At 44.9% G+C, this 72,089-nt stretch overlaps 1 protein-coding gene across 1 annotated transcript; it reads right to left on the bottom strand.

Moving 5' to 3' along the window:
* Positions 1-20,507: 20,507 nt before the first annotated feature.
* Positions 20,508-71,723, bottom strand: LOC142741870 (intelectin-1-like). Its single transcript, XM_075851195.1, has 7 exons — positions 71,636-71,723; positions 26,335-26,502; positions 25,826-26,073; positions 24,497-24,655; positions 23,087-23,207; positions 22,881-22,984; positions 20,508-20,712 (listed from the first exon to the last, which is right to left on the bottom strand). The coding sequence occupies exons 1-7, from the start codon at positions 71,721-71,723 to the stop codon at positions 20,560-20,562; spliced, it is 1,041 nt and encodes a 346-aa protein (XP_075707310.1). The 3' UTR covers positions 20,508-20,559.
* Positions 71,724-72,089: the final 366 nt, after the last annotated feature.

Genomic DNA, 72,089 nt, shown 5'->3' with positions numbered 1-72,089 from the left:
ACTGCTAATATCTACCTATATATAGAGCATAGCTCAGGTGTTTGCAATGTATACAGAGATGAGGAGAGGAGGAGGCAAGATCAGGTGACAGAAGTCGGCGTCTGGTGCGGGGTACCAAGATGGCGCTGCCCCACTTCCGGTCCGCGTCATCAGAGAGGATGTGGGGCGGCGCGGACTAACCACGCCCCCCACACATCCCACTCCGAGTAGAGACAGCGGTCGGAAGAGGCCAGGGCCACTCCCCCCATGAACACGAACATCTGATCAGGATGTCATGAACACCAGCGCGCAGTCCATCATCGATATGTGCCAGAAGGAAACAAGAGAAGAAAAGAAAGATGCAAGTGATTTGCAAAATGTTGTGTATGATAGAAAATAAACGAATAGCGTTAAATGACTTCCTGTGGTGTGAGTTGTGTAATGTGTGACATAAAAACTAAGGAGGAAGGGGTGATATGAATGAATAGGTAAATGCATCGCTGACAATAGTGAAAATGATAAAATAAACAATGTGATGAAGAAATATAAGTGTGAGAACTTAAAGGTAGAAAAAATAAAAATGTGAGAGATGATGGATACAGTGGCGGATTATCATTAGGGCGTTTCGGGCGGTCGCCCGGGGCCCAAGACTGCCAGGGGGCCCAAGGCTCCCAGCGAGCCTATAACCGCCCGAACCCCCTCATGCCCAGTGGCGTCGCTAGCACCGGAGGGAGCCCCGGTGCCAGGACCGCACCTGTCAGGCGAGGGGAGCTTTGCTTCTACTTAGCAGCCGTGGTCTGTGCTGCTTTAGAAGCTCCCCCTCCAGCCCCCCTTCCCTGCTCTAAACATCTCTGCTGCTAGCTGTCGGGACATGGGGGAGGGGAGACTGTCGGCGGGCTCTGTGCTGTGAGCAGGAGAAGAGCTGCAGTGAAGACATAAAAGGTAAGTGCATGTGTGTTTAATATCCATATTCATGTGTGTTTAATATCCATATTCATGTGTGTTTAATGTCCATATTAATGTATGTTTAATGTCCATATTCATGTATGTTTAATGTCCATATTCATGTGTTTACAAGGTGTACTTTGTGTATAATGTGCATACTCGTGTATAATGTGCCTACTTAGTGTATAATGTGCATACTCGTGTGTACTTTGTGTACTATGCATACTTTGTGTATAATGTGCCTACTTTGTGCATAATGTGTGTACTTTGTGTACTGTGCGTACTTTGTGCATAATGTGCGTACTTTGTACTGTGCGTACTTTGTGCATAATGTGTGTACTGTGCGGACTTTGTGCATAATGTGGTACTTTGTGTACTGTGCGTACTTTGTGCATAATGTGCCTACTTTGTACTGTGCGTACTTTGTGCATAATGTGGTAGTTTGTGTACTGTGCATACTTTGTGCATAATGTGGTACTTTGTGTACTGTGCCTACTTTGTGCATAATGTGGTACTTTGTGTACTGTGCGTACTTTGTGCATAATGTGCCTACTTTGTGCATAATGTGCCTACTTTGTGCATAATGTGCGTACTTTGTGTACTTTGTGCATAATGTGCGTACTTTGTGTACTTTGTGCATAATGTGCATACTTTGTGCATAATGTGCGTACTTTGTGCATAATGTGCATAATGTGCGTACTTTGTGCATAATGTGCGTACTTTGTGTACTTTGTGCATAATGTGCGTACTTTGTGTACTTTGTGCATAATGTGCATACTTTGTGCATAATGTGCGTACTTTGTGCATAATGTGCATAATGTGCGTACTTTGTGCATAATGTGCGTACTTTGTGCATAATGTGCCTACTTTGTGTACTTTGTGCATAATGTGCGTACTTTGTGCATAATGTGCGTACTTTGTGCATAATGTGCCTACTTTGTGTACTTTGTGCATAATGTGCGTACTTTGTGCATAATGTGCCTACTTTGTGTACTTTGTGCATAATGTGCGTACTTTGTGCATAATGTGCGTACTTTGTGCATAATGTGGTACTTTGTGTACTGTGCGTACTTTGTGCATAATGTGCCTACTTTGTGTACTTTGTGCATAATGTGCGTACTTTGTGCATAATGTGCGTACTTTGTGCATAATGTGCCTACTTTGTGTACTTTGTGCATAATGTGCGTACTTTGTGCATAATGTGCGTACTTTGTGCATAATGTGCCTACTTTGTGTACTTTGTGCATAATGTGCGTACTTTGTGCATAATGTGCCTACTTTGTGTACTTTGTGCATAATGTGCGTACTTTGTGCATAATGTGCGTACTTTGTGCATAATGTGGTACTTTGTGTACTGTGCGTACTTTGTGCATAATGTGCCTACTTTGTGTACTTTGTGCATAATGTGGTACTTTGTGTACTGTGCGTACTTTGTGCATAATGTGCATAATGTGCGTACTTTGTGCATAATGTGCCTACTTTGTGTACTGTGTGTACTTTGTGCATAATGTGCGTACTTTGTGCATAATGTGCCTACTTTGTGTACTTTGTGCATAATGTGCCTACTTTGTGCATAATGTGCCTACTTTGTGCATAATGTGCCTACTTTGTGTACTGTGTGTACTTTGTGCATAATGTGCGTACTTTGTGCATAATGTGCGTACTTTGTGTACTGTGTGTACTTTGTGCATAATGTGCCTACTTTGTGTACTAGTGTTTAGGTAGTGTTAGCAATAGTTACGGCGCGGCAGGGTGGTGGTGGAGAAGGGGGGCCCAAGTTTGGGTAACAGCCCAGGGCCCATGGTCTTCTTAATCCGCCACTGGATGGATAAGAATGCCAATGAAAGTATGCGTGGGGTGACGAATATGAAATGTGATGCAGGTGAGTTAAACTACAAAGTGATGAGAAAATAATAGTGAAACATCATACAACAAATTGATATGTGTGTGGACATACAGAAATAGTGGACACAAAATAATTCTGTGAATATCAGTACAGGATAGCACCTAAGTACTGCATCTAAGATAACCATTATAATGAAGCCACATGTATTAGTAAAAAGGGGGTATAGTACAAACAAATGTCTATACATACGGCGAATAATATATGTTATCAATTTAAGTTCTCTGTATTTGTAAATCTTAAACATGTATAGTTACGGATAATAAATGAGTAGGAACAAATAGTAAATGACTAATACATGATACAATAAATAAGATATATAGTCGATGCAGAGAATGTATATAGAACACAGTGTAGTATGTCTTGTTTCTTCTTAAAAGAAGCGAGGGATGGACCGCAAGACACCTCCTCAAATGGACTCGGTATAAGAGTATCATAGTTCTGTATACATGAATAAATGGAAAAAACAACAGGAAATGGTAGTTAGTTTTTTTTAAAAATGACAACAGGGATGAGGAAAAGATAAAAGCCAAGACCCACAAGGAGTCAATGGTTACAGAAACGAAACATAGCCCAGGGATTCGTTAAGTCCATGTGGAGACATTGTCCCAAGGGTCCAGATCCAACGAGACTCACATTGTGCGAGTTTTTGTTTTATGGCCCCACCTCTCGTACCACATATAATATGATCAATCCCTCTTACCTTCAGCTTGGAGGGATCGCATGAGTGGTGTGTTCTGAAATGTCGGGCCACAGGTTTCAACATCTCCAAAATTTCTGCCCCTGATGCTCGCTTTATATCAGCCATATGTTCACGTACCCGCACCTTCAACTCTCTAGAAGTGAGACCAATATAAATCTTTGGGCACGGGCATACAGCGTAGTATACAACGGCTTTGGTAGTGCATGTGATGGAATGAGTGATATTAAAGGTTTTACTACCAGATGCATCAGTGAAGGTGGTAACATCTTCTATGTTGGGACATGCTACACATTTTCCGCAGGGCTTGCATCCCCATCTTGGACCCTTGGTCCCAAATGGATATTTAGTTTTTTTGGGATCATAGAAACTTCTTACAAGATAATCTTTCAGATTTTTGGATCGTCTAGCAGTCACGGAGGGATATTCTGTGATGAATCTATGTAAAGAGGGATCGGTCAGGAGGATCGGCCAGTATCTTTTAAGGATTTCCTTCATTTGTGGCCATCGAGAATGGTATCCTGTAATGAATCTGACCTGGTTCTGTTTCTCTGCCTTCTTTTTAGGGAATAGCAGATCATCCCTAGATGTCCATTTTGCCCTTCGATAGGCTTTTTTGATTGATCTAGCACTATATCCCCGCTCTAGGAAACGATGTTTCAAGTCTGCTGCCTGTTTCTCAAATAACGAATCAGAGGAACATATCCTCTTGATCCGTAAAAATTGTCCAATTGGGACCGCTGAAATGGTTTGTGGGGGATGAGACGAAGACGAGTGGAGCAGTGCATTCACAGAAGTTTCCTTACGGAAAACATCGCTGTGTATAAAGCCCTTCTCATCAGTAAAGATTTTGACATCCAAAAAGTCCACACAGCTGGAATGTGCTTTATGGGTGAATTTGAGGTTTACATCATTCATGTTAAGCCTAACCATGAAGGAGTCGAGATCTGCATGTGTGCCCTTCCAGATGACCAAAATGTCATCAATGTAGCGGGCCCAGAAAAGGACCCGCGCCATTGATTCCTCTCGGTCATCTGAGAAGAGGGTCCTCTCCCACAGCCCCAGGAAGAGGTTAGCGTAAGATGGTGCACACGCTGCCCCCATGGCTGTTCCCTGGAGCTGTAGGTAGAAGTGCTCATTGAACACAAAAAAATTGTGTGTTAGAATGTGTTCAAGCATCTGTGCAATGAATGCACATAGTGATTTGTCTAGTTCTGACATTGACAAAAAATACTGAACTGCTCTCAAACCATCTTCGTGCTTAATGCATGTATAGAGGGACTCCACGTCGATGGTAACAAGGAGCATGTCGCTATCAATGCTGATGCCACTGATCTTCTGCAATAGATCAGCAGTATCACGAATGTACGAGGGTAAATTGACCACCAGATTTTTTAGATGGTGGTCAATGAATCTGCATATCCCTTCTGTAAGACTGCCCCTGCCTGAGATGATAGGTCTCCCTGGTGGAATCCTCTCATTTTTGTGGATCTTAGGCAGCAGATAAAGGGCGGGAACGGTGGGTTCATCCATTGAAAGGGCCAAGTGAAGTTCTTTGGAGATGACATTGTCTTCCACTGCCTGGAGAAGTTTGGCCTGCAACTCCAGTTTAAAGGCCGACAGAGGGTTGAAGGTCAACTTCTTATAGCAATGTTTGTCTCTCAGCTGTCTATTTGCCTCCGCCTCATACATGGCACATGGCCACACTACCACATTGCCCCCTTTATCTGCTGCCTTAAATACCACATCTTTAATTTTTTTCAATTGTTTTAAGCTGTTTCTCTCTAATACCGTTAGATTATCATGTTTGATATATCTTGGGATGTTATGAAATTCCTGAGTTACTGCTTTAGTAAAGAGGTCCACCGCGGGGCATAGACTAAGGGCAGGGAAGTTTTTTGATTTAATCCGAATACATGCTGGAATATTACCTGCAGTTTCATCAATGTTATGTTCTCCTAGCAAATCTTCAAGCGCCTTGAGTGCCTGTTGTTCCTCAGATGTAGGAAAAAGATCCCTGTCCACTGGTTTGTTAAACCATTTGTTGAAGATGAGTGAGCGGCCGAAGACGTGTAGATCTTTTACTGCAGAAAATATGTCAAAGGCAGCACTGGGTGAAAAAGTCAAGCCCTTGGCTATAAGTTCTAAATCAATTTTAGAAAATACATGTGATGACAGATTAATTACCTTTAACTGGCTACTCTGTTCCCGTGCATCTGGACGTTTTTTATTTGCCACTTGTCTTTGTGCCAGTTTTCTTTTAGGCCGAGTGTTAAAGGTAGATCTATAGGGCGTAGTATCGGTTTCACTCTGAGACGAAATTGAGGAGATGGAAGGGGTACGGTTGAGACCTCCTGTGGCCTGGTTTCTTCTCCACCTATAAACTTTATTATTTTGAAAATCTCCAATGTCTCTGGAGAATTTTCTGGACTTAACTTCTTGGATGTCTTTCTCCCACTCCACAAATTGGATGTCAAGGTTATGTTTAAATTTGGACATACCGTCTACAGACATGAGTGGAAATAATTGTGCCTGGACACTTTCAATCTCTACATCCATGGCCAGTATCATTTTGTGGTTGAGGTCAACCAGAAGTTCCATGAATTTTTTGGAGCCCTGGTTGCATACCTCTTCCCACTTGGAGATGAAATCTTCTTCTATGATTGGGAAAGATGGGAAGATCTGAATTCTTAGACCCCTTGGGACAAGGTCTCTCTGGATGTAGTTTTCCAGAAAGGTTTTGTTCCACCACACTTTCATGCGGCGGTGTAATAAATTGGTATATTTGTTCTGGAGCTCAGTGACGTTTCTGCACACATTAAAACCATGTATTGGGGACTCATCCTTGAAGACCTGTTCCATCTGAGAACGCCAGGCACATTCCCTGGCTTTATAGTCCATGGGACCCGAGGTACTGGACTCTGTGAGAACACAGAAAAAGATAAGTATATACCAATACAATACCACCAGAAAGGGGCACAGACACAGAGTGATGTTCAATATAAAGCAATGTTGCTGAACACTATAAAATCTGCTGTGTCTGCGTCCCAAGTAATGACCAAGATACACTTGGTGCGTCGATCAACAATTGATGAACCCAAAGGAAGAAATGATCGACTGGAGCACAACAAATTAATGGCAAAAATACAAAATTTTATTAACATGAAAAAATGACAAGGTTAAAACTGGAACAGGGAATGAGTCACACAATAAAAAGACATCAACAACAATCATGCACCGGATGTAGATGTGACATAGATCTATACAAGCTTGTTTATTTGTTAGTACAGCAAAAGAGAATAGTATATGTGCCTATGCGGACCTATAGCTGATAAAGCCTAATGGGTAATGGCAACGAAAAGGTCAACAAGGGATAAAATACATGTATGTACTGCCTGGGTCGCCTCTATGAGAGTATATGTGTGGCAATAGTTATATGCAGATATCTGGATACAATGATTGTCTATATATGTATGATAGACTGATATACGCCATGGTGTGTATTGCAGGATCAGTGCTACAGATAACATGCAGCAATGTACATAGACGCATAGAGAAGTAATAGGCCAATGCCAGGCAAGAAAGTCAGTAATAGCTGTACAACATACCGGTGGACATGATGAGGATGTCTGGACCCGACGCGCGTTTCGGCAACTGCCTTCGTCCGGGGTTAGGGTCAAACTGCTAATATCTACCTATATATAGAGCATAGCTCAGGTGTTTGCAATGTATACAGAGATGAGGAGAGGAGGAGGCAAGATCAGGTGACAGAAGTCGGCGTCTGGTGCGGGGTACCAAGATGGCGCTGCCCCACTTCCGGTCCGCGTCATCAGAGAGGATGTGGGGCGGCGCGGACTAACCACGCCCCCCACACATCCCACTCCGAGTAGAGACAGCGGTCGGAAGAGGCCAGGGCCACTCCCCCCATGAACACGAACATCTGATCAGGATGTCATGAACACCAGCGCGCAGTCCATCATCGATATGTGCCAGAAGGAAACAAGAGAAGAAAAGAAAGATGCAAGTGATTTGCAAAATGTTGTGTATGATAGAAAATAAACGAATAGCGTTAAATGACTTCCTGTGGTGTGAGTTGTGTAATGTGTGACATAAAAACTAAGGAGGAAGGGGTGATATGAATGAATAGGTAAATGCATCGCTGACAATAGTGAAAATGATAAAATAAACAATGTGATGAAGAAATATAAGTGTGAGAACTTAAAGGTAGAAAAAATAAAAATGTGAGAGATGATGGATACAGTGGCGGATTATCATTAGGGCGTTTCGGGCGGTCGCCCGGGGCCCAAGACTGCCAGGGGGCCCAAGGCTCCCAGCGAGCCTATAACCGCCCGAACCCCCTCATGCCCAGTGGCGTCGCTAGCACCGGAGGGAGCCCCGGTGCCAGGACCGCACCTGTCAGGCGAGGGGAGCTTTGCTTCTACTTAGCAGCCGTGGTCTGTGCTGCTTTAGAAGCTCCCCCTCCAGCCCCCCTTCCCTGCTCTAAACATCTCTGCTGCTAGCTGTCGGGACATGGGGGAGGGGAGACTGTCGGCGGGCTCTGTGCTGTGAGCAGGAGAAGAGCTGCAGTGAAGACATAAAAGGTAAGTGCATGTGTGTTTAATATCCATATTCATGTGTGTTTAATATCCATATTCATGTGTGTTTAATGTCCATATTAATGTATGTTTAATGTCCATATTCATGTATGTTTAATGTCCATATTCATGTGTTTACAAGGTGTACTTTGTGTATAATGTGCATACTCGTGTATAATGTGCCTACTTAGTGTATAATGTGCATACTCGTGTGTACTTTGTGTACTATGCATACTTTGTGTATAATGTGCCTACTTTGTGCATAATGTGTGTACTTTGTGTACTGTGCGTACTTTGTGCATAATGTGCGTACTTTGTACTGTGCGTACTTTGTGCATAATGTGTGTACTGTGCGGACTTTGTGCATAATGTGGTACTTTGTGTACTGTGCGTACTTTGTGCATAATGTGCCTACTTTGTACTGTGCGTACTTTGTGCATAATGTGGTAGTTTGTGTACTGTGCATACTTTGTGCATAATGTGGTACTTTGTGTACTGTGCCTACTTTGTGCATAATGTGGTACTTTGTGTACTGTGCGTACTTTGTGCATAATGTGCCTACTTTGTGCATAATGTGCCTACTTTGTGCATAATGTGCGTACTTTGTGTACTTTGTGCATAATGTGCGTACTTTGTGTACTTTGTGCATAATGTGCATACTTTGTGCATAATGTGCGTACTTTGTGCATAATGTGCATAATGTGCGTACTTTGTGCATAATGTGCGTACTTTGTGTACTTTGTGCATAATGTGCGTACTTTGTGTACTTTGTGCATAATGTGCATACTTTGTGCATAATGTGCGTACTTTGTGCATAATGTGCATAATGTGCGTACTTTGTGCATAATGTGCGTACTTTGTGCATAATGTGCCTACTTTGTGTACTTTGTGCATAATGTGCGTACTTTGTGCATAATGTGCGTACTTTGTGCATAATGTGCCTACTTTGTGTACTTTGTGCATAATGTGCGTACTTTGTGCATAATGTGCCTACTTTGTGTACTTTGTGCATAATGTGCGTACTTTGTGCATAATGTGCGTACTTTGTGCATAATGTGGTACTTTGTGTACTGTGCGTACTTTGTGCATAATGTGCCTACTTTGTGTACTTTGTGCATAATGTGCGTACTTTGTGCATAATGTGCGTACTTTGTGCATAATGTGCCTACTTTGTGTACTTTGTGCATAATGTGCGTACTTTGTGCATAATGTGCGTACTTTGTGCATAATGTGCCTACTTTGTGTACTTTGTGCATAATGTGCGTACTTTGTGCATAATGTGCCTACTTTGTGTACTTTGTGCATAATGTGCGTACTTTGTGCATAATGTGCGTACTTTGTGCATAATGTGGTACTTTGTGTACTGTGCGTACTTTGTGCATAATGTGCCTACTTTGTGTACTTTGTGCATAATGTGGTACTTTGTGTACTGTGCGTACTTTGTGCATAATGTGCATAATGTGCGTACTTTGTGCATAATGTGCCTACTTTGTGTACTGTGTGTACTTTGTGCATAATGTGCGTACTTTGTGCATAATGTGCCTACTTTGTGTACTTTGTGCATAATGTGCCTACTTTGTGCATAATGTGCCTACTTTGTGCATAATGTGCCTACTTTGTGTACTGTGTGTACTTTGTGCATAATGTGCGTACTTTGTGCATAATGTGCGTACTTTGTGTACTGTGTGTACTTTGTGCATAATGTGCCTACTTTGTGTACTAGTGTTTAGGTAGTGTTAGCAATAGTTACGGCGCGGCAGGGTGGTGGTGGAGAAGGGGGGCCCAAGTTTGGGTAACAGCCCAGGGCCCATGGTCTTCTTAATCCGCCACTGGATGGATAAGAATGCCAATGAAAGTATGCGTGGGGTGACGAATATGAAATGTGATGCAGGTGAGTTAAACTACAAAGTGATGAGAAAATAATAGTGAAACATCATACAACAAATTGATATGTGTGTGGACATACAGAAATAGTGGACACAAAATAATTCTGTGAATATCAGTACAGGATAGCACCTAAGTACTGCATCTAAGATAACCATTATAATGAAGCCACATGTATTAGTAAAAAGGGGGTATAGTACAAACAAATGTCTATACATACGGCGAATAATATATGTTATCAATTTAAGTTCTCTGTATTTGTAAATCTTAAACATGTATAGTTACGGATAATAAATGAGTAGGAACAAATAGTAAATGACTAATACATGATACAATAAATAAGATATATAGTCGATGCAGAGAATGTATATAGAACACAGTGTAGTATGTCTTGTTTCTTCTTAAAAGAAGCGAGGGATGGACCGCAAGACACCTCCTCAAATGGACTCGGTATAAGAGTATCATAGTTCTGTATACATGAATAAATGGAAAAAACAACAGGAAATGGTAGTTAGTTTTTTTTAAAAATGACAACAGGGATGAGGAAAAGATAAAAGCCAAGACCCACAAGGAGTCAATGGTTACAGAAACGAAACATAGCCCAGGGATTCGTTAAGTCCATGTGGAGACATTGTCCCAAGGGTCCAGATCCAACGAGACTCACATTGTGCGAGTTTTTGTTTTATGGCCCCACCTCTCGTACCACATATAATATGATCAATCCCTCTTACCTTCAGCTTGGAGGGATCGCATGAGTGGTGTGTTCTGAAATGTCGGGCCACAGGTTTCAACATCTCCAAAATTTCTGCCCCTGATGCTCGCTTTATATCAGCCATATGTTCACGTACCCGCACCTTCAACTCTCTAGAAGTGAGACCAATATAAATCTTTGGGCACGGGCATACAGCGTAGTATACAACGGCTTTGGTAGTGCATGTGATGGAATGAGTGATATTAAAGGTTTTACTACCAGATGCATCAGTGAAGGTGGTAACATCTTCTATGTTGGGACATGCTACACATTTTCCGCAGGGCTTGCATCCCCATCTTGGACCCTTGGTCCCAAATGGATATTTAGTTTTTTTGGGATCATAGAAACTTCTTACAAGATAATCTTTCAGATTTTTGGATCGTCTAGCAGTCACGGAGGGATATTCTGTGATGAATCTATGTAAAGAGGGATCGGTCAGGAGGATCGGCCAGTATCTTTTAAGGATTTCCTTCATTTGTGGCCATCGAGAATGGTATCCTGTAATGAATCTGACCTGGTTCTGTTTCTCTGCCTTCTTTTTAGGGAATAGCAGATCATCCCTAGATGTCCATTTTGCCCTTCGATAGGCTTTTTTGATTGATCTAGCACTATATCCCCGCTCTAGGAAACGATGTTTCAAGTCTGCTGCCTGTTTCTCAAATAACGAATCAGAGGAACATATCCTCTTGATCCGTAAAAATTGTCCAATTGGGACCGCTGAAATGGTTTGTGGGGGATGAGACGAAGACGAGTGGAGCAGTGCATTCACAGAAGTTTCCTTACGGAAAACATCGCTGTGTATAAAGCCCTTCTCATCAGTAAAGATTTTGACATCCAAAAAGTCCACACAGCTGGAATGTGCTTTATGGGTGAATTTGAGGTTTACATCATTCATGTTAAGCCTAACCATGAAGGAGTCGAGATCTGCATGTGTGCCCTTCCAGATGACCAAAATGTCATCAATGTAGCGGGCCCAGAAAAGGACCCGCGCCATTGATTCCTCTCGGTCATCTGAGAAGAGGGTCCTCTCCCACAGCCCCAGGAAGAGGTTAGCGTAAGATGGTGCACACGCTGCCCCCATGGCTGTTCCCTGGAGCTGTAGGTAGAAGTGCTCATTGAACACAAAAAAATTGTGTGTTAGAATGTGTTCAAGCATCTGTGCAATGAATGCACATAGTGATTTGTCTAGTTCTGACATTGACAAAAAATACTGAACTGCTCTCAAACCATCTTCGTGCTTAATGCATGTATAGAGGGACTCCACGTCGATGGTAACAAGGAGCATGTCGCTATCAATGCTGATGCCACTGATCTTCTGCAATAGATCAGCAGTATCACGAATGTACGAGGGTAAATTGACCACCAGATTTTTTAGATGGTGGTCAATGAATCTGCATATCCCTTCTGTAAGACTGCCCCTGCCTGAGATGATAGGTCTCCCTGGTGGAATCCTCTCATTTTTGTGGATCTTAGGCAGCAGATAAAGGGTGGGAATGGTGGGTTCATCCATTGAAAGGGCCAAGTGAAGTTCTTTGGAGATTACATTGTCTTCCACTGCCTGGAGAAGTTTGGCCTGCAACTCCAGTTTAAAGGCCGACAGAGGGTTGAAGGTCAACTTCTTATAGCAATGTTTGTCTCTCAGCTGTCTATTTGCCTCCGCCTCATACATGGCACATGGCCACACTACCACATTGCCCCCTTTATCTGCTGCCTTAAATACCACATCTTTAATTTTTTTCAATTGTTTTAAGCTGTTTCTCTCTAATACCGTTAGATTATCATGTTTGATATATCTTGGGATGTTATGAAATTCCTGAGTTACTGCTTTAGTAAAGAGGTCCACCGCGGGGCATAGACTAAGGGCAGGGAAGTTTTTTGATTTAATCCGAATACATGCTGGAATATTACCTGCAGTTTCATCAATGTTATGTTCTCCTAGCAAATCTTCAAGCGCCTTGAGTGCCTGTTGTTCCTCAGATGTAGGAAAAAGATCCCTGTCCACTGGTTTGTTAAACCATTTGTTGAAGATGAGTGAGCGGCCGAAGACGTGTAGATCTTTTACTGCAGAAAATATGTCAAAGGCAGCACTGGGTGAAAAAGTCAAGCCCTTGGCTATAAGTTCTAAATCAATTTTAGAAAATACATGTGATGACAGATTAATTACCTTTAACTGGCTACTCTGTTCCCGTGCATCTGGACGTTTTTTATTTGCCACTTGTCTTTGTGCCAGTTTTCTTTTAGGCCGAGTGTTAAAGGTAGATCTATAGGGCGTAGTATCGGTTTCACTCTGAGACGAAATTGAGGAGATGGAAGGGGTACGGTTGAGACCTCCTGTGGCCTGGTTTCTTCTCCACCTATAAACTTTATTATTTTGAAAATCTCCAATGTCTCTGGAGAATTTTCTGGACTTAACTTCTTGGATTGTCAATTGGATGTCAAGGTTATGTTTAAATTTGGACATACCGTCTACAGACATGAGTGGAAATAATTGTGCCTGGACACTTTCAATCTCTACATCCATGGCCAGTATCATTTTGTGGTTGAGGTCAACCAGAAGTTCCATGAATTTTTTGGAGCCCTGGTTGCATACCTCTTCCCACTTGGAGATGAAATCTTCTTCTATGATTGGGAAAGATGGGAAGATCTGAATTCTTAGACCCCTTGGGACAAGGTCTCTCTGGATGTAGTTTTCCAGAAAGGTTTTGTTCCACCACACTTTCATGCGGCGGTGTAATAAATTGGTATATTTGTTCTGGAGCTCAGTGACGTTTCTGCACACATTAAAACCATGTATTGGGGACTCATCCTTGAAGACCTGTTCCATCTGAGAACGCCAGGCACATTCCCTGGCTTTATAGTCCATGGGACCCGAGGTACTGGACTCTGTGAGAACACAGAAAAAGATAAGTATATACCAATACAATACCACCAGAAAGGGGCACAGACACAGAGTGATGTTCAATATAAAGCAATGTTGCTGAACACTATAAAATCTGCTGTGTCTGCGTCCCAAGTAATGACCAAGATACACTTGGTGCGTCGATCAACAATTGATGAACCCAAAGGAAGAAATCATCGACTGGAGCACAACAAATTAATGGCAAAAATACAAAATTTTATTAACATGAAAAAATGACAAGGTTAAAACTGGAACAGGGAATGAGTCACACAATAAAAAGACATCAACAACAATCATGCACCGGATGTAGATGTGACATAGATCTATACAAGCTTGTTTATTTGTTAGTACAGCAAAAGAGAATAGTATATGTGCCTATGCGGACCTATAGCTGATAAAGCCTAATGGGTAATGGCAACGAAAAGGTCAACAAGGGATAAAATACATGTATGTACTGCCTGGGTCGCCTCTATGAGAGTATATGTGTGGCAATAGTTATATGCAGATATCTGGATACAATGATTGTCTATATATGTATGATAGACTGATATACGCCATGGTGTGTATTGCAGGATCAGTGCTACAGATAACATGCAGCAATGTACATAGACGCATAGAGAAGTAATAGGCCAATGCCAGGCAAGAAAGTCAGTAATAGCTGTACAACATACCGGTGGACATGATGAGGATGTCTGGACCCGACGCGCGTTTCGGCAACTGCCTTCGTCCGGGGTTAGGGTCAAACTGTTAATATCTACCTATATATAGAGCATAGCTCAGGTGTGAGTCTCACAATGTGAGTCTCGTTGGATCTGGACCCTTGGGACAATGTCTCCACATGGACTTAACGAATCCCTGAGCTATGTTTCGTTTCTGTAACCATTGACTCCTTGTGGGTCTTGGCTTTTATCTTTTCCTCATCCCTGTTGTCATTTTTAAAAAAAACTAACTACCATTTCCTGTTGTTTTTTCCATTTATTCATGTATACAGAACTATGATACTCTTATACCGAGTCCATTTGAGGAGGTGTCTTGCGGTCCATCCCTCGCTTCTTTTAAGAAGAAACAAGACATACTACACTGTGTTCTATATACATTCTCTGCATCGACTATATATCTTATTTATTGTATCATGTATTAGTCATTTACTATTTGTTCCTACTCATTTATTATCCGTAACTATACATGTTTAAGATTTACAAATACAGAGAACTTAAATTGATAACATATATTATTCGCCGTATGTATAGACATTTGTTTGTACTATACCCCCTTTTTACTAATACATGTGGCTTCATTATAATGGTTATCTTAGATGCAGTACTTAGGTGCTATCCTGTACTGATATTCACAGAATTATTTTGTGTCCACTATTTCTGTATGTCCACACACATATCAATTTGTTGTATGATGTTTCACTATTATTTTCTCATCACTTTGTAGTTTAACTCACCTGCATCACATTTCATATTCGTCACCCCACGCATACTTTCATTGGCATTCATATCCATCATCTCTCACATTTTTATTTTTTCTACCTTTAAGTTCTCACACTTATATTTCTTCATCACATTGTTTATTTTATCATTTTCACTATTGTCAGCGATGCATTTACCTATTCATTCATATCACCCCTTCCTCCTTAGTTTTTATGTCACACATTACACAACTCACACCACAGGAAGTCATTTAACGCTATTCGTTTATTTTCTATCATACACAACATTTTGCAAATCACTTGCATCTTTCTTTTCTTCTCTTGTTTCCTTCTGGCACATATCGATGATGGACTGCGCGCTGGTGTTCATGACATCCTGATCAGATGTTCGTGTTCATGGGGGGAGTGGCCCTGGCCTCTTCCGACCGCTGTCTCTACTCGGAGTGGGATGTGTGGGGGGCGTGGTTAGTCCGCGCCGCCCCACATCCTCTCTGATGACGCGGACCGGAAGTGGGGCAGCGCCATCTTGGTACCCCGCACCAGACGCCGACTTCTGTCACCTGATCTTGCTCCTCCTCTCCTCCTCTCCTCATCTCTGTATACATTGCAAACACCTGAGCTATGCTCTATATATAGGTAGATATTAGCAGTTTGACCCTAACCCCGTGGAGTCCCTCTATACATGCATTAAGCACGAAGATGGTTTGAGAGCAGTTCAGTATTTTTTGTCAATGTCAGAACTAGACAAATCACTATGTGCATTCATTGCACAGATGCTTGAACACATTCTAACACACAATTTTTTTGTGTTCAATGAGCACTTCTACCTACAGCTCCAGGGAACAGCCATGGGGGCAGCGTGTGCACCATCTTACGCTAACCTCTTCCTGGGGCTGTGGGAGAGGACCCTCTTCTCAGATGACCGAGAGGAATCAATGGCGCGGGTCCTTTTCTGGGCCCGCTACATTGATGACATTTTGGTCATCTGGAAGGGCACACATGCAGATCTCGACTCCTTCATGGTTAGGCTTAACATGAATGATGTAAACCTCAAATTCACCCATAAAGCACATTCCAGCTGTGTGGACTTTTTGGATGTCAAAATCTTTACTGATGAGAAGGGCTTTATACACAGCGATGTTTTCCGTAAGGAAACTTCTGTGAATGCACTGCTCCACTCGTCTTCGTCTCATCCCCCACAAACCATTTCAGCGGTCCCAATTGGACAATTTTTACGGATCAAGAGGATATGTTCCTCTGATTCGTTATTTGAGAAACAGGCAGCAGACTTGAAACATCGTTTCCTAGAGCGGGGATATAGTGCTAGATCAATCAAAAAAGCCTATCGAAGGGCAAAATGGACATCTAGGGATGATCTGCTATTCCCTAAAAAGAAGGCAGAGAAACAGAACCAGGTCAGATTCATTACAGGATACCATTCTCGATGGCCACAAATGAAGGAAATCCTTAAAAGATACTGGCCGATCCTCCTGACCGATCCCTCTTTACATAGATTCATCACAGAATATCCCTCCGTGACTGCTAGACGATCCAAAAATCTGAAAGATTATCTTGTAAGAAGTTTCTATGATCCCAAAAAAACTAAATATCCATTTGGGACCAAGGGTCCAAGATGGGGATGCAAGCCCTGCGGAAAATGTGTAGCATGTCCCAACATAGAAGATGTTACCACCTTCACTGATGCATCTGGTAGTAAAACCTTTAATATCACTCATTCCATCACATGCACTACCAAAGCCGTTGTATACTACGCTGTATGCCCGTGCCCAAAGATTTATATTGGTCTCACTTCTAGAGAGTTGAAGGTGCGGGTACGTGAACATATGGCTGATATAAAGCGAGCATCAGGGGCAGAAATTTTGGAGATGTTGAAACCTGTGGCCCGACATTTCAGAACACACCACTCATGCGATCCCTCCAAGCTGAAGGTAAGAGGGATTGATCATATTATATGTGGTACGAGAGGTGGGGCCATAAAACAAAAACTCGCACAATGTGAGTCTCGTTGGATCTGGACCCTTGGGACAATGTCTCCACATGGACTTAACGAATCCCTGGGCTATGTTTCGTTTCTGTAACCATTGACTCCTTGTGGGTCTTGGCTTTTATCTTTTCCTCATCCCTGTTGTCATTTTTAAAAAAAACTAACTACCATTTCCTGTTGTTTTTTCCATTTATTCATGTATACAGAACTATGATACTCTTATACCGAGTCCATTTGAGGAGGTGTCTTGCGGTCCATCCCTCGCTTCTTTTAAGAAGAAACAAGACATACTACACTGTGTTCTATATACATTCTCTGCATCGACTATATATCTTATTTATTGTATCATGTATTAGTCATTTACTATTTGTTCCTACTCATTTATTATCCGTAACTATACATGTTTAAGATTTACAAATACAGAGAACTTAAATTGATAACATATATTATTCGCCGTATGTATAGACATTTGTTTGTACTATACCCCCTTTTTACTAATACATGTGGCTTCATTATAATGGTTATCTTAGATGCAGTACTTAGGTGCTATCCTGTACTGATATTCACAGAATTATTTTGTGTCCACTATTTCTGTATGTCCACACACATATCAATTTGTTGTATGATGTTTCACTATTATTTTCTCATCACTTTGTAGTTTAACTCACCTGCATCACATTTCATATTCGTCACCCCACGCATACTTTCATTGGCATTCATATCCATCATCTCTCACATTTTTATTTTTTCTACCTTTAAGTTCTCACACTTATATTTCTTCATCACATTGTTTATTTTATCATTTTCACTATTGTCAGCGATGCATTTACCTATTCATTCATATCACCCCTTCCTCCTTAGTTTTTATGTCACACATTACACAACTCACACCACAGGAAGTCATTTAACGCTATTCGTTTATTTTCTATCATACACAACATTTTGCAAATCACTTGCATCTTTCTTTTCTTCTCTTGTTTCCTTCTGGCACATATCGATGATGGACTGCGCGCTGGTGTTCATGACATCCTGATCAGATGTTCGTGTTCATGGGGGGAGTGGCCCTGGCCTCTTCCGACCGCTGTCTCTACTCGGAGTGGGATGTGTGGGGGGCGTGGTTAGTCCGCGCCGCCCCACATCCTCTCTGATGACGCGGACCGGAAGTGGGGCAGCGCCATCTTGGTACCCCGCACCAGACGCCGACTTCTGTCACCTGATCTTGCCTCCTCCTCTCCTCATCTCTGTATACATTGCAAACACCTGAGCTATGCTCTATATATAGGTAGATATTAGCAGTTTGACCCTAACCCCGGACGAAGGCAGTTGCCGAAACGCGCGTCGGGTCCAGACATCCTCATCATGTCCACCGGTATGTTGTACAGCTATTACTGACTTTCTTGCCTGGCATTGGCCTATTACTTCTCTATGCGTCTATGTACATTGCTGCATGTTATCTGTAGCACTGATCCTGCAATACACACCATGGCGTATATCAGTCTATCATACATATATAGACAATCATTGTATCCAGATATCTGCATATAACTATTGCCACACATATACTCTCATAGAGGCGACCCAGGCAGTACATACATGTATTTTATCCCTTGTTGACCTTTTCGTTGCCATTACCCATTAGGCTTTATCAGCTATAGGTCCGCATAGGCAAATATACTATTCTCTTTTGCTGTACTAACAAATAAACAAGCTTGTATAGATCTATGTCACATCTACATCCGGTGCATGATTGTTGTTGATGTCTTTTTATTGTGTGACTCATTCCCTGTTCCAGTTTTAACCTTGTCATTTTTTCATGTTAATAAAATTTTGTATTTTTGCCATTAATTTGTTGTGCTCCAGTCGATCATTTCTTCCTTTGGGTTCATCACCCATAAGTAATAGATCCTAGTGGCAAGTTCTTGGCTCCCAAATCAGCTTCAAATGGATTTGTCTTCTGCTAGACCTTTTGGGACCAATTATTGGGTCAGAATCTGGTCCTCTGGCACCCTGGTGGGCCAATCCGACCCTGCTGACTATGGTTGAATGTTGAGTCCTAGTTATTGTAGGGAGATTAGCTACTGATCTGTTCACATCTTCACTAGGTTTCCCGTTATTGTGTTACATTATACAAATGATGGAAGCCAATGGCACCCGATGGGACCTAAATGGTTTCTGTCGGGTTTCTGTCATGGTTTCCATCATTATGTAATAAAAAAATAGCGCTGCAGCAAAATTGGCACAAATGTGAACAGGAACAAGTAGAAGCCTAAATATGTTTTATTATTTGGGGAAAGATGCACTTTAAAGGTGCCCAGTCTTATGTAAATAAGGTAATGACTGCAGCCCCTGAAAGTAAACAATGAAGGTAACCATTTAATGACAGCAAGCAGAGATCTTTAAAATACTGAAAAATGTATATGCAAATTGCATAACTTTTCTTTATACAAAGAGAAAATCCCTTTAAACAGTTTTTCTGTGTTTTTTTTTTTTATAGACGTTCTTCTTTTATACATAATGGGACATGAAATCCCTTTGTACAGTATATTTAAAGGGGTTATACGGATTGCTAAAATTGATGGCCTATCCTCAGGATAAGCCGTCAATATTAGATCGGTGGGGTCCTGCTCCCGGTGCCCTTGCCGATCAGCTGTATGAAGAGGTCGAGGCACTCGTACGAGCGCCGTAGCCTCTTCATTGGTTACATGGTACTCCTCCGCGCCGTTAAATTTGTAGTAGCCGTGCAAGGTTTCGCACCACTGTCCCATTCAAGTGAATGAGAGAGTGGTGCAATACCTTGCACGTCCGTAGCTGAATGGCGTGGATGTCAAGAGTCAAACTACCAGCGATCTAATATTGATGGCCTATCCTAGGGATAGGTCATACATTTTAGAAATCTGGATACCCCCTTTAAATGTGTTTTTTTTTAGCTAAAAAAAGAGAAGGCATTACATATGTGCAGACTGTTTATTGAAGCCCCTATGAATTATTGTTGAGCTACTGTTAGAGATTTAATTTACTCTATTGAGAGCTGGACTGTTAGTCCATTGTTGAAGTATACTGCATTGCTATAAACGCAAAGGAAAATATCACTCTGTGTTGTGCGGTAATTATTTTTTCTTTTTACTTGTAGATATATTGGTGTTTGCAGTCATATTGGTTGTCACTTGTGAATTAGCTTTTCAGAAACTGATGAATAACTGTATGCATAATACATAACAATATGAATTGTACAATAATCTAAAGTCACAACCAATATAGATGCACTTTCTGCTTCACATGATTTTACTTTTCTCTTGGAACGCTTTGATTGCTGTGAAATTGTAGGACTCTATTCACACTGAAACCATGGTCACGTACTTGCTTTATTGTTTGGATATTTAATAAAATTTCCAGGTATTTTTGCTTTCATTTATTTCTAAGTTTTATCTGTGTCTTAGATTTGATAATATATTTAATTAAACTAGCGATAGAAGAGGAGGACGGCTGCTTCAGTTATTTCCTTGCTGCTACTCCAATTTTCATGTTTTCCATAACCATCCCAGTCAAAAGATGCAAAGTCTCCACACTGTTTAGGGTTTCCTTCCGGGATGTAGCCTCCTCCTCCAATACAGTGCTGCAAATATATAAAGCCGAAATAATGCAAACAGCTATTACAGTTTTCTTTACCACCTGAGGGCACCCCAGCATCTAAGCATAGTTCCCAGGCCCTCCTTCAAAACCCTTCACCAGATGAGGTTAACTACAGGGGATGTGACCCCCAGGTACACAGCCGCCTGTCCTTATAATACCCCCTTCTAATATGGCCTGTTCTTCCACTTTGTATGAATTGCAGCTGTCCTTCCTATGATCTGACCAGTAGTCTGGCAGGTGGCATAACACACCAATGATTAATAAACTGGTCTGATGTTAGAGACGATTCTTTCTATATTTTACCATAATATAATTTTGAACATGAGGAAGTGCTCGGTCTGAGCATAAAATGCATAGTTTGTGAGAACTGTCTCCCTATTTTTTTCTCCATTCTCTAAATAATCCTATTCTATCAATATGACCCTCAACCACAGCATAAAATTTGTTTATATAAATGGTTTGGATCCTCAGTGTGAGTTTGAGAAGTTTAGTGGTCTATCGTAAACCATACACTGTAACAAGTGCTACCCACATAAGAACAGAGGCAGGGGCGTAACTAGGAAAGACTGGGCCCCATAGCAAACTTTTTACTGGGGCCCCCCTCCCCTGGGTGTCACACAACCCCCCCTTGTAGATAGTGCCTTTTTTACAGCCCCCCTGTAGAGAACACCATACAGCCCCCCCCCTGTAGATAACCCCATACAGCCCCCTTTGTAGATATCTACAGAGGGGGCTGTATGGCGTTATCTACAGGGGGTACTCTGTATGGCGTTCTCTACAGTGGGGGCTGTATGGCGTTATCTACAGGGGGATGTATGGCGTTCTCTACAGGGACATGTATGGCGCCATCTACAGGGGGGCTGTATGGCGTTATCTACAGGGGGGTCTGTATGGCGTTATCTACAGGGGGGCTGTATGGCGTTATCTACAGAGGGGGCTGTATGGCGTTATCTACAGAGGGGGCTGTATGGCGTTATCTACAGGGAGGCTGTAGAGAACACCATACAGCCCCCCCTGTAGGGAACGCCATACAGCCCCCCCTGTAGGGAACGCCATACAGCCCCCCTGTAGGGAACGCCATACAGCCCCCCCTGTAGGGAACGCCATACAGCCCCCCCCTGTAGGGAACGCCATACAGCCCCCCCTGTAGGGAACGCCATACAGCCCCCCCCTGTAGGGAACGCCGTACAGCCCCCCCTGTAGGGAACGCCGTACAGCCCCCCCTGTAGGGAACGCCGTACAGCCCCCCCCTGTAGGGAACGCCGTACAGCCCCCCCCCTGTAGGGAACGCCGTACAGCCCCCCCCTGTAGGGAACGCCGTACAGCCCCCCCTGTAGGGAACGCCGTACAGCCCCCCCCTGTAGGGAACGCCGTACAGCCCCCCCTGTAGGGAACGCCGTACAGCCCCCCCCGTAGGGAACGCCGTTCAGCCCCCCCCCTGTAGGGAACGCCGTTCAGCCCCCCCCTGTAGGGAACGCCGTTCAGCCCCCCCCTGTAGGGAACGCCGTTCAGCCCCCCCCCTGTAGGGAACGCCGTACAGCATCCCCCCTCCCAAAAAAATGCGACCTAAAGTGTGTCCTACAAAAGACATGTATCCCCTATCCACAGGATAGGGGATACATGTGTGATCGCTGGCAGCGATAGGGAGAAACTGAAAGTCCCCCGAAGTTCTCCATGACTAACTTCTGACTTCCGGCGTCTGCGCAGCTCAATAAAAATGAAAGGAGCGCTGGTCACGCATGCGCACAAGAGCGACCGGCGCTCCATTCAGTTCTACGGAGCTGCCGACACAGACCCTGGAAGTCCGAGGTTTGTGATGGAGAACTTCAGGGGGCTTTCAGTTCCCCGTTCTCCCTATGCCAGCGATAGGGGATACATGTCTTTTGTTTAATGGCAGAGCGGGGAGATACATCCCTGCTCTGCCGTAGTGTTAAGTGGCGTCGTGCTGTAGCAGCCATAGCGGCTGCTAGAGGAGCCTCCGGCCATGGTGGGGGCCCGTGCCAGCGGGCGACACGGGCCCCCTCATGCCGCGGGCCCCGTAGCAGCCGCTACGGCTGCTACGGCGGTAGTTACGCCACTGAACAGAGGTTATTGTTTCAGAAGTATAGACCAAATGAAGCAAGCCAAAATTGTAGCATTATTGATACTTACATGTTCCACATTACATCCTTTCACCTTTACACCAGGACACAGAGCCAGGGCAGCTCTTTCTAAGTTAATGGCCCGGAACTGGACATAACCAGCAGTGAACTCTTCTGCAGAGAGGTACAGAAATGTTGATAAGCGTAATGTTCATATACTGTATACAATTTATAAACATAATTGTCATATTTTTGTCAAATTGAACATAATCTTACTTTGTCCATTTGGTGAGTAGTATGATGCTGTCTTCTCAGCGCTACCAAAGTCATACAGAATGGGAACAGCAGGTCCATTGTCTGTGAGACAGGTTCCAGCATTGTACACAACTGGGTATTTCTGAGAGGAAATAAAAAAATGTTTATAACAAATAAACAAAATGTAAATGTAACATCTCCTATATTGAGCAATTACCAAAATAGTGGTACTGTAATACATTTTGGCCCTTAAAGAAGAACACAACTTTCCATGTCTGCATTCCCCACCTAACTGTATACCACTCTCTACACTTCTATTACGTATACTGTATCTACTTTTTAAACTGCTGCCTTAAGAAAAGCCTCCATCTTGGGTCTTAGATTTCCCCAGCTTTCTCTTCCTCTCTGCTTTGCTATCATTCCCATGATGCTTCAGAACAGCATCACATGACCAGATAAAGACTATACAAATTATGCATGCTTTGGGACATTGTGATTATCATTTTCTCTATATTCTCCCAAATAAGCTGAGAAACCGTAAGTATACAGACAGGGAGGCTACACTATATTCTTCTACATTATGCCTGTATGACAGGAAACTGTCTAAGTCTCAGTGGTAGCTGATAATAGAAGTTTCTGCCCCCCCCCCCCCCCCCCCGTGCAAAACTAGTGTGGTACAGGAACTGCTGAAGCCTGTGATAGGTGACACATAGATCTCCATAGAATCAAGTAGAAAAAGTGTCTCACCGAACCGGATTCACATTGGTGCTAAGCAACCATCCCTGTCTGATATATAGAGATAGAAGCAGCAGGAAAAATAACAGGTGAGAGACTGACACATGGAATACCATAATGGTACACATGGGAAAGTTTTGTTTTGGCCAGAGTGTCCCTTTAATCTTGCAATGGGGTTGTTTAGATAAATATTGCTGCTTTCGTCCAGTTACAGCACAACATCTATCCTGGGTTGTGTCTGGTACTGCAGCGTCTATCCATTGAAGTAAATAAGGTAGAGCTGCAATACCACATACACCCTATGTAAAGGTGTGGCACTGTTTCTGGGAGAAAGCATCCATGTTTTTTTCTGAACCAGGACAGCCCCTTTAATCTTGCTGTGGACATAGGTCTGTCATGAGCATTTCCACAGATACCATAAATAGCACATATAACAGTTCCATTCAGTATCCAAATAATACAGCTATATAGTGCTAAAAACAATGCCACCAGAATGCACAAATAATAGAGTTGCATTGTACCTAAATGCAATACAGTCCTCTCAATAATCCGGTCATGCCTTTGACACTATATACTCTAGGATCTAGTGTTTTGATTTTATATTTTCAGATAGCATGAAATATGCACAATTACAAGCCACTGTAACACGTAGTGCCGAGGCAGACAATTTTTCACAGGAATATGGATATTACTTACTGTGAACAGTTGGAAGAGGTTACCACCATTTTCAGAAAAGAAACCATTGTCTGTACGGTATCTTAGGAGAGCTGTATCTCTCCACTGTGACAAGGGTGTCTTGTTGGAAACGTGCCACAGCCCCAAGTCTTTAGCGACAATATCATGATATCCTGGATTCTTGAAGTAAGAGTGAAACAGAGACAATTAAATAAGTTGTTTACTGAATAATAGTGTGACATCAATATCCACTATTAATAGAAGTAACTGCAGACCAGTAATTGAAGTTCTAAACTACAAAGCTTGTGACACAGATAAGGACAACTACTAGATTGTTTTTCAAATAGGAAGTTTAAACCAATAAGAAAATTACAAACAATTACAAACATGGTAACACACTACAAACAAACCTTGTGTCAGGATTTGAAGCCAGAGTCTTTGTGGTCCAGGGAGTAGCTCTTTTCATTGAGCAATTTGGGCTACCGCTGAATCTGTTGCCTAGGTTCTCTTATTTCTTGCCGTAATTTCCTGATTGGTCCGTCTCACCCTTTTCGCTTCCTATATAAGCCGGTCAGGTACTTCCTCCTTGCCAGACTGTTGAGCTTCCTGCCTGTAGTTCCTTTCTGCCTTAGGCCCAGTTCACACAGAGTTTTCTTTTACACGTTTTGAGTTTTTTGACACTTGCATTTTAATATTATTTTGTCATTTGTATTTTGTTAAACAAACCTGGGAGTGGCTTCAAGAAATTGTATAATATATTTCAAAAGTATAAACCTCTCAATTCCGCTTCCTTTAGAGGGGTTGTCTGGTTTAGAAAAAATAATATTCAATACTCTGAGAGAAAATTTAGTTAATATAGGAGAGTTTCTCGTTCCGTAGACTCATTTATTAGCCAGAGTGAAGTAATTATGTTCTATTTCCTCTATTTCATAAGCATTTTTTAAAGGGTGATAAAGGGAAGGGCATCTTAAACTTACCTTTTTTTGACATTTGATTCCCCCATCGCAGCCACTCTATGCTTTAAAAGACGTCTCTAGAGCAGATGGATGGGGCTTGCATCGTGCAGTGCAGGAGCACTTGCACATCAAATCCCACCGTAGTGGCACTTGCGATAGGTGCGCCGGAGGGATTAAAAGTGATATTCTTGGGCATGCAACTGCATGATCGAGAAAGAAGGTATGTTTAAAATGCCCTCCACTCCTGTATATCGCTCTGTCAGCAGATTTGAGACGTAACATTTTTTGACAGGTTCCCCCCAATGTCTTCTACATAATTTCTCTTTTAGTGTTTCTCACAGTATTTTTTTTACACTTTGCTTTAGGTTGAAATGTCCCATATTCATAGTGTTACCTTATAATCATCGCTGGTAGCTCCATCAGGAAGACCAAAAGTGGCATAGTTAGCCCAGTTGTCATCCCCTTTTGGATTGTTGATGTTGTTTCCGCCCTGGCTCGACCAACGATCTCCGACTGTACATTTACCATTCATGTTGTTTTCATGGACACTGGCCACCAATGTCCAACCTCCACCATTGGTTGTCATGTCACAGTAGGTCTGATAGGAAATCCCATCTGCAGTGGTCAGCGTGTATATTCCATCTAATTAAATAAACAAATGGATTATCCACAATTAATTTGATTTTGGTTATTCAATTATCTCTAACCAATATTTATTACATATATATATGTATGGATAATTGTGTGAGCTACATTTGTATATGCATAAAGTATACAAGGATATATATACACCTATATATATATATATATATATATATATATATATATATCAGGAAATGTTACCCATATTTTAATCTATGAGAACATAAGGATTTTATTGACTTTGTGACAGATATATCTTACCTTCAGCATATGTATATGAGCTCTTGATTTCTTTGCAGCTCCTGTATCCATAGTCTGGTCCACCAGTAGGATACCTAGAATCTGACGGATAGCTATTTTCAATGTCCTTGTCCAGGCATGCCAACAGATTCTTAATGTTTTGCTTTATTTCAGAAATAGAAGACTTTTCTAAAAACATATAATGAAAAAATAATGATCTTTCATGATTATAATTTTTTTCATATGTTAAAATATTGTGTTATTGTATTGCTTTTTTTTATAGTAAACGTTTGTTTTTTTAAATTTAATCTTTCCTTTTATTTAATTTATTATATAACAAATGTTATTACAGATTATGCATATCAAACCCCCCCCCCCCTTACCCATCCACCCACTTCGGCAGTCAAGTAGAAAAAAAAATAAAAAAATTATTTTTTTTGAATAGCATTTATTCAATCTATTTCATAAATTGCGTTGTCCAGGTCTTCCATTTTTCAATAGAAAGAAGCAGGTCACTGAGCTTATCTACAATAGCAACCTTATTCATAAGTTCGACACAGTAATAAACCAGAGGAGGTTTATGACTTTTCCAATTCTAACTTTAAAAAATATTAACTTTTTATGCTAAAAGAAGGCCCAATGAGATCTACAGGGGCGTAGCTGGGGGGGGGGGGGCAGGCGGGGCATGTGCCCTGGGCGCAACTTAGAGGGGGGCGCCAGCGCCACCTCCTCCTGCACTATAATTGTCCCTGTGGCTATAGGACACAGGTACAATTAGAAGCAATGAATGACCGGGCACGTTCCATGCCCGGCTATTCAGCACTTTTGTACCAATGAAGCTTCCGCTGATGAAAGGCGCTGATTGACAGGGAAAGTCATCCTGCCCAGCCAATCAGCGCCCTTCATAGACGCTTCGTTCAACCCCCAGGAGACCTGCGCAGAAGAGAGCAGGTCTCCATTACTGCCGGCCGGCGTGGGAACGTTTGAATATTTTTTTTTTTTTAAATTGTAATAAAAGTGTGTGGCTGTATCTACAAGGGGGACTTTATCTACGGAGGGGGGCTTTATCTGCGGGGGGGCTTTATCTACGGGGGGTGTCTATCTACAGGGGGGCTATATACTGGGGTGGGCTATCTATGGAGCACCATATACAGGGGTGGGCTATAGCTACAGGGGGGCTATATAGTATATAGCCCCCCTGTAGCTATAGCCCACCCCTGTATATAGTGTTCCATAGATCGCCCACCCCTGTATATAGCCCCCCTGTAGATATAGCCCACCCCTGTATATAGTCCCCCTGTAGATATAGCCCACCCCTGTATATAGTATCCCACAAATAGCTCCCCCTATAGTTCTCCATAGAAAGCCCACCCCTGTATATAGCCCACCCCTGTATATAGTGCTCCACAGATAGCCTACCCCTGTATATACTATATACAGGGGTGGGCTATCTGTGGAGCACTATATACAGGGGTGGACTATATGTACAGTGGAGCTATATACAGGGGTGGGCTATCTGTGAAACACTATATACAGGGGTGGACTATATGTGGAGCACTATATACAGGGGTGGACTATATCTACAGGGGGGCTACATACAGGGGTGGGCTATCTGTGGAGCACTATATACAGGGGTGGGCTATATCTGCAGGGGGGCTATATGCAGGGGTGGGCTATCTGTGGAGCACTACATACAGGGGTGGGCTATATCTACAGGGGGCTATATACAGAGTTGGGCTATACGTGGAGCACTATAGTGGGAGTTATTTGTGGGACACTATATACAGGGGTGGGCTATATGGGAGCACTATCTACAGGGGGCTCTATGGCAGACAGTATCTACAGGGGGCACAGTGTGTGTGTGTGTGTGTGTGACACGGTGTATTGTACTATTATAATTAGAGGTGCAGTGTATGGCGCTATTATATTTAGGGGCGTAGTGTGTGGTATAATGAGAACTTTATCTTTGTTTATAGGTGTAGATATGTTGGAAAAGTGAGAAGCTGAAGACATGTTAGCGGCAAACCAGTGGCGGACACAGACTGCAAAAGGCCCCTGTGCAGATAATGTGCCAGGGCCCCCCCGCCCCCCCCCCAATACCGACAAAGTTACCTAAACATATATATGCATATAAAAATAAACCTTACTAATAAAAATTATGAAGGAAGATTTATATTGTACATTTTATTACCAGTTTAGAACACAAGTAACACATTTTTTTCCGGGTTAAATTCTTATCTAAACTAAGTCCCTAAATGTGGGCAAAGAAAATGAAAAACCTATACTCACCTCCTCCGGCGCCTCCGTTCCCCCTCCGCAGCCCCTATCCCTTTCTGTGTTTACAAAGCTGCTGTGGTGACGCGCGGTCGATGGCACATGACCGCTGCAGCCAATCAATGCCCTCAACAGCGATTTGCTGTGGAACTACTGTCCTCAGCAGCACACCAATGAGGAGTTATTGGCAGCAGCGGTCACGTGCCATCGGCAGCGCGTCACCAGTGCAGCCTTGTACACTTGTAACACAGACCGAGACAGGAGGATGGGGGCTGCGGCGGGTGAACGGAGGCGAGGGAGGAGGTGAGTATAGTTTTTTTATTTTCTTTGCCCACATTTAGAGACTTAGGTTAAATTGAATCATTGAATATAACACAAAGCACTCATGCAACTGAGATGCAATAATTTAGATGATCTTATCATGCTTAGCTTACTGCACTGTTACCTATCAAGCAGGACTGAATCTCAAGATATCTACAGAGGGGGCTGTATGGCGTTATCTACAGGGGGGACTGTATGGCGCTATCAACAGAGGGGGCTGTATGGCGTTATCTACAGGGGGGACTGTATGGCGCTATCTACAGAGGGGTCTGTATGGCGCTATCTACAGGGGGGTCTGTATGGCGCTATCTACAGGGGGGACTGTATGGCGCTATCTACAGGGGGGACTGTATGGCGTTATCTACAGGGGTTCTGTATGGCGTTCCCTACAGGGGGGGTCTGTAGGGAAAGTCATACAGCCCCCCCCTGTAGGGAACGCCATACAGACCCCCCTTTAGGGAACGCCATACAGACCCCCCTGTAGGGAACGCTATACAGCCCCCCCTGTAGGGAACGCTATACAGCCCCCCCTGTAGGGAACGCCTTACAGCCCCCCCCTGTAGGGAACGCTATACAGCCCCCCCCCTGTAGGGAACGCCATACACCCCCAATCACTCAAAAAAATGCGACCTACAGTGTGAAAAGACAAAAGACATGTATCCCCTATCCACAGGATAGGGGATACATGTGTGATCGCTGGCATTGATAGGGAGAGCGGGGGACCGAAAGTCCCCCGAAGTTCTCCATCACTCACCTCTGACTTCCGGTGTCTGCGCAGCTCAAGTGTGACCGGCGCTCCATTCATTTCTACGGAGCTGCCGACACAGACCCCGGAAGTCCGAGGTTTGTGATGGAGAACTTCAGGGGACTTTCGGTCCCCCGTTCTCCCTATCAATGCCAGCGATCACACACGTATCCCCTATCCTGTGGATAGGGGATACATGTCTTATGTTTAATGGCAGAGCGGGGAGATACTCCCTGCTCTGCCGTAGTGTTCCGTGGCATCGCGCTGTAGCAGCCATAGCGGCAGCTAGCGGAGATTCCGGCCAAGGTGGGGGCCCGTGCCGGCAGGTGACGCGGGCCCCCTCATGCCGCGGCCCCGTAGCAGCCGCTACGGCTGCTATAGCAGTAGTTACGCCCCTGTGTTAGGGGGAGTTCACACTGAGGTTTTTTTCGCGAAAAACGTCAGAAAGTGCCTCCCATTGAAATCCATGAAATTTTTCCTGCGAGCAGTAAAAACCGCATGCGGGAAAAAGAAGCGCAATGCCCTTTCTTCGGGCGTTTCTGTCTCTGACTTCCCATTGACAACAATGGCAGGCAGAAAATGCGTTTTTTGCTGCGTTTCCCTGCCCACGGCCCGATGGCCGAAAAACGCCACAAAAAAACGCAATGAAAAACGCGGGAAGTGTTCTACCGGCAGGTCAAAATATGCCTCAAAATTCCGGAAGGAATTATGAGGCAGATTTTTCTACATAAAAACTTCTCCCTTCTGACATGAACTTTTTAACTTCATCTACCTGTCCTCTGCAGTCTGCACGTCCTCCACTCGTCCTGTGTCTGTCCTCCGCTCATCCTATGAGTTCTCCGGCAGTCCTGACTGTACTGTCCAGCCGCCCGAAGTCTTACGTCGCACCGCCCCCTGTCCTCTCCCCTGCCTGAGCGCTCCTCCTACCACCAGCATCGCCGTCCTGTCCTATTCATCTGTGCCAGATTGGCAGTGCAGTGTAGCGGCTATCACCGGGCCCGGGCACCCGCCCCCTCCCTCCCGATTGGTAGTGCAGTGTGGCGGCTATCACCGGGCCCCCGCCCCCTCCCTCCCCTCATGCCTAGTGTTGTGATGCTACTAGGCATGAGGGGGCCCGTGCCGCCAGGCCTGGTACATAAAATGTAATGTGCCTGTCAGGGCGACACGGGCCCCCCCATGCCGCGGGCCCCGTAGCAGCTGCTACGGCTGCTACTGTGGTAGTTACGCCACTGAACGGGCCCCCTTCCCACGCAGGGCCCTTGTGCAGCTGCACCGGCTGCACATGCGGTATGTCCGCCCCTGTGGCAAACTGCAGAAATGGGCTGTGACCGGGAGAAGTCATCATAGAGGTCTGGACCGGATGGAGAAAAAGAACTAGAATCCGAGACGTCACCGGTGGAGTCACTTAATGTAAATGTTTCTTCTGCCTCTAATCAGCACTGTAGTCACTGTATGATCTGCAGGGGAATGATGGGTGGTATGATTATGCTAGAATTTATTTTTTGTGAAACAGCAACTCCCAGCATATCCTTATCATTGTTCGGGCCATGCTGGGAGCTGTAGATTTACGCCGTACAAAGCTGTACAGCAGGGGTTGCACTAAATTGAGCTGTATTTGTGCTGGTGCTGTATATATGTATTGAGCTTGGTTCTGGGGCTGTATATATGTACTGAGCACTATTCTGGTGCTGTGTATAGAACTATATTGCTTGTAAAATGTACAAATGTTTTTATGCTCGTGTTACATAAAAAGAAATGTGGAAAAGAAATGACACGTCATTGATTGGTAGAGAAAACAAACACGTGAGGGGGAAGGAGATGTCGGGAAAGAGGTTGGGTGGGGGGGGGGGGGGGGGCGCCAAACTGAATCTTTGCCCCGGGTGCTGGAGAACCTAGCTACGCTTCTGTGGATCTGACCCTAGAATACATAAGACAGGATTAGCAGGGGTATCAATATCAAAACACAGAGAAAGATGGAACAAAATTTTCTGGCAAAAACGGTGTAGTCTATGGCACCGCCACAATAGTTGCATCAAGTCAGCCGAAGATGATCTACCACGAGGACAGTTTGAGCTTTCTATAATGCCCTAAGAGAATAACAATTTAGGAGTATAAAAAACCATATAGAATATAAACAACTTTGAGGACCGTAGTGAGGGGTTATTACTGATTTTACATACGAAGATCAGAGCAACAGACCAATCCGTCTCTGTCAACTCCGGACATAAACCCTTCCATTATTTTTAAAGTCCTCCACTGCAGGTACACCCTTACTGGGCCTCAAAGAGATTATACGTTTTTGCCATAGCCCCTTTTGTAACAGAATTAGTCAAGAAGTCAAAAACAGGAGAGCGTGACATAGTTCTCTTACCTGTTGGAAACAATTTATTTAAATAGTGCCTTAACTGTAAATAACAAAAGTAATCCTTGGAAGATAGAATGCCCAATGACAGCAAATGCTCATAAGCAAAATTGAGGTTTTTTAATAACTTGTGATGCATGTAATATAACCCTAACCCCTAATCCTAATCCTAACCCTAACCGTAAGTGACATCCAAACCCTTTTTTGTTTTGTCCCACAAGTTCTACAGCATATGAGCCGTAGGCAGAACCATTCCCTTAGACTTCACTAAGAGATTTAATTCTAAAATTGAAAAAATTTAATATGTGCCAATAAACCTATTACTAAGGTTTAAATACGAGTATTTAAGAATAGGCATATCAGTCATAATCAACTGCTGTATCTGAGAGGCAACAAAATATTTTTTGTAATCTGGAATCACTAGCCCCCCCCCCCAACTTCAGATGAGTCCTTAAGGAATCAAGACTTATACGTGTTTTTTTCCCATGTCATAAAATATCTCTAGTAATAGAATCCAGCGTAGAAAAAAATTACTTCAGGAAGAAGTATCGGAGAATTCTGAAAAACACAGAATTAATGGGGGGCCGGACCATCTTAACCAGAATTGCTCTAGCAACAAGCGAGAGGGGAGATGCTTCCAAGAGGTGGCCTTATCTCTTAGTTTTTAAATTAAAGGTACAACATTCAACCAGATATAATCTTTTGGTGCACGAGCAATTACTATACCAAGATATTTTACCGTGCCCTGAATGCTCAATTCACATAAATTGCTCTTTTGCGCCAAAGTCCCATCCACATCTAAAACAACAGATTTATTAACATGAACACCCAAAATAATTAATCAACCTTAGAACCTACCCCAAAGAATGTTCAGGTTAACTTAAAAATAACACAATGTCATCTGCATATTATCACGGTTCTCACAGGTTTGTTTGTGGATCCTCTGTGTCGTCTGGGAGATGGTGCTTGTAACCCAGGGCAACGCTTGGCACAGCAGGTTTAGAGGCAGTCAGATGAATGGGCCTGAAGTCAGGACAGGCAGCAGAAGTCGTTACGGGTATGGATAGCAATAGGTCAAGGCACGCGGCAGGCAAGGATAGTCCAAGTTCAGGCAGAGGTCACAACGGGAAATCTAGACAAAAGCAGAAGGCAAGGTAACAGGGAAAACGGTGTACGGGGAAGCTCACAGGGATAACTTAGTTGAACAAGCAAAGATCTGAAGGAGGTGGGTCCTTAAATAGGAAGTCTTAGGATCTTGACACACACCAGCCCTTTAAGAAGGGAAGAGTCAGCGCGTGCGGCCTCTAGTGGCTGCAGCCACACATAGTGGATGATGGCCATGGAGGGAGGTGAGAGATGCAGTTACCTGGCGATGCCCAGAGCCTGCAGAGTGTCCGGATCGGATAAGTGGAGCTCGGGACGAGCATGAGGGAATGGAGGGTGCAGGAACCGGAGCAGAGGCCTTGGAAGCAGCGGGGAATGGCGTGGCAGCCGTTACAGTACCTCCCTTTACGACCCCTCTTTTTTGGCTTGCTTGGGAACTTTCGTTCAAAGTCCTTGATGAGATCTGGGGCGTTGACATTCTCCACGGGTTCCCATGATCTCTCCTCAAGACCATAATCCGTCCAGTCCACCAGGTACCACAATCTCCCCCGTGTTCTTTTGACATCAAGGATCTTTTTAATCTCAAACTAAACATCAGCTGCAGGAGCAGGATGGACAGGAACTTTTTGGGAAAATTGGTTGAATATTGTAGGTTTCAGCAGAGAAATGTGGAAGGAATTAGATTTTCAGAGACTGGGGAAGGCAAAGTCTGAAAGTTACTAGATTAATCTGTTCTGTTATCTCATAAGGACAAAGAAAACGAGGAGACAAATTTGTAACAAAGGGTCTTCAGTCGTATGTACCGGGTGGACAGCCAGACAGAGCTGTAGCGGTATCCTGCGTTTTTTATCCGCGTTTCTCTTGAACCTGGCTACGGCTTTGTGGATGGAGTCCTTGGCCTCCTGCCATATATGTACAAATTCACGGTGGACCATGTTAGCAGCTAGAACCTTAGAAGGTACAGAAACTGGTAGGGGTATTCCTAGGTGCTGGCCATACACCAAGAAGAAACGAGAAGAGAGGGTAGATTCCCCCGTATGGTTGTTGTAGGCAAATTCGGCCCATGGAAGTAAACTTGCTCAGTCGTCTTGTCGTGGAGACACAAAATTCCTGAGGAAACTTTCAAGTATTTGATTTATCCGCTCCACTTTACCATTGTATTGAGGATAGTAAGTGGAAGAGAAGTCAAGTTTGACCTCCAGCAGTTTGCACAAAGCTCTCCAGAACTTGGATGTGAACTGTACTCCTCTGTCAGAAACAATATGTTTAGGAAGACCATGAAGGCGAAAGATGTGCTTGATTAACAGCGTTGCCAGTCGGGAAGATGACGAAAGGCCTGAAAGGGGTACAAAATGCACCATTTTGGAAAAGCAATCCACGACCACCCAGATCACGGTACACCCAGCAGAACTTGGTAGATCAGTAATCAAGTCCATGGCAATGTGCGACCAGGGAGAGTCAGGCACGGGTAGAGGATGCAAAAGACCTGCAGGTCTTAAATGGGAGACTTTATTCTGAGAGCAGATGGAGCAGGCTGAAACAAAGTCTTTAGTATCTTGGAACATGGAAGGCCACCAGTACTGACGGCTAATCAAATTGAGTCTTTTTGATGCCAGGGTGCCCAGAAACCCTGGAGGCATGACCCCAGCGAAGAACACAATCCCTTTGTTTAGGGGGTACGTAGGTCTTCCCTCGGTGAATGTGTACCACTTCAGCCGGGGCAGCGATCATAATGCGTTCTGGATCTATAATGAACTGGGGTCAAAAGAGCGAGATAAGGCGTCAGCCTTGGTATTCTTTCCAGCGGGTCTGTAGTGAAGATGGAAATCAAATCTGGAGAAGAATAATGCCCACCGTGCTTGGCGAGGATTTAGGCGTTGAGCAGATTGCAGGTAAAGGAGGTTTTTATGATCTGTGTAGATGATAGGATGCCGTGCACCCTCTAGCAAATGTCTCCACTCCTCAAGGGCCAATTTAATAGCCAAAACTTTATCACCAATACCATAATTTGTCTCTGCAGGTGTAAATGATTTGGAGAAAAAGCCACAGGCCACATGTTTCCCTCTACAACTCTTTTGTGAAAGAATAGCTCCGACTCCCACAGATGAAGCATCGACTTCCAGAACAAAGGGTTGGGTGGAATACGGTCTATGTAGGACTGAAGTAGAAGAGAAGGCAATTTTAAGAGCTTGGAATGCGGCTTCGGCCTCCGTGGTCCAGTATTCGGCATTAACCCCCTTTTCGGTCAGTGCAGAAATAGGAGCTGTCATAGAGGAGAAGTGAGGAATAAACTGGCGGTAATAATTTGCGAATCCCAGCAGGCGTTGGACAGCTTTGAGTCCTTGCGGACAATGCCAGTTGAGAATTGAGGACAGCTTGGCTGGATCCATTTCAAGCCCCTGGTCGGAAATGACATACCCCAGGAAAGGCAGGCTGGTTTTCTCGAAGTGGCATTTCTCCAGTTTAGCAAACAGAGAGTTCTGTCGCAGATGCTGTAACACATAGCGCACATGCACACGATGAGTCTGAATATTAGGAGAAAAGATTAAAATGTCATCTAGGTATACCACCACACAGCTGTACAACAGATCTCGAAAAATTTCATTAACAAAGGCCTGGAAAACCGCAGGAGCATTACAAAGTCCAAAGGGCATGGCGAGGTATTCAAAATGCCCATCATGAGTGTTGAACGCGGTTTTCCATTCGTCTCTTTCGCGGATCCAAATCAGGTTATAAGCTCCACGAAGGTCTAGTTTGGTGAAAATTCTCGCCCCTGTAAGCAGTCAAAGAGTTCAGAGATCAACGGTAACGGGTACTTGTTTTTTAACGTGATATTATTCAACCCACGGTAATCAATCAATGCAAGGACGCAGGGAGCCATCTTTAGACTCAGAAGCTTTTATATGAAGTAGGAAGTCCTGCTGAGTTAGCTTCTGTAGGCTGAGGCATGGATCGACAAATAGTTTGTAGACAATGTTGGTGACAGAAGTCACTCCAGCGGGTAATTTGACCTCCAGTCCAGTCAATAACAGGAGAGTGCTTCTGCAACCACCGTAGAAGGAGATACGTTCCTGGTGCAGCGCCCCATGTAACATGAAAATGGGCTGGGTGACAAGATAGATAGTCTCCTGTAGAAGCCTCCCATCCACAGAAGCAATGGACAAAGGTTGGGTTAGTTCTTGAAATGGGATTTTATAGCGATTAACCAGGGACTGGCACAGGAAATTCCCAGCGGATCCGGAATCTAGAAAGGCTTGAACGCAGAAAGTGGTTCCTGCAAAGGACCGTTTTGCTGGTATTGTCATCTTTTGAGAGGGTGGTACTCCACCTAGGGTAGCCTCTCCTACTTGTCCTAGGCGTCTGTGTTTTCCGGCCTCACTAGACAGTCCTTGAGGAAGTGCGTTTTACCACCACAATATAAACATAAATTAAACTTGCGTCTATTCTGGCGCTCCTCAGACTTGAGTCTTGTTCTCTCCCCCTGCATGGGTTCATCCGACCGAGAGGAAGATGAGGCAAGAAGAGGCCTTTTGAAGGTTGGTGCCAACCGTGATGTCTGATTGCCCCGAGCGGATTCTTGTTGTCTCTCGCGGAAACGTATATCAATCTGATTGGCAAGAGTGATTAAGTCATCCAAGGATGGTGGAAGGTCTCGGCCAGCAAGTTCATCCTTGATTCGGCCCGCCAGACCCTCCCAGAAGGTAGACACCAAGGCCTTGTTATTCCACTGGAGTTCTGTAGCCAGGGTGCGAAATTGAATGGCGTATTGGCCTACAGTGGAGGTTCCTTGCTGGAGTTTGAGAAGAGAGGAAGCTGCTGAAGACGCTCGACCCGGATCTTCAAATACCTTTTTAAATGTGGAGAGAAAGTTCGGAATATCATAAATTATGGGGTCGTTTCTCTCCCACAAACTGCCCATACCAGCGCATCACCAGAAAGCAGAGACAGGATGTAGGCCACCTTAGCCCTGTCTGAGGAAAAATGATGCGCCATGACCTGAAAATGGATGGTGCATTGATTAACAAATCCCCTGCAGGTTTTGGGGTTACTCTCATAGCGGGCAGGCGTAGGTAAATGTAGTCCTGAACTGTAGACAGGAGCTTGTGGTGGTGGTGGCTGTATCAGAGCTGGCGGAGGCGCTAGTTTGTTCAAACAAGTGGACACATTTTGCAGAAGCTGGAAAAGATGGTCTTGGCGGACTCGTTGACTTGAAAGTTCCTGACCAATATCAGCCGCGTCAGGCAGGGCCGTGTCAAGGGGATCCATGTCTTGTTCAAACTATCACGGTTCTCACCGGTTTGTTTGTGGATCCTCTGTGTTGTCTGGGAAATGGTGCTTGTAACCCAGGGCAACGCTTGGCACAGCAGGTTTAGAGGCAGTCAGATGAATAGGCCAGAAGTCAGGACAGGCAGCAGACGTCGTTACGGGTATGGATAGCAATAGGTCGAGGCACGCGGCAGGCAAGGATAGTTCAGGCAGAGGTCACAACGGGAAATCCAGACAAAGGCAGAATACAAGGTAACAGGGAAAACTGGGTACAGGGAAGCTCACAGGGATAACTTGGTTGAACAAGGAAAGAACTGAGGGAGGCGGGTCCTTAAATAGAAAGTCTTAGGATTTTGACACATGCCGGCCCTTTAAGAAGGGAAGAGTCAGCGCATGCGCCCTCTAGTGGCTGCAGCCGCACATAGTGGATGATGGCCGTGGTGGGAGGTGAGAGATGCAGTTACCTGACGACGCCCAGAGCCTGCAGAGTGTCCGGATCGGGTAAGTTGAGCTCGGGACGAGCATGAGGGGATGGAGGGTACAGGAACCGGAGCAGAGGCCATGGAAGCAGCGGGGAACGGCGTGGCAACCGTTACACTTATAGCATTATCTTTAACTCATGGCCAAAATATTTAAAGCCCGTTATATCTGGTCTATAGCGAATTGCGGTCGCTAGTAGCTCAATAACCAGAATAAATAAAAGAGGTGATAGAGGGCAACCCTGTCGAGTCCCCCTTTGCAGTGGAAAGGAGTCTTGGAGAGCTGCCCATTTATTTTAAATCTTGCTAGCGGAGATTGATATAGTAATAGCACCAATGCCGAGAACCTCGGTCCAAAGCCAAAGTGTTCTAAAATTAACCCAATATAATCACACTCGACGCGGTCAAACGCTTTGACCGCATCAAGTGAGACCACCATGTGGTCAGAGACCACAGAAGGGCACTGCAAGGCCCAAAACAGTTTTCTAATGTTGTCCGATGTCGAGCACCCAGGTATAAGTCCTGCCTGATCTTTATTTATCAGTGTACGAATTACAGGCAATATCCTTTTCGTCAGCGTTTTCGCCAGCAACTTATAATCTGTATTTAGCAAAAATATTGGCCTATAAGATGCTGGGTCTGCTTCATCTTTATTATGTTTGGTATCAAAGTTATGGTTGCCTCACACATAGATTTGGGAACGGCACCCAACTCAAATTATGCTGCACCCAACTGAATTATACATTTTCAGCAGCTCTGGGGCTACTATATCCGCATATTTAGTATATAATGTCAAAGGCAACCCATCTGGACCTGAGGCTTTATTTCTTGGTATATCTTTCAGTGTATCTAGAATTTGAGCAATTGTGAATGGGGCCTCCAAGCTCGCAGAGTGTTCTTCAGACAATTTTGGAAGATGAAGTTTCCCCAGCACTTTATTCATATCCCTGCTCACTCCAGAGGATTTAGACATATACAGCTTTGTATAATAACAAACCATCTCCCTCATAATATCCTTTGTATCAATGTAAATTAGTCTTTGTTCACTCTTAATAAATGAAATATAAGAATGTTTTTGGCCTTCTTCTAACCTTGTATTTTTATAAATAACCTGCACTGTGTCCCATGTCACTATTATCTTCCAAGGGGTCACGTAAAAATTCTTCTTCCCTTAGTTGAACTTTAATTGTGCCAAATGGGCAGAACCAAGTTTCTTCTGGCAAGAAATTCCTCTCAAAAAAGCCCCCTAACATATGCTTTAAATAAGTCCCACACCCATAGTACACTGGAAGAACCCTTATTAACCTGAAAAAAAAATCTCTGAAACTGATCGCATAGTTCAGGAAAGTTATTCAAATCCTCAAGCCAATGTTGTTGAAGCTTAACCTCTTCCTGCGCCACGACGTACTATTGCATCGTGATGCGGGAGGTGATGTTTGGAGCGGGCTCACCCGCTGAGCCCGCTCTGTACGCAGCGAGTGTCAGCTGTGTTTTACAGCTGACATCCGGAACTAACGGCCAGGAACAGCGATCGCGCTGTTATAAGATGCCGATTAGCAAGAGCACAATTTTGCATCAGGGTACAGTAACCGCCATGCATCGATCCAGCCAAAGTTATTAACCAGCATACAAAGTTGGATTGATATTTATGCACTGTGGTAAAGACACTAGGCCATCTATCCAAAGTTATCCATAACATTGTTAAAATCGCCAACAATATACACAGGGCACTTTGACTTTGATAGAACAAATTCATGCATGTTATTTAAAGTAGGCAAAATAAGAACCTTCAAATTTACAATCAAGAGCTATAAAGGATCCATTTTTGTCCACAACTGAATTAACAAATTCAACATTCAAATTCTTGAGTTTCAGGATTGAGACCCATCACAAGAGTGATAGGTCAGCCCAATCCATCTTCTATTCAGGAGAAAGAGAGCATTAGGCGTTAAATGAGTTTCTTGCAGACAGATTATTGCAGGAAGGAAGCCTTCAAACTTTTTAAATAGTGAAGCTCTTTTGATCCCTCAGACCCTGGATATTCCAAATCATAATTTTGATCAGAATTGAAAAAAGATTTATATTATATATATATATATATATATATATATAAATAAAAAGAGAAAACTTGCAGCACTCCAATATGAAAAAATGGTGGTTTATTCAGTCAAACACAAAGCGACGTTTCTGTCGCTTTGTGTTTGACTGAATAAACCACCATCTTTTCATATTGGAGTGCTGCAAGTTCTCTCATATATTTATATATATATATATATATATATATATATATATAAAATTATCTCTCTTTTTACATAATACTCCGTCCTAGGATCAGGACGACTTGCTGGGCACCCGTACAACAGTTTTTTGTGAGTGCTGCTGCTTTCTGCTATATATATATATATATATATATATATATAATATCCCAAAAATCAGGCAGCACTCCAAGGTATAAGCAAGGTAGAAAAAGGTGCTTTATTGGTCCATATACACATAAGTGTGTATATGGACCAATAAAGCACCTTTTTCTACCTTGCTTATACCTTGGAGTGCTGCCTGATTTTTGGATTCTACTACAGCAGGTCTGTTAGCCCTGACCTGGGCAGGTCGGCACCCACCTACGATTTACAAGGCTGTGCGGCTGACATTGTATTTGGACTTTATATATATATATATATATATATATATACATACTACCGTTCAAAAGTTTAGGGTCACTTAGAAATTTCCTTATTTTTGCAAGAAAAGCACAGTTTTTTTCAATGAAGATAACAATAAATTAATCAGAAATACACTCCATACATTGTTAATGTGCTAAATAACTATTCTAGCTGCAAACGTTTGGTTTTTAATGCAATATCTACATAGGTGTATAGAGGCTCATTTCCAGCAACCATCACTCCAGTGTTCTAATGGTACATTGTGTTTGCTAAGGGTATGTGCACACACACTAATTACGTCCGTAATTGACGGACGTATTTCGGCCGCAAGTTCCGGACCGAACACAGTGCAGGGAGCTGGGCTCCTAGCATCATACTTATGTACGATGCTAGGAGTCCCTGCCTCTCCGTGGAACTACTGTCCCGTACTGAAAACATGATTACAGTACGGGACAGTTGTCCTGCAGCGAGGCAGGTACTCCTAGCATCGTACATAAGTATGATGCTAGGAGCCCAGCTCCCTGCACTGTGTTCGGTCCGGGACTTGCGGCCGAAATACGTCCGTCAATTACGGAAGTAATTAGTGTGTGTGCACATACCCTAACTGTGTTAGAAGGCTAATGGATGATTAGAAAACACTTGAAAACCCTTGTGCAATTATGTTAGCACCGCTGTAAACAGTTTTGCTGTTTAGAGGAGCTATAAAACAGACCTTCCTTTGAGCTAGTTGAGAATCTGGAGCATTACATTTGTGGGTTCGATTAAACTCTCACAATGGCTAGAAAAAGAGAGCTTTCATGTGAAACTCGACAGTCTATTCTTGTTCTTAGAAATGAAGGCAATTCCATGTGAGAAATTGCTAAGAAACTGAAGATTTCCTACAACGGTGTGTACTACTCCCTTCAGAGGACAGCACACACAGGCTCTAACCAGAGTAAAAAGAGAAGTAGGAAGCCCCGCTGCACAACTGAGCAACAAGACAAGTACATTAGAGTCTCTAGTTTGAGAAATAGACACCTCACAGGTCCTCAACTGGCAGCTTCATTAAATAGTACCCGCAAAACGCCAGTGTCAACGTCTACAGTGAAGAGGCGACCCCGGGATGCTGGCCTTCAGGGCAGAGTGGCAAAGAAAAAGCCATATCTGAGACTGGCTAATAAAAGGAAAAGATTAATATGGGCAAAAGCACACAGACATTGGACAGAGGAAGATAGGAAAAAAGTGTTATGGACAGACGAATCGAAGTTTGAGGTGTCTGGATCACACAGAAGAACATTTGTGAGACGCAGAACAACTGAAAAGATGCTGGAAGAGTGCCTGACGCCATCTGTCAAGCATGGTGGAGGTAATGTGATGGTCTGGGGTTGCTTTGGTGCTGGTAAAGTGGGAGATTTGTACAAGGTAAAAGGGATTTTGAATAAGGAAGGCTATCACTCCATGTTGCAACACCATGCCATACCCTGTGGACAGCTCTTGATTGGAGCCAATTTCATCCTACAACAGGACAATGACCCAAAGCACACCTCCAAATTATGCAAGAACTATTTAGGGAAGAAGCAGGCAACTGGTATTCTATCTGTAATGGAGTGGCCAGCGCAGTCACCATATCTCAACCCCATAGAGCTGTTGTGGGAGCAGCTTTTCCGTATGGTACGCAAGAAGTGCCCATCAAGCCAATCCAACTTGTGGGAGGGCCTTCTGGAAGCATGGGGGGGAAATTTCTCACGATTACCTCAGCAAATTAACAGCTAGAATGCCAAAAGGTCTGCAATGCAAAGTTTGAAGGAGAAAATTATTATTTGAAATAAAAATCATTATTTGTAACCTTGTCAATGTCTTGACTATATTTTCTAGTCATTTTGAAACTCATTTGATAAAGTGTGAGTTTTCATTGAAAACACAAAATTGTCTGGGTGACCCCAAACTTTTGAACGGTAGTGTGTATATATATATACACACATATATATATATATATAAATAAAAGCAACACATACCCACACCCTGGCTGACTGACCCCACCCCCTTTTACCCTACTGCATACTGCCGGTATACAATAGATCACAAAACCATGATCCATCCCACCTCAAATTTTAATCTCCCAGCCAGGATAAAATGTCAAATGTCGTGCCCAATACCAAGCTTGCAACCATTTTATTCATTTATTTATTTTTCTTTCCCTCCGCTTTTCTCTCTCTTTTTCCCTTTCTTTTATTCTTTCCCCTCCTTTTTTCCTCTTTTCCCATTCTCTCCTCTCTCCCCAAAAAAGTCAATAGTGTTATCATATTTAATTCTAAGTTTGCTGGGGAAAAGAATGAAGTACTCCATAGTTTTGTCCCTTAATTGTTTCTTTACAACGATGAATGATGCGTGTTTTGTTTTTAGTTTCAGAAGAAAAATCGGGGAATGTCATGATCTTGTTACGCTCAAAAGACAAATTACCTAATTTTCTAGCATGTTGAAGAATAGAATCCCAATCAGTGGATAGCAAAAATTTTACCAAGATTGGACGAGGTTTATTAGCCACCACCAAGGATGGTCTAAAAGGAACCCTATGCGCTCTTTCAATACAGACTAGGCTACAGAACATTTGCTCAAATTCTCAAAAATCCAATTGTTATTGAACACAGCAATCATCCTTCTCATAACCTTCTGGTAAACCTAAAGGGAACCTGTCATCAGCATTTTACCTATTAAACCGACTATACCTGGTGGTAGTGGGTGAAAAATCATTTCTATATAACCTATAATTATCTTCTTAGTCGGCTCTGTAGCTTTAGTATTTAGTTTTTTAGTGTTCCTGTACCGTATGCTAATGAGCAGAAAAGAGTCAGATCTTCATTTAAAAAGAGTCAAATCTTCGTTTGGAAAGAGTCATATCTTCATTCCTCAAGTCTTTCCGAGTTTACCCCGCCTCCTTACTTTTGATTGACAGCTCCTCGCCTTACCCCAGCACACAAAATCCCGTGCTTGTGCATTGATGTCCTCTTTTGGTGTGTGCGCACAAAGGGACACCGCATAATTACGATAAAAGGCGCAAAACGTTTGCAGACCGATATTTACAGTCGGAAGAGGAGTTTAGGAGAGGGGATAACGGCAATGAACTTTTTATAGCAGCGGCCAGTGAGGGAGAAGTAAAGTTCAATAGGTGAAATGCTGGTGACAGGTTCCCTTAAAAAGCTCAAATTGGACCTTCTTGAGCGGTATTCTAAGTCAGTAGTTTTTAGGACCAATTTTGCATTTTGAGCAGCTAGCACCTTCAATTGGGTATTAATTTGAGGCATCTCCTCCTCTAAAGAGTTGATTCCAACATCAGCTTCTTTAAAGCGTTCTCTTAAATTCTGTAAATTTCCTCTTACCAAGGACACATCACTTTTAATATGGGAGGTCTGTTCTGGAGATGTTAAATTTTAGAAATGGACATTTGAATAGTAGAAAGTATCTCCCTTAGAGATGGTTCAAGGAGGCTAGGAAGATGCCAGTAAGATTCAGAAAACTGTGAACCATCAGTATCATTGTCATCATAGGATTTACTTACAGCTAGCTCAAACTATTCTACATTGGAGCAGTTACCAAAGTCCATGGTGTGAGTCAAGCTATAATCAGATTTTATTTTAGATGCATCAACTGCCTGGATAGATGGGTGCAATAAAACAGCTAACCCGTTAGATTTTTGGATAGTGTTAATGGATTGTAACACCTTCTCATGCCCATTCTCCTCTAGATATTCTGATTTTGGATGGACTTTTTGCCAAGGTATCTTTTTTTTTGCTGCCACTTTAGAATGGGTCATGATGAGAAATATATATTTTTTTAAAACAAATTTCCTTTGCTTTTTTTTCGCCTTTTCCCACTTTTTCTTCCTTTTACTTCCCCTTTCGTCCCTTCTATCTTTTGTCCTTTTTTTATATCCAGACCGCAGCTCGTAACTCAATAACCTGGAAATAAGCAGATCTAAGAAAGAGAAACAGAAAAATCAGAGCAATACCGCCCAATCAGCGCTAGCAAAGGTTACTCCACTCAAGAAATGACAGCTAGAGGCACTCCGCCAAAAATTCTCCTTGCGTAATCAATATACTCCTATCCTCCGAAGTAACTTCAAAGGTGTTTAGGGCATAAAGGAGTTGAGGAAATTAATCCCACAACAGACTCCCACAATACATAAATGAATTACATAAACCAGAACCAGCTGTTAACAGCAGCAAAACAAAAGTTGCATACATAGTTTATTTAGCAGAAGTTCTGATACTCAACGCACCGCACAGTACTTGCTTTGACTGCAAATTAGTCCAAGCGGGGAAGGGAAAAAAAAGAAACTTTATTGTGAATTCCAGAAGGTAAGTCCAAACCCAGATACCCAAAAAATGTAAGAGCAATCTGGAATTGGTGCTAGGAATAGCCTGGAGATAGCAGGAATTATCCGGATTGCTAGGCGTTGCCAGGAATTGGCAGAAGTTTCTAGGAGTTGCCTGGAATTACCAGTAGTTGCCAGGAATTACCAGGAGTTGCAAGGGATTTTTAGAAGTTGTCAGGCATTGCCAGCAGTTGCCAAGAATTGCCTGGCGTTACCAAGAGTTGCCAGGAGTTGCCTTGAATTGCTGTCAGTTGCCAAAAATTGCAGGGAGTTGTCAGAAATTTCCAGGAATTGCTAGGAATTATCTAGAGTTGCTAGGAGTTGCCAGTAATTGTCAGGAGTTGCCAGGAGTTACTAGGAATTTCCAGCAGTTACCAGGAATTACCAGTAGTTGCAGGGAATTGCCAGGAGTTTCCTGGAATTCCCAGGAGATGCCAGGATTTACCAGAAGTTTCCATGAGTTATTAGGAATTGCCAGTAGTTTCTAGGAGCTGCCAGGAGTTGCCAGAAATTACCAGGAGTGGCCAGGAGTTACCTGACATTACAAGGAGTTGACATGGATAGCTAAGAGTTGCCAGGAACATCTGAGCGGCATAGGACACAGGAGCCAGCAAGTGAAGGCCAGCAGGGAGAGCAGGAGGCAGCAGGGGATCAGCGGAAACCAGTGGAGACCAGCGGCAGAGAGCAGTGGCAGCCAAGCCGTAGGCAGGAGAACAGGAGAGGAGGGGAGGGGAGGCCATAAGCGCATAGATTTAGAGAGTTAGAGAGTTAGAACAGAAAAAGAGCGCAACTCATCATCGGATCGCTCTGTATGGCTCAGACAATGGCTGACAGCATGACAGAAGCGTAAGGTGGGCAGAGCAGACTAAAGCTTCCGCTCACTTGATCATTGCCCCCCCTTTTTAATAATAAACTAAACCTGCGACATCGTAGGGAAATTAGATGGTGTGCCTTTTTGGGACCAGGGACTGATGTGAGTGATGATAATTTGTTTACAGAGCTAAGGAATATGCTGGAGCTAAAGAAAATCCAGGGTAAATACTATATAGCTTGCCTTAATTCCGTGCATTATTTGCAGCAGGGCCAACTACAGGGCAGGCAATAAACTACTTATTGTGAGCTGTAGCCCATGAGTATGTCTCAATGATTATACACATTAACTGTTGGAGATCCTAGCACATCCATGCATTACACGGACAGTCCATTTTTTTTAATAGACACCCAGTACCAGTTAATTTGAAGATGCTACAGGGGAGTTAAATACTTGTTGCCAGGTTAAAGTTTATGGCTTTGTATCTCAGCAGTGGAATACCCTGTTATATGCTTATTTTTTGAGGGCCCCCACTAACAAAAAGCAATTTTCCAAAGCAGACAAACCCATTAACCTGGAGATGAACATTACACCCATATGTGCTTGTTCAATAAAAATTGGTTGCACCAACATGGAGTTGGTCTCTGATTTGCTACTTTAACAGCCCCCACTCTTCTGGGATTTTTGTCATTTTAGCACAGTAAGTATTGTTCTTTTAGATTTCATATGCGTCAGGCACTCTGTTCTTAGCATTTACTGCAATTATAGAAAGAAAAAGTTCCTCAGGGCATTTAAATAGGACCTGTCAGCTCTCCTGAATTAAATTATTTTATTCCCCCCAAAAAAAGAATTCTGGAGTATCTTTTCTTACAACTCTGCATTGTGCCATTCCTCTGTTAGTCTCCTGGATATGTTAGAATAAATTGACAGGTGGGCTTTACTATTCCATTTGTCAATGAGATGTTTCCCCTTAACTATTCTTATACTGTTCAATCTGTGATACACCCTTGTGGCAAGGGGATTTATAACTCCCATCTGTCAATTTATTCATACATTTCCAGGTGGAATAACAGAGGAACAGTAGAACATAGTGTCCTAAGAAAAAAAGAAAAAAGCGTTGGCAGGCCCTTTCTAAGTAGTTAGAGCAATAAATTAATATTTTCAACAAATGTCAAATATTCTGAAAACCAATATAGAACTGTCAGGATACGTGTATTGTGGCATATTCATAATTTGAAGAAATACTCAATATTTCAGAACATCTTTAAATCAACAATATTTTATTTCGTGTTTATCTTACCATATTATTTGACATTTATTTTTCTATGCAAAAGTACTCACCACATTTTTTACAGTAAACTCCAGTCAGTGCCAGAGAGATTATTAAGAGGCTGCGTACCAGCATTTTCCCTGATAAGTCACACGGAAACTAAATTAAAAAAAACAAAACACACTTATCACATATACATATAAAGAAAAATGTATTTCCACTATGTGTATGTAAGTAATATTTGTTCAGTTAGCACATCTCTCCCTGCAGAAGAGACCTGTTATTCATTGCTGATTCAGGCAGTTTTTCTTCCGTGCTGACCTCTTGCCGCTGACTAGCCACACACATGTAGAAGAATAGGAGATCTAGGAAGACTTACAGAGGAAGTAAATGTTTTAATATTAGGAAGAATTGTGACTAGTTCTATTTAGGGGACAATGTGGATGACGCTGGTTTTGTGGCACTGCCAGGAGCGGACCTACCATATGTGCAACCTGTGCAGCTACACAGTGGCCCTAAGGGCAATTTTACCTTAAAAAAAATTGTGCTTCCTACTGTTTACCAGATCATATGTAAGGTGTACACTAATTCCCATACCTCCCAACTGTCCCTTAATCAGCTGGACAGTCCCCGATTCCGGGCGGTCTCCCGCTGTCCCCAGGCTGCCGTCGGAATTTCCCCATGTCAACTGTATTTGCGTTCTTGGGATGCATACAGTTGAATCCAATGCTGAAGTAAGGAACCGTCAGCTCCCTGCTTAAAGGGGTTTTCCGGAACTAAAAAATTACATTTATTTAAATAAAACAATGAAAAATATATAACTTTACAATGTACTTACGTTTCATCAGATGACTGTAGCGTCGTATATCCTCCTCCGTCACCGCCCCCTTAGTAATGCAAAATCTGCACTTCCTGTGCAGACCCGTCCATTTGGTCTTCTGCCTTGCTTCCGGTTTCTGGCTTTAACACTGTACGGTTACGTCACAAATGACGTAACCGTACCACGTGCTTCTTTATCTCATTAGAGCATGCGTGGTTAACACACTCCACTGCGCATGCTCTGTGAAATTATAACCCCTTCTAAATTAGCGACGGAATATGAAGTTGCGGGAATAACGGCCGTTTCGGCCGTCTTCCTGACAGGTGCAGGAGCTGTGACAGCTGCTGTCTCGTACAGCAGCTGCCGCAGCTCCTACAGCGGGGACCGATCGCTGTGTCCCCGCTGTCTAACCCCTTAAAAGCCGCGTTCAATAGAGATCGCGACTTTTTAGGGGTTAAGTTACCATCGCCGGCCTGCTACACGATAGCGGCCGGCGATGGTTACTATGGCAACCGGACACCAAACAATGGCGTCCGGCTATGCCATCGACGGAAGCCTAATGGGTCCTGACAAAGTCAGGACCCACTATGCTTGCTGTCAGTGAATAGCTGACAGTTCTAATACACTGCACTACGCATGTAGTGCAGTGTATTAGAATAGCGATCAGGGCCGCCTGCCCTCAAGTCCCCTTGTAAGAAAAAAAAAAAAAGAAGATGTGTAAAAATAAGAAAATAAAAGTTAAAAAAAAATCCCCTTTTTTTCCCTTATCAGTCCTTTTTTATTAATAAAAATATATAAATAAATAAACTATACATAATTGGTATCGCCGCGTCCGTAACGGCCTGAACTACAAAATTATTTCGTTATTTATCCCGCGCGGTGAACGCCGTAAAAGAAAATAATAATAAACCATACCAAAATCACAATTGTTTGGTCACTTCACCTCCCAAAAAATTTATTAAAAATAGATCAAAAAGTCGCATGTACCTAAAAATGGTCCTGATCGAAACTACAGTTTGTTACGCAAAAAATAAGTCCTCGCACGGCTTTATTGATGGAAAAATTATAAAGTTCTGGCTCTTAGAATAAGGTAACACAAAAAGTAAATGATTTTTTACAAAACGTATTTTATTGTGCAAATGCCATAAGACATAAAAGAACTATAAACATCTGGTGTCACCGTAAGGCCGAGTTTACACAAGCGTGTGCGTTTTGTGCAAGCAAAAAGCGCGGCGTTTTTTGCGTGCGCAAAAGGCACTTAACAGCTCCGTGTGTCAGCCCTTTATGATGCGCGGCTGCGTGGTTTTCGCGCAGCCACCATCATTATGACACTCCGTTTGGATGTTTGTAAACAGAAAAGAACGTGGTGCTTTTCTGTTTTCATTCATCCTTTACAGTGCTGTTGCGCGAATCATGCGTGTCCCACGGAATTTCTTCCGTGCGACATGCGTGGTTTTCACACACCCATTGACTTCAATGGGTGCGTGATGTGCGAACACCGCACAAATATAGGACGTCGTGCGTTTCACGGAGCGGACATACGCTGCGTGAAAATCACGCACCTGGCTGCACGGCCCCATAGACTAACATAGGTCCCTGCGACACGCGTTGCACGGACGTATAACACGCTCGTGTAAATGAGCCCTAATCGTATCGCCCCGCAGAATAAAGTGAATAAGTCATTTATAGCGCACGGTGAACGCTGTAACAAAAATAGAATAAAAAAACAATAGTAGAATTGCTGTTTTTTTAGTCACCACGCCACTTAAAAATAGAATAAAAACTGATCAAAAAGCCGCATGCACCCCAAGAAAACTACAATGAATTCCTCAAGGGGTCTAGTTTCCAAAATGGGGTCACCTTTTGGGGGTTTCCACTGTTTTGGTACCAGAAGACCTCTTCAAACCGTTTAACCCCTTAATGACTGGGCCATTTTGCACGTTAATGACCAAGGATTATTTTTGTTTTTTTCACGGTCACATTCCAAGAGTCGTAACTTTTTTTTTATTCCGTCGACATAGCCGTATAAGGGCTTGTTTTTTACGGGACGAGTTGTATTTTGTAATTGTACCATTTTTAGATGCTTATAATATATTGATTAACTTTTATTAACTTTAGTGTAGGAGAGTATAGAAGAGGCTGGACGCAGCTGCAGGCTTGAGGGAAGCCGACATGACCGTCCTGGTAGGGAAAGGGTTAATGTTAAGAGGTGAGGGAAAGGTGAAGAAGCTGAAGGAGGGACGGGGAGGAGCTAGGGGGGACGGGGGGGCCGTTACTGCGCTTCCCGCTGTTTCTCGGCATTGAGCCGGAAGCAGCGGGAGGAGTAGTACACAAGAAGCAAAGCTCCCCGTTGCCCGGCTTTTTAGTATGGCAGAGGCCCTGATTTTAGAGCGGCTGCGTGCCGCTGCTGTGCACCACGGTCCCGGATGGCTGGAGGAGACCGTGGCTGCATTAACGCGGATCCCGGACGCCGTTTCGCCACGTCGGGCACGGCGTTCGGGGTCTGTTGTAAGGGACAGGCTCCCCTCCCCCGGCCCCCCTACGAGCATGGCTATGGCGGCGGGGGGGGAGTCGGCAACAACCGCTCCTGCGCTGGGCAGGCAGAGAGCGGTAGCAGGGGTGACGGCGATGCAGGCTGTGTCGACCCGTCCCTCTCGGCGGTCCCGACCTCCAGAGCGCCTGAGTCCGGAGGTAGTCCCGCGGACACGGCGTCGCAGAGGGAGCCCGATCCCGGACGCTGCAGGCCAGGCAGCTGGGAGGACCGCCCCTTCCCAGGCCCTGCGTCCTGGCAGGAATCCCAGGCCGCGACGGGGTCCGGCGGTAAGCAGGGAGTCGCAGGCCGGGCTCCCTGTCACCCCTCCCCCATCAGATGGAAGATGTCAAGAGCAAGGTACGGCCGCCCCGCATGGTGATGTTCCGGCCAGGGGGCAGGCTTCGTCAGGATCGTCTAGACGGACGACTAGATCTGCAGCGACGTCGAGGCAACAGGTCCGGTCGGAAGTCTGGGTCCCGGCGGTCGGGCGGCAGGTTGCCGGCCCATCGGTCAGCGCGTCCTCATCCCCTTTCCGAAGAGGTCGTTGGGAGGGACAGTCGTCGGCGAGAGAAGAACTGGAGGAAGGTGAACTGGACGTCTATCGTCGAGGTCAGGATGGTCCGGCTGACGGGAACACAGCGCCTGTGCAGCCCGGTGAGTGTATAACTCCTTTATTGTCTTATCCAGCGATTTTTATGTCGGGTGTCGGCGGGGGGGCTGCTAGCATAGCATCGGGGGCCGGTAGTGGCGCGGGCGGACGCGACGGAGCGGGTTTGGCAGATTTAGTGGGTTGCTTACGGAGCTGGTGGGGCGCCTGGATAGGGCCGCGGCGCCGGTAGTAACGGAAGTGTCCCCTGCGGTAGTTTGGGAAGGCCCCAGGGAAGTGGGATCGTTGCAGGCGCGTCCTGTGGTGGCGGTTAGAGAGGCGGTCGCGGTGTCGGTGCAGACTGAGGCACAGAAGGACGGCGATCGAGTGCGCATGGACGATCGTGCTCGGGGGGAGGTGTATGTTTGTTTTGAGGGTCCGTTGGGGGCGCATTTAAAGCAGGAGGTGCGTGATCGGATCTGGAAAGATGAATATGTTGAAATTTTTTCTCTCTTGCCGCTGGCTAAATTCAATTTGGATAAGAGCAAGCGGTATGAGAGTAAAAAGGACGAGGAGGAACGGCGGCGGTATAGGCTTATCCCGCAGACGTTCGTTAATTGGTCGCAGGCGTTCGCCATATTGGCTAGTGTGATAGGGGAAAAGGCGCCGGAAAATTGTTCGGCGTTATTTTGTTATTTTGATGCTATTGGGGAGGCTCATAGGGCGTATGGGGGTCAGGCGTGGCTGCGATATGATGAGCAATTCCGTCAGCGGAAGGCGGTTCGGCCGGCGATTCGGTGGGACCAGAAGGATATTGCTCTCTGGTTACGGGTTACGGTTCCGGTTAGGCAGCCCTTTCCCGGGAGCGGTGGCCAGGGAGGCCAGACTAGTCAGAGTGGACCAAGCGGCGGGGGAAAGGCGGGGTTTTGCTGGCAATTCAATGAAGGCCAGTGTAAGTTCGGGGCCACGTGCAAGTTCAAGCACGTGTGCTCCGAGTGTAATGGTGCATCACACGGGGCGGCAAAATGTCTGCGTAAAAAGAGGTCCGGGAACCAGCACGGGGCTGGTCAAGGGGGTGTCGCCGGTGAGGGTGGAAAGGATGGCCCCTTATCTAAATGAGTATCCGGATAGGGCGGCGGCTAAGTTGCTTTATGAAGGGTTTAGTGTTGGTTTTGTTATTCCTCCGCCTCCTTATGAGGTTCCGGTTACGCGGAGAAATTTAAAATCGGCTTACGTGCATGCGGAAGTCGTGTCGGAAAAGTTGTTAAAAGAAGTTTCGTTGGGGCGCATGTCGGGGCCATTTGTGGAGTCGCCGGTGAAAGATTTAGTTGTGTCCCCTTTGGGTATTGTCCCTAAACGCGAGCCCGGAAAGTTTCGTTTGATTCAACATTTATCGTATCCCAAAGGTTCGTCGGTAAACGACGGGATTGATCACGAGTTGTGTTCCGTAGTTTATACCTCATTCGATAAGGCGGTGGGGTTAGTGCGGGCTGCGGGTCCGGGGGCGCTGCTAGCAAAAACCGACATCGAGGCGGCGTTCAGGTTGTTGCCGGTGCATCCAGAAAGCCAACGGCTGTTGGGCTGTTTTTGGAATGGGGCCTTTTACGTGGATCGGTGCCTTCCGATGGGGTGTTCTCTTTCTTGTGCATACTTCGAGGCGTTTAGTAGCTTCGTGGAGTGGGTAACGAGGGGAGTATCCGGGGTCGATTCGTTGATCCATTACTTAGATGATTTTTTGTGCGTTGGCCCGGGGGGTTCGCCGGTTTGCGGTAACTTGCTTCATGCCCTGCAGAAGGTGGCGAGGGATTTTGGGATCCCTTTGGCGCCGGAAAAAACGGAGGGCCCGGTAGCGACGATTTGTTTCTTGGGAATCGAAATTGACTCGGTGGCAATGGAGTGTCGGCTCCCGGCGGATAAGCTGGGTGCTTTGAGGCTGGAGGTGCGACGGGCTTGTAGAAGGAAGAAAATGTCGTTGAGGGAGCTTCAGTCGCTGCTGGGGAAGTTGAATTTCGCCTGCCGGATTATGCCGATGGGGAGGGTGTTTGGTAGAAGGTTGGCGGCGGCAACGGCGGGAGTGCGGGCGCCGCATCATTTTGTGAGGCTCAAGGAGGAGCACCGAGCTGATCTTCAGGTTTGGGATGACTTCTTGGGCCAGTACAATGGTCGCTCGCTATGGATGGCCCCAGCGCAGGATACGAGTGATCTGAATATTTTCACGGATGCGGCTGGGGCGGGTGGCTTTGGAGCTTACGGGGGAGGTCCGTGGTGCGCAGGTCAATGGCCGGCTAGCTGGGTGTCCAGTGGATTGACGCGGAATCTGGCCCTGCTCGAGCTGTTTCCCATCGTGGTGGCGGCTACCATTTGGGGGGACAGGCTCAGGGATAAGAAGGTCCGTTTTTACTGCGACAACATGGGTGTGGTGCTTGCCATTAATAACATCACGGCGTCCTCTCCTCCGGTAGTTCAATTGTTGCGACATTTAGTGTTGGTGTGTTTGTCGCTGAACGCGTGGGTGGTGGCGGTGCATGTCCCGGGTGTACGGAATTGTGTTGCTGATGCTCTTTCTCGCTCGCAGTGGGACCGGTTTCGGCAATTGGCTCCGGGAGCGGAACGTATTGGTTTGGCATGTCCGGATCATCTATGGGATCTGGTATCGGTCCCGTAGAGCAGCTGTTACAAAGGTCTTTGGCGGGCACGACGTGGAGGGCTTATGCTGCTTGTTGGAGGCAGTGGGAGGAGTGGGTAAGAGAGTTGGGTGATGTCAATACGGATAGAGACAGGTTGGTGGCACTTTTGTATTGGTTAGGGGATGCCTGGGAGGCGGGGTTTTCAGTAGCGAAGGTGAACCGGTTTATATCCGCGGTGGCGTTTGGGCTTAAGTTGCGGGGCTTGCGGGATGTATCGAAGGAATTTCTGGTATCGCAGGCTTTGAAGGGGTTGCGCAGAGGTAGGGTGGAGGCGGATAGTAGAAGGCCGGTGTCGTTTGCTTTGCTGGGCTTGTTGGGTGGTTCATTGGCATCGGTATGTCGTTCTTCAGATGAAATGGATTTGTTTCGGTTGGCTTTCTCGTTGGCGTTCTTCGGAGCATTTAGAATAGGTGAGTTGGTGTCGCCAAGTACTAAACAGGCAGGGGGGCTGAGATCTGGGGAGGTGAGCCTTTTTGCAGATCGGTTGGAGGTATGGTTGCGTAGATCAAAAACTGACCAATTAGGGAAGGGAAAACTGATAGTTTTGTTCGCTCTCCCGGGGTCGGTCATGTGCCCAGTAGAGTGCATGCGTGGTTTTACAAAAAACAGGGGGTCTCCAGATTTGCCTTTGTTATGTCATGTGGACGGGTCGTTCTTGTCCAGGTTTCAGTTTGGAGCTGTTTTTAAAAAATGTTTGACGGCGGTTGGGGTTGCGGCAGGCTCATATTCATCTCATTCCTTCCGGATTGGCGCAGCAACGGAAGCAGGGCGCTGGGGGTTGGATGATGAGGGGGTGAGGCGTATTGGTCGTTGGGAGTCTAAAAGGTTTAAGTCCTATGTCCGCCCCCATATGTTGTAATTTTGTTGTTTATGCTTGCAAATGTATATGGTGGTGCCTAACTGTGTTTTCCGTTTCAGATTCGCCTCCTTGTCTGGTGTGGTTGATGGGTCATTCGTACGTGCACTGGGGGGCTTTGAGGGCGGACGTCCGCCCGGATGGTCGCCAGTTGCGCATTCCGCGACAGGATGCGGTTGTGCATTGGCTGGGGTTTAGAGGTATGTCGTGGAACAGGGTGTTGGCGGAATTCCAGACATATGTGCGGCTTGATAGGGTTCCGGAGGTTTTAGTGTTGCACGTGGGTGGGAATGACTTAGGAGTCCGCCCTTTTCGTGAGTTGGTGCGGGATATCAAACATGATTTGTTGTGTTTGTGGGTATCTTATCCCAAGTTGGTGGTAGTGTGGTCGGACATAGTCCCAAGGAAGCATTGGCGGTTAGCTAGATCGGTGGAGAGAGTCAATAAGGCTCGGATAAAAGTTAACCGGGCGGTGTCCCGTTTTGTGGCAAAGAACGGGGGCATTTGCGTGAGGCATAGGGATTTGGAGTCAGGATTGGGGAATTTCTGGAGGAGTGACGGGGTTCATCTGACCGAGGTTGGCATTGATATTTGGAGCTTGGCTATAGCAGAAGGCATAGAAAGGGCGGTGGTGGTGTGGAGGAACTCACAGGCTTAAGGTGGTCAAGGCCTGTTTCGCGGTGGCGGGGGGAGTCCTTGAGGCCAGTCAGTACAAAATGGTGGGGGGGTCGCATCGGGGGTATGCGTCCCCCAAAAAAGGTACATGGTTGAAGACTTCATCGGGTGTTATCCCTTTGAAGTGGTCTTCTGGTAGAAGGTATGTCACTTGAAGGCTTCATCGGGTGTTATCCCTTTGAAGTGGACTTCTAGTGGTCGGTATATCACTTGAGGGCTTCAACGGGTGTTATCCCCTTGAAGTGGACTTCTAGTGGGTGGAGCCATCTGCAGAGGTGAACGGTGCTTCCGAGCTGGTTTACGGCTGGAGGTAATTAGTGGTTTGCAGATGGCTAATTCGGTGTGTTCTTGAAAGGAACATCTGAAGGGGCTTCAAGGACTTCCTCTGCTCGGGTTAATGTTAACGTTTAATGGTTATTTATGATTCTGACCCATGTTGGGTCATGTGAATTATTAGGAGGAATTCTCTGGTGGATTCCTAACTAGTTATCCGAATGTTTCGGATTTAAATTGTTTTATAAAACTGTGAAATTAATAAACGGCTGCTGTGGCCATTTCACATCCAACCTCGGTGTCATGTGTCGTTACTAAATGGGGGTGGGGGATAGTATGGTTTAAGGTTAACACACGACTCTACCTAGGCAGGTCAAGAAGAGGCTGGACGCAGCTGCAGGCTTGAGGGAAGCCGACATGACCGTCCTGGTAGGGAAAGGGTTAATGTTAAGAGGTGAGGGAAAGGTGAAGAAGCTGAAGGAGGGACGGGGAGGAGCTAGGGGGGACGGGGGGGCCGTTACTGCGCTTCCCGCTGTTTCTCGGCATTGAGCCGGAAGCAGCGGGAGGAGTAGTACACAAGAAGCAAAGCTCCCACCCTCCCACCCTTGTTTTGTTACTCCTTAGGTCTTCTGTACGTCCGTATATGAGCGTTGTGTTTTATTTTGTGTGTTTATTTAACATGTTTTTCTTTTTTCCGGAGTAGGTTCTGTTGTCATGGCAGCTGGCGGGGGGAGTCCTTGAGGCCAGTCAGTACAAAATGGTGGGGGGGTCGCATCGGGGGTATGCGTCCCCCAAAAAAGGTACATGGTTGAAGACTTCATCGGGTGTTATCCCTTTGAAGTGGTCTTCTGGTAGAAGGTATGTCACTTGAAGGCTTCATCGGGTGTTATCCCTTTGAAGTGGACTTCTAGTGGTCGGTATATCACTTGAGGGCTTCAACGGGTGTTATCCCCTTGAAGTGGACTTCTAGTGGGTGGAGCCATCTGCAGAGGTGAACGGTGCTTCCGAGCTGGTTTACGGCTGGAGGTAATTAGTGGTTTGCAGATGGCTAATTCGGTGTGTTCTTGAAAGGAACATCTGAAGGGGCTTCAAGGACTTCCTCTGCTCGGGTTAATGTTAACGTTTAATGGTTATTTATGATTCTGACCCATGTTGGGTCATGTGAATTATTAGGAGGAATTCTCTGGTGGATTCCTAACTAGTTATCCGAATGTTTCGGATTTAAATTGTTTTATAAAACTGTGAAATTAATAAACGGCTGCTGTGGCCATTTCACATCCAACCTCGGTGTCATGTGTCGTTACTAAATGGGGGTGGGGGATAGTATGGTTTAAGGTTAACACACGACTCTACCTAGGCAGGTCATGAAAATAAGCAGCTATTCCAGCATTGATTTTCACGTTATAAATTTACGCTGTTTACTATGCAGCGTAAATAACATGTTAACTTTATGCTATGGCTCGGCACGGTTACGGGGATACCAAATATGTAAAGGTTTTATATGTTTTCCTACGTTTGCACAATAAAAAGCCTTTTAGAAAAAAATTACTTGTTTTTGCATCGCCGCATTCCAAGAGCCGTAACGTTTTTATTTTTCCGTCTATGTGGCCGTACGTGGGCTTGATTTTTGCGGGACAATGTGTAGTTTTCATTAGTACTATTTTGGGGTACATAGGACTTAGATTAATTTTTATTTCATTTTTTATGGGGGGAATGGGAGAAAAGAGCGAATTTTGCCGTTGTTTTTTTGGACGCCGTTCATCCGGCGGTTTAATTAATGTGTTAATTTTATTGTTCAAGTTGTTACGATCGCGGGGATACCATATATGTGTATGTGTGATTTGTTTTGACACTTTTACTAAAAAAAAACACTTTTTGGGCAACAAAAAGTAGTTTTATTTGATTTTCACTGTAATTTTTATTTTTTTTTTTCACCAACTTTATTTAACGGATTGACATTTTTTTTTTTAGTCCCACCATGGGACTTCACTATGCGATGTGCCGATCGCATATATAATGCTTTGGTATACTTAGTATACGGAAGCATTATAGCCTGTCAGTGTAAAACTGACAGGCAACCTGTTAGGTCATGCCTCCGGCATCGCCTAACAGGCAGATGCTGAAGACAGACCTGTGGGTCTTTGTTAGACCCCCGCTGCCATGGAAACCCGACGGCGACCCGCGATTTCTTTGCGGGGGCGCCGATGGAGGGACAGAGGGAGCTCCCTCCCTCTGTCAAACACATTAGATGCCGCTGTCACTATTGACAGCGGCATTTAATGGGTTAAACTGCCGGAATCGGAGCGCGCTTCGATTCCCGCAGTTGCAGCAGGAGCCAGGCTGTGTATAACAGCCGTGCTCCTGCTGCTGATCGCGTGGGTACACTGGCAGTACCCGCGCCATCACAGGACGGATATATCCCTCCTCCTGCGCGAACTAGCAGCTGCAGAGGACTGATATATCCGCCCTTCGGCGTTAAGAGGTTAAAAACGCAGATATCCAGTGATTTCAGCTTGTGCTATCAGTAATAGAATGAGAGCACCAAAATGAAGACTGAGATTGCAGAAGTTAGTAGAGCTGGGTGTAGTAGGCGGAGCAAGTTCACTGCTGCATGCACATTGCATTCTGGGACTAGAGCAGTGCATGCAGGGAGGAGAAACACAGGAAGAGAAGAGGAATGAACTTACTGAGCAAAACAAACCTCTCAAGGTAAACAATAGGGAGTAATGTTACTAAAACCATTTATTATCAAGAAAAAGCTAGTCAGAGTGCACTAATATATTAATAGAGGAACATTGCATTGATTTAAAAAAAAAAAAAAGGATTGGAAAACCCCTTTAAGCATTCGCTGTGTGAACTCGGCTCAAACAGGTGCGATGCAGTGACGTCATCGCGCTTGCCTGCACCGAGCCTCTCATCATACAGAGTGGAGGAGCAGAGGGATCTCCTCCACTTGTCGAGGACTCCCTAGGCACAGCTCTACTTTAAGTGTTGAACCCGGGGAAGCCCTTGACTCTACTATCCATATATGGACCGTGATGTCGGGCTATCAAATATGGAGTCCACTGCCAGAGCAACGCAAGCTCTTTGGCTGGGGACTCCAGTCTTGGGAAAGCCCTTGACATCACTTTCTATATATGGATAGTGATGTCAGTGGCTCCTACATGAACGGAATTCCCGGCCAGAGCGTTGCCAAGGCTCTTGCTGGGTATTCCGCTCCTGGAGGAGCCCCATGCGTTGCTATCCATACATGGACAGTGATGTTAGAGGCTCCTCCTGGAACGGAATCCCGGCCAGAGTATTGCCGATGCTCTGGCTGGGGATTCCGCTCCTGAAGAAGCCCCTGGCGTCACTCTCCATATATGGCGTTGCCAACGCTCTGGCTGGGGATTCCGCTCCTAGAAAGCGCTCCTGACGTCAATTTCTATATATGTGTCCATAAATTTGTCCACTGTCCATTATACTATGGGGAGGCATATATGAACCAGAGACGTATCTAGGGGGGGGGGGGTAGATGGGGCATGTGCCCCGGGCGCAACTTAGAGGGGGGCGCCAGCGCCACCCCCTCCTGCACTATAATTGTACCTGCGTCTAAAGGACACGGGTAGAATTAGAACCAATGAATGGCCGGGTATGTTCCGCACATGTTCTAGACATGGACCACACAATCCACAGTATATACGTTGATCTGAGCCGCTAGGCATAGAAACATGAACATGAGGTTCTTTGTAAACATTTTGATCAAACTGTATAAGCCCACTTGCCACTTCACGGCGACTACTTTAAAGTGGCTCCCTACTCTATCGGCTATAGCACCGCATGGCGGCCCCCGCCACCGCAGCACCGCTCCCGCAGAGGGAGCAACCCAGTGGTCCAAAAGCACCCATGCTAACAGACCGTGCCAAGCCTCCTTGGCTCTGGACCACGTCCCCCCACAAGTGCAGCACTACAGCAACAGACACCACCACAACATGTGAACAGATGGAATAAGCTCACCTTGCCATGCGCCCCCAGTGGCCAACTGAGAGCACAAGCAAGAGCAGGAACACTTATGAGGTCATTCCTGAATTAAAATCAGCTGGGTATTTTTTCAAATGCGTGGAGTGCTGGTACCAAGTAAAACAAAAGAAATGAGGAGGATACACTATACAATATCAGCATTGTGAGAGACTAGACATGGACCGCACAATCCACAGTATATACGTTGATCTGAGCCGCTAGGCATAATTTAGAAACATGAACATGTTGCTCCCTCTGCAGGAGCGGTGCTGCAGTGGTGGTGGCCGCCACGCGGTGGTGCAACCGACAGAGTAGGGACCTACTTTTAAGAGGTCGCCGTGAAGTGGCTAGTGGGCTTGCATACAATTTGATCAAAGTGTTACAAAGAACCTCTCGTTCATATTTAATCATTTTGCCTAGCCGCAATTGATCATAGTATATAGTGGATGTGCGGTCCATGTCTAGTCTCCTTCATTGATATGATAGAGCCTATCCCCCCTCGTTTGTTTTGCTTTACTTGGTACCAGCACTCCACACTTTTGGCCCAGCTGATTTTAATTTAGGAATGACCTCATAAGTGTTTCTGCTCCTGCTTGTACTCTCAGTTGTCCACTGGGGGCGCATGGTAAGGTGAGCTTATTCCATCTGTTCACTTGTTGTGCTGCTGTGGGGTGGTGTCTGTTGCTGTGGTGCTGCAATTGTGGGGGGATGTGGCCCAGAGCCAAGAAGGCTTGGCTTGGCCTGAGGGCATGGGTGCTTTTGGGCCACTGGGTTGCTCCCTCTGCAGGAGCGGTGCTGCAGTGGCGGTGGTGCAACCGATAGAGTAGGGACCCACTTTTAAGAGGTCGCCGTGAAGTGGCAAGTGGGCTTGCATACAATTTGATCAAAATGTTACAAAGAACCTATCGTTCATATTTAATAATTTTGCCTAGCCGCAATTGATCATAGTATATAGTGGATGTGCGGTCCATGTCTAGTCTCCTTCATTGATAGGATTATCATGGCCGCCCAAAGTACATTGTAGTTTTGTCACGATTTTGCCACGAATCGAGGCAAAAACTGCGACGAAACTGCATTGTGTATGTCCTGCAAAAGGACCTTTAGACATAAGGTCACAAGACCTTATCTCTGAAGTTCTGACTATTGCTTAGAGACCTGCTGGTCACATGACCGCAGGACCTCGAGCAGCAGCAGCAGCAAGACTCCACAGAGAAGACTGACTATGTAAGTATAAGGGGATTGATTTGTTTAATAGGTCTGTATTTAGGGGGACTGTATTTAGGGGGTCTGGTGTGGGGTCTGTATTTAGGGGGCCTGGTTTGGGGACTGTATTTAGGAGGTTTGGTGTCTATTAGTTTAGGGGGTCTGTATTTAGGGGGTCTGGTCTGGGGTCTGTATCAGTTTAAGGGGTTTAGGGTCTGTATATTTAGGGGTCTGTGTTAGTTTAAGTGGTTTGGGGTCGGTATTTAGGGGGTCTGTTTTAGTTTGAGGTCTGGGGTCTGTATTTAGGGGGGTATGGTCTGTGGTCTGTATTAGTTTATAGGGTCTATTTAGGGGGCCTGTTCTAGGGTCTGTGTTAGTTTAGGGTTCTTTATTTAGGGGTCTGTATTTACGAGGTCTGATCTGGGGTCTATATTAGCTTATAGGGTCTATTTAGGGGGCCTGTTCTAGGGTCAGTATTAGGTTAGGGGGTCTGTATTTAGGGGTCTGGTCTGGGGTCTCTATTAGAATAGGGGGGCCTGGTCTGGGGTCTGTATTACTTAAGGGAGTCAGGTCTTTTGGTCATTATTAGTGTAGGGGTCAGGTCTGGGGGCTGTATTTAGGGGGACTGTATTAGTTTGAGGTCTGGTATCTGTATTTAGGGGGTCTGGTCTGGGGGTCTGTATTTGTGGGTGTGGTCTGGGGTCTGTATTAGTTTATGGGGTCTGTATTAGTTGTGGGGCCTTTATTTAGGGGTCTGTATTAGTTTAGGGTGTCTAGTCTGAGGTTTGTATTAAGGGAGTCAGGTCTGGGGTCATTATTAGTGTAGGGGGTCAGGTCTGAGGTCTGTATTTATTCAGGGTGCTTGTTCTGTGGTCTGTATTTGTTTAGGGGGGGGTCTGGTCTTGGGACTGCAATAGTTTAGAAAGTCTGGGGTCTTTATGTATTCTATGATCTAGTCTGTGGTCCAAATTTATTAGTCTGAGTAAAAGGGGTTGTCTGGGCACATCGATCGGTCATCAGTATAAAAACCGGTCTGTGCCCGTACCACCCCTTTAAAGTATGGTCCTGGGCCTTGGTGTCTAAATTTGTGTGTTTCTCTAGGGGCTGGAAATGGCTGAAGAAGTGATGGGCAAAGATGTCTCATCAGGAGAAGTCGCCATAACGGTCTGCGTCAGATGGGGAAGAAAAGAAAACGGTTCCCATCAGAGAAGATGTCTCGGGATCTATAGGGGATCTCCTCTCGTGACATGTCTGTTGCAAGTAATCCTTGTATTCTACATATCTCTTTGTACCCAGAGCTAATAGACAAATGCGTGTTACCATTCCCATTGTCCGGAGGATGTGTCCCTACACAGTGTGATACTGTCAGCGATGGTTGGAGACTGTCAGTATGTAGGGACACAGCCCTTTGTCAAGGGGAATCGTAACAACCATTTGTCAATGCTCACACAAAAAGGTGGTGTTCACTATAGACACGGCAGGGCGGCGGTGGGGAAGGGGGACCCAAGTTTGTGGAACAGCCCAGGGCCTATGGTCTACTTAATCCGCCACTGCCGGCCATTCAGCGCCTTTCTACGAGTGAAGCGGCGCGATACTTTGCGCTGTTTGCGTCGATGAAAGGCGCTGATTGACAGGGAAGCGTTCAACCCCAGGAGACCTGCGCAGAAGAGAGCAGGTCTCCATTGCTGCCGGACGGCGTGGGAACGGGATTGAGGTGGGTTTGAATAGTTTGTTATTTTATCGTAATAAAAAAGTGTGGCATTATCTACGGGGGTGGCTTCATCTACAGGGGGGACTTTATCTACGGGGGTGCGTTATCTACCAGGGGGGCTTTTTCTGCAGGGGGGCTATATACTGGGGTGGGCTATATGTGGAGCACTATATACATTGGTGGGCTATATCTACAGGGGGGCTATATACAGGGGTGGGCTATTTGTGGAGCACTATATACAGGGGAGGGCTATATCTACAGGGGGGCTATATACAGGGGTGGGCTATCTGTGGAGCACTATAGGGGCAGCTATATGTGAGATACTATACAGCGGTGGGCTATCTGTGGAGCACTATAGGGGCAGCTATATGTGAGACACTATACAGGGGTGGGCTATATGGGGGCACTATCTACAGGAGGCTCTATGGGGGCACCATCTACAGGGGGCTCTATGGCAGGCACTATCTACCGGGGGCACAATGTGTGTGTGTGTGTGGGAGACGGTGTATGGTGCTATAATAATTAGAGGTGCAGTGTATGGTGCTATTATATTTAGGGGCATAGTGTGTGGTATAATGAGAACGTTATCTTTGTTTGTAGGCGTAGAAATGTTGGAAAAGTGAGAAGCTGAAGACATCTGAGTGGCAAACTGCAGAAATGGGCTGTGACCGGGAAAAGTCATCATAGAGACGAAGGCTCCTGGGCCAAAACGCGCATCGGGGCTGATGCCAGACAGTGTGGACTGTGATATGGGTAAGGTGCCCTAACCTAGAGTTATTTTCATATAGGCTTCCTTTGCCTTCCTTGCTGTTATCCTACCATATACATCCATCAGTTTACCTATCATACGGATGTATCTGGCTGCTGTGTTTGCACCCTTTGCATTTAGTTTTAACTAATATTCATTATTTATTTGTGATCTCTACCAAATATTCTGGATGCAAGGTATTATGCATCACAGTTCTATCCTTCTAACATTGATATAGTATCATCTATATATATCCTGTACATTATATTTGCACACATCACTGTCTGGTATTCTCTCACACTGTGGCAATCATCTCAAAATTTGAATGTGTCTTTTGTCATTTCTTGTATACTTGTTCCAATAAAAATTTTCACTTTTTAATTAATTTTCGGTGTGTCAGACTCCGTCTTTTAGGTTATTGAAGTCATCATAGAGGTCTGGACCGGATGGAGAAAAATAACAAGAATCTGAGACGTCACTGGTGAGTCACTTAATGTAAATGTTTATTCTGCCTCTAATGATCTGCAGCGAGATGATGGGTGGTATGATTATGATATGATTTATTTTTTGTGAAACAGCAACTCCCAGCATATCCTTACCATTGTTCGGGCCATGCTGGGAGCTGGAAACAATTTAGTGTGAATCTATACATCAGGGGTTGCACTAAATTGAGCTGTATTTGTGCTAGTGCTGTATATATATATTGAGCTTGGTTCCGTGGATGTATTTATGTACTGAACACTATTCTGGTGTTGTGTATAGAACTATATTGAGTGTAAAATGTACAAATGTTTTTATGCTCGAGTTACATAAAAAGAAATGTGGAAAAGAAATGACACGTCGATTGTTAGAGAAAACAAACATGGCGAGGGGGAAGGAAATGCCGGGAAAGAGGTTGGGGGGCGCCAAACTGAATATTTGCCCCGGGTGCTGGAGAACCTAGCTACGCCTCTAATATGAACAGTGACGACAGGGGCTCCTCCTGGAGCAAAATCCTCAGCCACAGCGTACCTGATGATCTGGCTGGGGATTACGCTCTTAGATGGAGCCCCAATTGCGTCATCTACAGGGGGTAGCATTATCTACAGGGGAGCGCTATCTTTAAGGGTATGTGGCACTATCTACATGGACATTGTGCCACTATATGGGCACTATCTACATGGGACACTGTGGGGCTAACTACATGGGCACTGTCTGTGGCACTATCTATGTGGGCACTAGTATTTTATATGTGGACACTATGGCACTTCATATTTGGGGACTGTGGCACAATGTGGGCAATGTGGCACTATCTGCAGTGGGCATTGTGGCACTGTGGTAGTATGTAGGCACTGGCACTATGTGGGCACTATCTACAGTGGGCACTGTGGCATTAAACTGTATGGGGACATCTGTATTGGTTTTATACTCTATGGGTGCATCTATGGTGGCATTATACTGTATGGGGCATCTATGAGGGTATTATACTTTGTAAGGGCAGCTATTGACATTATACTGTGTGGGAGACAGTATGAGATATTACACTATGGGGGGTTCTACGGGGCATTATACTGTGGGGAGGTACTATGGGAGCATGATACTGTGTGGGCTGAACCGGGTGTGTGTGCAGGGATTGGGCGAGGTTACAGTGGTGGCTTAGAAGGAAAAAAATTGCTGCATCGTCCCTCTTTGTGCTACTTGAAAGTTGGGAGGTAAGTAGTTCCCATTCATGTTTTTTTTTTATAATTCTTAGTAGATTGGCACACCTATAAGGGATTATCAAAGCATAGAATCTTATTGTCATCAAATTAGCGAAGGGCTCATATATTGAAAAGCAAAGGGCCCATACAGTGGCGTAACTACCGCCGTAGCAGCAGTAGCGGCTGCTACGGGGGCCGTGGCATGAGGGGGCCCGTGTCACCCGCCGGCACAGGCCCTCACCATGGCCGGAGGCTCCGCTAGCAGCCGCTATGGCTGCTACAGCGGGACGCCACTGAACACTACAGCAGAGCAGGGAGGTATCTCCCTGCTCTGCCATTAACTGGTTCCCGACCGCTGGCTGTATTTTTACGGCCAGCGGTCAGGGTCCTTACAACCCGAGCCATAGACTTTCTACGGCTCGGGTTTTAACTTGCTGCCTGCGCGATCGGGCAGCTGAATGTCGGGTCTCCGGCTGTCAGTGACTGCCGGGGACCCTGAGGAGAGGATAGAAGCAGCTTTCGCTGCTTCTGTCTTCTCTGATCACTTGTACACAGCGCTGAATGCGCGCAGTGTATATAAATAGAGACAGCAGCGGCGGCGCTGTCTCTATTCCTCCCGGTGATCATGTGACTGGTCACATGATCGCCGGGTGCCGTTAGTGGCAGACTGCTGCTGGGTCTTACTAGACCCAGCACAGCCCTATTAGTGACAATCGTCACTATGAGAGGGCTGATTTCCCCTGTAACTGGGGCTGCTATGCAGCCCAGTTACAGTGGAAAAACATGGTGTAAAAGAAAGAAAAAAAAATATATAAGGTTCCCCAAAGGTCTTCTTTGACCTTTGAGGGACAGATCATAGTAATAAAAAAATAATAAAGTAAAGTGCAAAAAAAATGTAAATAATAAATACCCATAAAATACCCACCCCAAAAAACTGTTCCCCCCCCGCCAATCATTGTTGTAACGCTAGCGCTGACCCAATTACCCTAATATAGACATGTAATATATAAAAATTTACGGTAGACAATGGCGATCACAAATAAAAGGTCTATTTTAGGGTAAAACTATGTTATTACCAAAAAAAAAAAATAGCTGAAACGTAAAAAAGCTTATTTTGTTACTATTATTTTCAAACTTTATGAATAAAAATTCTAAAATAGCAAAAAAGGTGTGTATAAAAACGATAAAAAATGAAACCTGCATTGTCTATGGAAAAAACGTCGCAAAAATCACGTCGTTAGCCCAACAAATAAAAAAGTTATAGCCATTTAACTAACACGTGCTAAAAATGGCTAAACGGTGTCTGGTCCTGAAGGCGCAAAAGACATGTATCCCCTCTCCACAGGACATGTATCCCCTCTCCACAGGATCTCCACAGGACATACACAGGATAGGGGATACATGTGTGATCGCTGGCATTGATAGGGAGAACGGGGGACTGAAAGTCCCCTGAAGTTCTCCATCACAAACCTCGGACTTCCGGGGTCTGTGTCGGCAGCTCCGTAGAAATGAATGGAGCGCCGGTCGTGCTTGTGCGCATGCGTGACCAGCGCTCCTTTCATTTTTATTGAGCTGCGCAGACGCCGGAAGTCCGAGGTTTGTCATGGAGAAGTTCAGGGGACTTTCATTCCCCCGTTCTCCCTATCGCTGCCAGCGATCACTCATGTATCCCCTATCCTGTGGATAGGGGATACATGTATTTTGTAGGACACACTGTAGGTCGCATTTTTTTGGGAGGGGGGACGCTGTATGGCGTTCCCTACAGGGGGGGGGGCTGTAAGGCGTTCCCTACAGGGGGGAGCTGTATGGCGTTCCCTACAGGGGGGAGCTGTATGGCGTTCCCTACAGGGGGGAGCTGTATGGCGTTCCCTACAGGGGGGGCTGTATGGCGTTCTCTGCAGGGGGGCTGTATGGCGTTCTCTGCAGGGGGGCTGTATGGCGTTCTCTGCAGGGGGGGCTGTATGGCGTTCTCTGCAGGGGGGCTGTATGGCGTTCTCTGCAGGGGGGGCTGTATGGCGTTCTCTACAGGGGGGCTGTATGGCGTTATCTACAGGGGGGCTGTATGGCGTTCCCTACAGGGGGGGCTGTATGGCGTTCTCTGCAGGGGGGCTGTATGGCGTTCTCTGCAGGGGGGGCTGTATGGCGTTCTCTGCAGGGGGGGCTGTATGGCGTTCTCTGCAGGCGGGCTGTATGGCGTTATCTACAGGGGGGCTGTATGGCGTTATCTACAGGGGGGCTGTATGGCGTTATCTACAGGGGGGCTGTATGGCGTTATCTACAGGGGGGCTGTATGGCGTTATCTACAGGGGGGCTGTATGGCGTTATCTACAGGGGGGCTGTATGGCGTTCTCTACAGGGGGATGTATGGCGCTATCTACAGGGGGGGGCTGTAAAAAAGGCACTATCTACAAGGGGGGGGGGGAGTTGTGTGACACCCAGGGGAGGGGGGGCCCCAGTCAAAAGTTTGCTATGGGGCCCAGTCTTTCCTAGTTACGCCCCTGGGCCCATATATTGTTCTTGCACAGGGGCCCTACATTGTCAGGGTCTGCCCATGGGCACTGCTACTGCAGAACCCCTATTTTAGGCTGTCAGAAACTGATTGCATATTTACCAACATTTAAAAACCACATAGTTTCCTTTTGACGTTCCACCCGGTTCCTTATGGGAATGCCCCTCAAAACACCAGAAGCACCCAATTTAAGCAAGTTGTCATAAACACTACCCTTTTTGCAGTCTGGTTTGTGGGACAGCTCCACTAAAATAAGCACTGTTAGCAACTATGCTGCTGGGCTCAATTAATATTGTACTGCTGGAGGCCTAGATAAGGCACTATAGCAACACAATATACTATACACACAGATAAAGCACTATTTACATCCCCCTCAGCCACTTTCTGGTCTCTGGAGGAGGACGTGTGCTTCATCACTTCCTGGAGACTGTAATAGTCTATTTACATTTCTCTCACAGTCAACTTCCATTCCTTGCAGCTACCATAAAGCACACATAGACTGCTGCACTTAGCAGACAATGCAGAATAGAAATGTGTGTTTCCAATATGGCTGCCCCAGGAGAGTTTTAAAAATAAGAAAAAAGTTACATTTTAAAAAAAAGATAAATAATTCATCTTTTTTATATTTACGTTTAAAGAATGACATTGAAATGAAATGCATGATATATTCCCTTTAGGGTGCAGTAAATTAGAAATGAAGACCTTGGTCTGCTGAAGATGAATATGTGTTAAAACTGTGTTAACATGTTCTATATGTTAAGCTACATAATAAGTGTTAGCTTTTTAGTTAGTTACCTGCCTTATTTAGTTTTAAAATAATGAAGCATAATTGAATAGATCAGAAAACATAGTTATTTGCCTCTATCTTTCTGCAATTTGGAGACAATGTATTCAAGTTTTAAAACCTAAATCCAACCATATAATCTGTCACAAAGGCTACCAACAATTGTTCAAGAATCATAGCAATGTGAATAAAGTTTCAAACAACTGTGCAGATGGCAAGATTTCGAACATTTAGGGTATATTCACACACAGCAGATTTGTTTCTGAAGCCCATAAGCATGTTACAACCCCATTCAGATGTATGGTACAGAATTTAATTCACAGACATTTCTGCTGTGTGAATATACCTTTACAAGTTGAAAACATTGACTGAGTGTCGCATGTAAATGTCCTATTACACGGTCCGACATGCGCCGTGTAAACGAGCGCCGATCAACCAGACAGCTCGTTGATCAGCGCTTGTTTGCTCCTTTCACAAGGAACTACTATGGAGGCAAGCGCCCATTACTTAGATCGCTCGACCTCATACACTTCCATCATGTCGGCAACACGTCTCCCTATTTACACTGGGAGATGTGTTGTGGACAACGATAATATTTCTTACAGCATAAGCTATATAATCAGCCGATGAATGAGCGTTTGCTCGTACATTGACTGATTGTTGCCCTGCTTATACAGGGCAATAATCGGGAACGAGCGGTCTGTAAACACTCTTTTGCATGATAATTGGCCCATGTAAACAGGGTCTTAATAGGTCCAACTTACCAGCTCAGAGGTTCTTGCAGTACAGCAGGTTTCTTGTTCATATGCCAATGTGCTAACATTTATAGTACATTTCCAATCCAAACTCTCCAATCAGATTTCTTTCTAGACCATAACAATAAGTATTTGGTAATACGTAATATAAGAAAGCTAATATTTGCCTTTCAGTTATGTTCCTGCCATATGAGAAGGCTAATATCAGAAAGTTAATATTTCCCATTGAATTGTCTTCCTGCCAATAGTATAAGCTATGTCGCAATGTATATTACTTTGTTATTATTGTGTTAAGCCTCATGCACACGACCGTATTTTTTCCCACCCGTAAATACTGGCGTAAATACGGGTCCGGTGTCACACGTATTCCACCCGTTTTGCACCAGTATTTACGAACCCGTGCCCGTAAATATGGGTCCGGTGTCACACGTATTCCACCCGTATTTACGAGCACGTTTTTGGCGGCAAAATAGCACTGCACTAATCGGCAGCCCCTTCTCTCTATCAGTGCAGGATAGAGAGAAGGGACAGCCTTTTCTGTAATAAAAGTTAAAGAAATTCATACTTACCCGGCCGTTGTCTTGGTGACGCGTCCCTCTCTTCACATCCAGCCCGACATCCCTGGATGACGCGGCAGTCCATGTGACCGCTGCAGCCTTTGATTGACCTGTGATTGGCTGCAGCGGTCACATGGCCTGAAACGTCATCCAGGACGTCGGGCCGGATGTCGAGAGGGACGCGTCACCAAGGCAACGGGCGGGAGACCGGACTGGAGGAAGCAGGAAGTTGTCGGTAAGTATGAACGTTTTTTATTTTTTACAGGTTTATACTGATCGGTAGTCACTGTCCAGGGTGCTGAAAGAGTTACTGCCGATCAGTTAACTCTTTCAGCTCCCTGGACAGTGACTATTTACTAACGTCGCTTAGCAACGCTGCCGTAATGACGGGTGCACACATGTAGCCACCCGTTATTACGAGAGCTCCATAGACTTCTATGGACTGTCCGTGACGTTATTACGGCCTGAAATAGGACATGTTCTATCTTTTTCAACGGCACGGGCACCTTCCCGTGAGAAAACGGGAAGGCACCCGTCGCCAATAGAAGTCTATGAGCCCGTTATTACGGGTCGTGATTACGACCCGTAATAACGGGAGTTTTTACGGTCGTGTGCATGAGGCCTGCCATATCTTAATACAGAAATAACGTATTATCGGAGCGTGTGTTTCCATCTCTAGTGTTTTAGTTCTTTTGGACATCTAACATTGGACACTGTATGTACTACTGAGAAAACCATTATCCTCATTATGCATACATGTGTTTTCTGAACGATCCGTCACTAATTACTGAACCTTTTTTCTGGGAATGGCCAGTCTTGTGTTAGATAGCATTATTCTTGTAGCACGTACATATTGTAACTTTGACTATGATGACCAAAATGCATCAGTTATGTTACTTTTTAATTGTCCCATTGGTTTTTAGCATGTGTCCTAAAGATTAAAATCTTTTTCTATAAGATGCATGACGGAACCTCTACATTAATCTTTATGGTTTTGTGCTAAAAAGTTTTTTTTTTACTGGCAATAACCAGTGCAGTAATTTTGCATAATCAGACAGTGTGTGTGCTGTCAGGTTATTTCCTATGTGGATAGCATAATTCTCCTTTGTCAGGTCAGCAGAGACCTAGGAATGTCAGCAGTGTCAGGATTAGATAAACTGTAGGATTTGTGCTGGTGGGAGATTGCAGCTGGCAAAGCAGGAGAGACCCAGTCACACAATCATCAACTTGACAAGTGCACACTGCCTACCTGCACAGCTTCAAGAGTCAAAAAGGAGAATACTAAGTTACTGTAATGTCGGGGTAGGGAAACAGACAAGTGAGCCCTAATCTACCCGCCACTCAGTCCCTGCCTACTTGCAACGACCCGCCCTAGGCGACGGGGTACAACTGGGCGACAGTCCCTACACTCAATAGGTGCACGACAGACAAACAGACAAAGAAGCCAGGGAAATGGGAAGTTGCCCACGGGAACACCGTGAGCAACAAGCGAGGGAACGAGCCGAGTCAAACCAGGAGATGAGCGAAGTACAAAAACGCAGAGCAGAAGAGTGGTCAGAAAAGCCAAGGTCAAACACAAGCAGAGGATCAGTGGTACGAGAAGCTGCAGCAGGGCCAGGAAACCTACAAAGAAGAATCACAAGCAAGGAGGAACAGGAAAGGCAGGTATAAATAGACAGAGGACGGGAGCTAGCTCCGTCTGGCCAGGCTGTGATAGGCTCTCCCACTCCTAAGCCTGCCATCCTGAGTGGTGGAAGATGGAGTCAGTCTCACAGACATAGAAGCAGGTGCAGACTGATTACCTATGGGCGTTGACACAGAAGATGTGCCTGGCAGATCCTTTACAGTTACAATGAGTCATTATCTGTTTGAGGCTTCCAGACCTAAGTGGTAAATTACATTCAGCGTGACATCACGCCTCCACAACCACGCCCACTCGGTTTTGTCACCTTTTTTTTTTTGCCACGATATGTGCCACAAAACCGGCACATGTAAATTCACCAAAAACCTGGGCAATCCGAGGTGGAGTAGGTTAAACACAATATGGTTATACCACCATAAAATGTTCAGAAGCTGTAGACCGCTATAAATCATGCCATTCGTGACATACTGGAAACACATTGAAGGCTTTACAAGACCTAACCCAGTACTGGCTACTTAAGGTTAATAAATGGTATAAAATCAATATTACTATATATCTCTAATATATGTTTTATACTTGACAACTTTTGAGACGAGGTATCAGAGAGATTAAGAGAATAAATACAGTAAAGGCCCTAAATAAATACAGACTCCAGATCTCACTTTGTATGCTCCCTTCTCCTTGTTCCTGCAGAATGCAGTCCTCCTCATTCCCGGGCGCTGCTACAGACAACATCATGACGCCGGCCATCGATAGATATATTTATTAGGCCTGGGCAAATTTTAGTCAGGTCTAGGAGCCAGTTTAAAAATTAGGATAAAGCAGCAACACACTTAGGGCTGGGTCCACACCACCTGGTTGAGAAGAGATTAAGGCACGTCTTAAAAAAAAATGGCCGGCAAATGCGCTTGCGACTATGGATCTGTGAGGCATGCTTTACATGTCAGTGATAGCACCCAGATGCATGAATTTGGTGCTGAGGGAAATCACATAGCTGCCAAATAATGAATTACAGGGAGCAAAAACAGAGTCTTAATTCCAGTCGTCATGGTGACCTGGCAACTGGGATACGCCCAGCCTTAATATGGTTATTAAAGTGGTAAAATATCTATATTT

This window comes from Rhinoderma darwinii, chromosome 2, assembly GCF_050947455.1.
Source record: "Rhinoderma darwinii isolate aRhiDar2 chromosome 2, aRhiDar2.hap1, whole genome shotgun sequence".
Taxonomy (NCBI): Eukaryota; Metazoa; Chordata; class Amphibia; order Anura; family Rhinodermatidae; genus Rhinoderma; species Rhinoderma darwinii.
The sequence above is the reverse complement of the archived record's forward strand: the minus strand, read 5'-3'. Positions and strand labels throughout refer to the sequence as shown.

Coding starts and splice junctions, on each gene's coding strand:
- LOC142741870 (XM_075851195.1), bottom strand. CDS start 71,723: ATGGCCGGCGTCATGATGTTGTCTGTAGCAGCGCCCGGGAATGAGGAG. Junction 26,074..26,334: donor CTCATATACATATGCTGAAG/GTAAGATATATC, acceptor TTATTTAATTAG/ATGGAATATACACGCTGACC. Junction 24,656..25,825: donor CTACCAGCGATGATTATAAG/GTAACACTATGA, acceptor TCTTACTTCAAG/AATCCAGGATATCATGATAT.